General features: G+C 35.3%; 9 protein-coding genes across 13 annotated transcripts; 5 read left to right on the top strand and 4 right to left on the bottom strand.

Annotated features, from left to right (window-relative positions):
* Positions 1-2,338: 2,338 nt before the first annotated feature.
* On the top strand, positions 2,339-7,298 carry LOC145056611 (hyperosmolality-gated Ca2+ permeable channel 1.8-like). Its single transcript, XM_079004310.1, has 11 exons — positions 2,339-2,808; positions 3,789-3,941; positions 4,090-4,225; positions 4,298-4,399; positions 4,714-4,833; positions 4,975-5,055; positions 5,163-5,503; positions 5,573-5,818; positions 5,914-6,238; positions 6,342-6,575; positions 6,680-7,298. The coding sequence occupies exons 1-11, from the start codon at positions 2,495-2,497 to the stop codon at positions 6,983-6,985; spliced, it is 2,358 nt and encodes a 785-aa protein (XP_078860436.1). The 5' UTR covers positions 2,339-2,494; the 3' UTR covers positions 6,986-7,298.
* A 4,587-nt stretch (positions 7,299-11,885) lies between these two features.
* LOC145056612 (plastidal glycolate/glycerate translocator 1, chloroplastic) lies at positions 11,886-14,398 on the top strand. Its single transcript, XM_079004311.1, has 8 exons — positions 11,886-12,250; positions 12,335-12,650; positions 12,743-13,004; positions 13,112-13,227; positions 13,323-13,432; positions 13,520-13,697; positions 13,794-13,923; positions 14,069-14,398. The coding sequence occupies exons 1-8, from the start codon at positions 11,957-11,959 to the stop codon at positions 14,220-14,222; spliced, it is 1,560 nt and encodes a 519-aa protein (XP_078860437.1). The 5' UTR covers positions 11,886-11,956; the 3' UTR covers positions 14,223-14,398.
* A 1,927-nt stretch (positions 14,399-16,325) lies between these two features.
* LOC145056608 (protein BASIC PENTACYSTEINE7-like) lies at positions 16,326-17,774 on the top strand. 3 transcript variants are annotated; one of them, XM_079004306.1, is made up of 2 exons: positions 16,326-16,386; positions 17,067-17,774. In XM_079004306.1, exon 2 carries the CDS (start codon positions 17,083-17,085, stop codon positions 17,650-17,652), a length of 570 nt encoding a protein of 189 aa, XP_078860432.1. In that variant the 5' UTR covers positions 16,326-16,386; positions 17,067-17,082; the 3' UTR covers positions 17,653-17,774. The 3 variants fall into 3 exon arrangements, with proteins under 3 accessions (XP_078860432.1, XP_078860434.1, XP_078860433.1); XM_079004308.1 differs by having other exon boundaries at positions 16,342-16,379; XM_079004307.1 differs by having other exon boundaries at positions 16,352-16,453.
* Positions 17,775-17,833: 59 nt separating this feature from the next.
* On the bottom strand, positions 17,834-19,771 carry PRK (phosphoribulokinase). Its single transcript, XM_079004304.1, has 5 exons — positions 19,129-19,771; positions 18,915-18,999; positions 18,756-18,840; positions 18,369-18,613; positions 17,834-18,245 (listed from the first exon to the last, which is right to left on the bottom strand). The coding sequence occupies exons 1-5, from the start codon at positions 19,677-19,679 to the stop codon at positions 17,994-17,996; spliced, it is 1,218 nt and encodes a 405-aa protein (XP_078860430.1). The 5' UTR covers positions 19,680-19,771; the 3' UTR covers positions 17,834-17,993.
* Positions 19,772-21,284: 1,513 nt separating this feature from the next.
* SCAMP5 (SCAMP family protein) lies at positions 21,285-24,258 on the bottom strand. Its single transcript, XM_079004305.1, has 12 exons — positions 24,086-24,258; positions 23,390-23,506; positions 23,209-23,271; positions 23,090-23,123; positions 22,877-22,999; positions 22,724-22,786; positions 22,513-22,606; positions 22,384-22,429; positions 22,218-22,285; positions 22,028-22,076; positions 21,856-21,921; positions 21,285-21,567 (listed from the first exon to the last, which is right to left on the bottom strand). Exons 1-12 carry the CDS (start codon positions 24,137-24,139, stop codon positions 21,535-21,537), a joined length of 810 nt encoding a protein of 269 aa, XP_078860431.1. The 5' UTR covers positions 24,140-24,258; the 3' UTR covers positions 21,285-21,534.
* A 2,204-nt stretch (positions 24,259-26,462) lies between these two features.
* Positions 26,463-30,772, bottom strand: SUV2 (protein dimerization). Its single transcript, XM_079006285.1, has 12 exons — positions 30,100-30,772; positions 29,855-29,893; positions 29,533-29,651; positions 29,398-29,450; positions 28,912-29,249; positions 28,692-28,760; positions 28,536-28,618; positions 28,186-28,437; positions 27,983-28,089; positions 27,736-27,905; positions 27,319-27,524; positions 26,463-27,228 (listed from the first exon to the last, which is right to left on the bottom strand). Exons 1-12 carry the CDS (start codon positions 30,649-30,651, stop codon positions 26,922-26,924), a joined length of 2,295 nt encoding a protein of 764 aa, XP_078862411.1. The 5' UTR covers positions 30,652-30,772; the 3' UTR covers positions 26,463-26,921.
* Positions 30,773-37,729: 6,957 nt separating this feature from the next.
* On the top strand, positions 37,730-39,822 carry LOC145058848 (uncharacterized). Its single transcript, XM_079006724.1, has 3 exons — positions 37,730-37,968; positions 38,452-38,637; positions 39,370-39,822. The coding sequence occupies exons 1-3, from the start codon at positions 37,903-37,905 to the stop codon at positions 39,607-39,609; spliced, it is 492 nt and encodes a 163-aa protein (XP_078862850.1). The 5' UTR covers positions 37,730-37,902; the 3' UTR covers positions 39,610-39,822.
* Positions 39,823-42,066: 2,244 nt separating this feature from the next.
* Positions 42,067-49,197, top strand: LOC145057230 (Prolyl oligopeptidase family protein). The gene is made up of 13 exons (XM_079005007.1): positions 42,067-42,244; positions 42,622-42,690; positions 43,313-43,378; positions 44,727-44,796; positions 45,656-46,032; positions 46,163-47,280; positions 47,369-47,527; positions 47,615-47,980; positions 48,086-48,151; positions 48,244-48,292; positions 48,439-48,562; positions 48,665-48,791; positions 48,911-49,197. The coding sequence occupies exons 4-12, from the start codon at positions 44,786-44,788 to the stop codon at positions 48,747-48,749; spliced, it is 2,355 nt and encodes a 784-aa protein (XP_078861133.1). The 5' UTR covers positions 42,067-42,244; positions 42,622-42,690; positions 43,313-43,378; positions 44,727-44,785; the 3' UTR covers positions 48,750-48,791; positions 48,911-49,197.
* Positions 49,198-53,934: 4,737 nt separating this feature from the next.
* XLG3 (extra-large GTP-binding protein 3) lies at positions 53,935-58,779 on the bottom strand. Of its 3 annotated transcripts, none has more exons than XM_079004301.1 (10): positions 58,394-58,779; positions 57,930-58,142; positions 56,642-57,740; positions 56,417-56,554; positions 56,221-56,325; positions 55,924-56,103; positions 55,581-55,767; positions 55,262-55,500; positions 54,879-55,051; positions 53,935-54,805 (listed from the first exon to the last, which is right to left on the bottom strand). In XM_079004301.1, exons 3-10 carry the CDS (start codon positions 57,623-57,625, stop codon positions 54,208-54,210), a joined length of 2,604 nt encoding a protein of 867 aa, XP_078860427.1. In that variant the 5' UTR covers positions 57,626-57,740; positions 57,930-58,142; positions 58,394-58,779; the 3' UTR covers positions 53,935-54,207. The 3 variants fall into 3 exon arrangements, with proteins under 3 accessions (XP_078860427.1, XP_078860428.1, XP_078860426.1); XM_079004302.1 differs by having other exon boundaries at positions 57,930-58,065; XM_079004300.1 differs by lacking the exon at positions 58,394-58,779 and having other exon boundaries at positions 57,930-58,370.
* Positions 58,780-69,756: the final 10,977 nt, after the last annotated feature.

The following is a 69,756-nucleotide window of genomic DNA, read 5'->3' as shown; positions in this document are numbered from 1 at the left end:
TTGTTATGTTATTGCTTTGCTAGATATGCATCCTGGTATTTAGGATGGTGTTATGTTAGTGACCTGGTTAAGGTCGGTACCCGGTATATAGGGTAATGTTATGCTAGTGACTGGTTAGGTCGGAATCCTAGTTAGGATGGTTGCTATGTTACTGATATGCTAGACCTCATCCTGGTTTAGGATGGTTGTTATGTTATTGATATGCTAGACCTCATCCTGGTTTAGGATGGTTGCTATGTTACTGATATGCTAGATACATCCTGGTTTAGGATGGTTGCTATGTTACTGATATGCTATGTGATCTGTTAGACTGTTTTTCTAGTTAAGGATTGTTATGTGATTAATTGTTTATTGTGCATATGGTTGTTTGACGGGGGTTGGGTTGAGGCGGGTCCTGCTTTGTGTTGTAGGCCAACATACCCAGGGCGGACCGGATATTCCGAAGGCCCAGCGAGCGGTCCAGATAGGCTGAAGGCCCCAAGAGGACGGACCAGACGTGCAGAGGCTCGGAGAGTGGACTAGGCCGACTGAAGGCCCGGTGTGGGCGGACCAGTCATACTATAGACTCAGAGAGTGGACCAAGTGGATTGAAGGCCCAGTGCGGGCGGACCAATCACATTGTAGACCCGATGTGCATGGTTGTTCTATTTGCGATATGTTATGAGTATGTTTGTGTGTGGTTGGTATTTTGGGGGTAACTCACTAAGCTTACGGGCTTACAGTTCAGTGTTTTGTTTCAGGTACTTCAGGAGAACGTGGCAAGGCGAAGGCGTGATCGTACCGCTCCTCATGTTTTATGATTTATGTGATATGGTTCTAGGGAATAGTCTGATGTTTAAACTATTTTGAAAACAAATTTATGAACTTAATGGTTTTTGAATGAAATAAAATGTTTTAAATTTGCTCAAATTTTTGGTCGTTACAGCTTGCGTGTTATGTGTTTCAGGTACCAATGATGATCGCGGGAAGGCACCGGCATGATCAGCACACACTTGTAGTGGGGATGTTTTGAGATTCTGAGGATTGTGATTTGTACTTATGTTATGTGAAAACCAATTGATATACGTTTTTGAGAATTGTGATTGGAGTATTTTTATTAATTTAAAATGAAAAATTGTTTTGAAATTTCACGGTGTTACACATATTCCAGGACCTTCTTAGAGTTCCTTTCCTCACCACTCACTGCTATCAGCTATAAAAGGAACTTTCTCTAATATCACCTAACTACGACACGATTACAATTACATATTATCGGAACTAGATAATTCTCCGGGTGAATGGTCTCACACTAGAACGGTTGGACTCATTTGTGCAATAGAGTTAAACTTAACCCTCTAAAATTATCTAATCCCAACAATATGTAGCCAAGCGTATTCATCTACTAGTTAGCTGATATTACCGAGAATTCCTAAAAGCACAAAGCATATAGTATTCGAGCATTAAGCAATTGAATAAGAAGCTACCCTAACCATGCCATCCTATCACATAACTAATCTATACTAGCATGTAGATCGATAAGCTCATACAATAGGCACATATAAGCATCTCCCCAAGCATTCTATCATGCAATCCCGAGCATATCCCTAATCCTAATCTAGAATGTGATCCTCATATCATAACATAAAACATATAACATTTTTCATCGTAACTTTGTGTAGTCCACCCTACATGTTTGTTATCCATCATTTGTCCATGTTTTCTTCCAGGTTTCGTCCACTTTAGTCGTATTTGATTACCATGTACATATTGTTCTAAAATTATTCAAAGTATGGTCATTGTTTGGCAAACACACATCAATTCAACACATTTTATACCATTTATTATGCTCCCAAAATGGTCTCGTCATTAGGGCAACAATTTTAAGAAGTAGATGAAGACAATGTTGATGGTCGTACCCAAATATAGCAAGAATAAAAAGAATAGAATCGTCTCCGAAGATTAAGCAGAATAAAGCAAGAATAGAACATTCTGTCATGATTGAACAATGTTAATGAGGTATGCACTACAACAAAATTTACATAGTAGCATAACACCATCTCCTTTGACGTGGGTTTGAAATAAATTGGGTTGGAAAATAAACATTTAATAGTTAAAACTTAAACATTTAACTATGAAATTGGGCCTCAAAATGGAAAGTCGCAAATACCCTTATGTGAGGCACAAGCTAAAAAGTACGAAAACATTTTAAGAAAATAAACCCTCAAATAAGAATATTTTTTGCAAATTGAAGCTAATTTTGGACCTTAAGTAAAAAAAAATTACAAACCATATAGAGACTGATTTTGAAGTTTTCTTAACATTTTATTACAAGAATAAAAGGTGCATAGCCACACTCATTTATTTTCAAAAACATCCAAACATCCCCCCACCCACCTCCACCCTCCAGCCACCTTTTTGCACAGACAAAATTCCATCTACCGTCTTCTACGCCACCTTTTCGGTTGCCATCTTCACTCGCTTTCCCTGTTGGTTTTCTCTCTTGTGTTGGATTTGGATGGCTAGTCTTGGCGATATTGGGGTTTCTGCACTCATAAACATAGTCACCGCCTTCGCTTTCTTGTTGGCCTTTGCTCTACTCAGAATCCAACCTATTAATGACAGAGTTTACTTCCCCAAATGGTACATTATTGGGGCCAGAAGCAGTCCTAGACACACTGGAAATTTTGTGGGCAAATTCGTCAATCTCAATTTCAACACTTACCTTACATTCCTTAATTGGATGCCTCAAGCTATGCGCATGAAGGAGCCTGAGATTATTGAACACGCTGGCCTTGATTCTGCTGCTTTCTTGAGGATTTACGTTCTTGGGTACTTCTAATTCTTCCTTCTTTAATGTGGGTTTTTGTTAATTTACCATGTCTGTATGCAAGCTAAGCTTCGTCAGTCAAAGTTCTGGTAAATTTATCTAGCTGTTCGTCAAATTTGGGATTTTTAATGCTGCTTTTATGAAAAGTCGGATGCTTTAAAGTTGTTTCTTTTACTGGTTTTGGTTAGTTTTCTTAATTACTCGGACATTAACTAATGCAAATTTCTTGAAAAGCTTGTCTTTGGGGTTTTTACTGTTGTTGTTTTTTTAGAGTTCTGCTATTCCTATTTAATTTGTTTTTTTTTTTTTTATTGAATTGATGTAATCATTCCTACTTTGTGCTTAAATCAATCATTTTTATTATATTTTTGTTAACTGTGAATTTGTCTAGAAGCTTAGAACTTAGACTTTTTACTGTTGTGTTTCTTGAAAACTAGGGTACTTGTAATTCCTTTTGCTCTCGATGAGTTTCTATTTCAAAAAGATTATTCGTAACTTGTTAATTTTCGGATTTATATTGCTGCTTCTCATGAAAGCTTGGGTACTCTAAATTTCTTTCTTTTTCATATGGGTTTAATGATAAATCGATGAAATTATTCATGAATTGATCTTAATTAGCAGAATAGCTCTTTGTTGGTTGTGAATTTTTGAGTATTCTATGAAATTTGGGATCTTATTGTTGTTCTGTTGAGGAACTTGAGTGTTCCTAAACCTTTAATTTATTGGATTTTTGTTAACTTGGTAGAATTGTTATAAAAAAAGTGCAAAATTAATTAATTGTTTTTGTTGGGTAATTGTGGGATTGGGGAACTTTTACTCTTGGAGTTGTAATGAGTTGGAGACTGGAGTTAATAGCAAAAGTGAGAGAGAGAGGGGCCTAACAAACTTGGAGTTTTTGTTATATTCATTTGTTTCTTGTTTTTTTTTTTTTTTTTTAATTAATCACTTTAAGAGTTTAATGTCATTCTTTATAAACTTTCAGCTTAAAAATTTTCGGACCAGCTGCGATTGTGGCTTTCTTGGTTCTGATTCCGGTTAATGTATCGGGTGGGTTGTTGTTTTTCCTCAGCCACGATTTGGTCATCAGTGACATTGATAAGCTTTCCATATCAAATGTTCCACCTAAATCTTCAAAGTAAGTTTCTGTTTTTCATTCCTTTTCTTTATAGTTCGTATGAAACTGGTTGGTTTAAAGATCGAGAAATCTTTAGTTACTTCAAAAAAAAAAACCCAACATGAGGGTCGAGGGAGGTAATTTACAATGTATGTGTTTTGATTTTCAGATTTTTTGCACACATTTTGATGATGTATTTGTTCACGTTTTGGGCATGCTACATGCTCTACAAGGAGTATGATGTGGTAGCATCAATGAGATTGAACTTTTTGGCTTCAAAAAGTAGGCGAGCTGAGCAATTCACGGTATTGTTTTTTTTTTATTACTTTGGTGAATTTTTACATCCGACATTTTAACTTTATGAGTTACTTTTGCAGGTTCTTGTTAAAAACGTGCCTGATGTGCATGAAAATTCTGTGTCCGATACTGTGGACTATTTCTTTAAAAAGAATCACTCAACTCATTATCTTTGTCACCAGGTAATAAATACGTAGTATAATTTTTGTTGAGTTCCTTTACTTGCATACATTCTTTTTCGTGCCTTAGATTTTTAATGCAATGTGAGTTACCCAATTTGATTTTTCCTATTCATAATAATCATAGAGGTGATAGGGTCTTTAGTCTTTATCATCACAAGGGTTAGGGAAGGAAGTATCTCCATGCCACATAATATACATGCATGCATGCATACATACATACATATAGATGTAGATAATGTATGTGCATACATATATTAATTCCATGCTTTATAACTATTATGCATGTAACCATAGTACTGGTGATTTTGATTCAGGCCGTCTACAATGCAAACAAGTTTGCTAGAGCGGTGAAGAAAAGACAAAAACTGCAAAACTATTTAGACTACAATGAGCTTAAGTTTGAAAGAAGTCCCCACAAACGTCCAACAAAAAAGGTAGCTCTCTGTTCTTAATCTTATCTTATGCACCAAAACTTGTATATTTCTTTTATTGAGAATGTATATACCATATATATGTTGATATGCTGTAAAATATTCAACTTTTTTTTGAGTGCTGATCGATATTTGAACTCTCAGACGGGGTTCCTTGGACTTTGGGGTAAAAAGGTAGACTCCATAGAATACTATCAACAACAGGTTAAAGAGCTTGACGAAAAGGTGAGTAAACTACTAACTACTAATCCGTTTAAAGAATGTAAGGAGTTTTTAGTTTTTCAATTACTATTTTATTAAATATATTGGCTTCTTGAAAATTGAAATAGTAGTTAACGATGGAGCGTGAGAGAATTTTCAAGGACCCGAAATGCATTATGCCGGCTGCATTTGTATCGTTCAACTCGCGATGGGGTGCGGCTGTGTGCGCTCAGACACAACAAAGCAAAAACCCGATTTTATGGTTAACAGATTGGGCCCCTGAACCTCGAGATGTTTACTGGAAAAATCTGGCTATACCTTTTGTTTCTCTGAGCATCCGTAGACTAGTTATATCATTAGCTGTCTTCGCCTTGGTGTTCTTCTACATAATACCCATCGCATTCGTTCAATCACTCGCCAATCTTGATGGGCTTGAAAGGGTCGTTCCTTTTCTCAAGCCCGTGATTGAATGGTAAGTAAATAAATTCTTCTTCTTTAGTATTTATGGACATGGCGGAATTTGATTTTGGAATCTTCGCAGGAGTTTTATCAAGTCTTTCCTTCAGGGTTTTCTTCCTGGTCTTGCTCTGAAGGTTTTTCTATGGCTTCTTCCCGGAATTCTTATGACCATGTCAAAAATCGAAGGGCACGTTGCGTTTTCTGTATTGGAAAGGAGAACGGCTGGAAAATACTATTTCTTCATGCTGGTGAACGTTTTCTTAGGAAGTATCGTAACTGGAACAGCATTTGAACAGCTTCATTCTTTCCTTCACCAATCACCAACAGAGTAATGTTTTGTTTTTTCCCCTTAATAACAAAATTCTAGTTTCTTTATCATATACAAATCAATGTAAGCATATTGGTATTATTTATGATTTACAGGATTCCAAGGACTATCGGGGTGTCGATTCCAATGAAAGCTACTTTCTTTATTACATATATAATGGTTGATGGGTGGGCAGGCATGGCGGGAGAGATTCTTCGGTTGAAGCCTTTGATCATGTTTCATCTAAAGAACATGTTACTTGTGAAAACTAAAAGAGATAAAGAAAAGGCAATGAATCCCAAGAGCATAGATTTCCCCGAAACCATTCCTTCTCTTCAACTATACTTCCTTATGGGGGCTGTGTATGCTGTAGTTACTCCAATCCTTCTTCCCTTTATACTCATCTTCTTTGCGTTTGCATACTTTGTCTATCGTCACCAGGTAAATCTTAAATCTTTGCTCATTCTTTCCATGTTAATTTCACGTAGGCTGTTGAAGGGTATATGTGTAATTTTGCTTTTTGTATATATTAATTAACACACAGGTAATTAACGTGTACAATCAACGTTACGAGAGTGCTGCTGCATTTTGGCCACATGTTCATACTCGGATAATAGCCAACCTGTTGATATCTCAGTTTCTTTTGTTGGGATTACTTAGCACAAAAAAGGCTGCAAGTTCAACTCCCTTGCTTGCTGTTTTACCGATTTTGACTGTGACTTTCCACAATTACTGCAAGAGCCGGTTCGAGCCTGCTTTCCAAAAATACCCTCTTGAGGTATAACTACTCATCCATCTTATTATTTTCACAATAAATGCACTTAAAAACATCATTTGTGTGGCAAACTTGATTACTTGATATGCATAAATTTGGTTTCTCAGGAAGCTGTGGAGAAGGATGCGCAAGATGAAGTTTATGAAGGTGAAATGGGGATGAAATCTTTCTTGTCTGAGGCATATTTACATCCAGTTTTACGTTCATTTGAAGAAGTTGAGCTGGTAGAGTTGGGAGTTGAAAGAATCCCAAGTCAACCAACTACCGAACTTGCTTTTGGTTTGGATTCCCCTGAAAGCAAGGTGTCTCCTAAAACTCAAAAGCAGAATCTTGAAGTTGTAGTTGAGCAACATGAGAGTGTATTTACCATGTCCCATGATGAGACCTCTGTGCATCAGACCCACAACACCTGACTAGATGTAGCTTCCATAACTGTGGCTAACCTAACCGGTCTTTTTGGATATCAATGGTTGTTGTTCATATCATAGAGGTCTTGGTGGGGTGGGGTGGGGTGGGGGTTTTTTGATATGTAGGAGCTGAGCATGTTAAGACTTTGATACTAGTCTCATGTACTGGTTAGTATTGGTCTAGTTGTTTAGGTTTGGGGGTATCAATAGGTCCCTTTTTTGTAATAAAAAAATAATTTTTGTAATGATGTTTATTTTTTGATCTTGTAATATGGCAATATGGCTTGGTCCTTGTTTTGTGACCGAGACTTGGTCTTAATTTGGTTTTAGAAAAGAAACTAGATTATAACCCGCGTAAAACGTGGGGAAACATATAAAAATGTACATATAAAGGTTTAAAAAAGTTGGCACCATAAAAAAGATAAAGTAACAGAAACAGACTTAGCATTATTGGTAACATTGAAATATCTGGAAAAAAAGAACAATGAAACACCTGAATATCTATAACCGTTGAAGGACCTCTTTGTAGACATAATTTTTTGTTTTATTAGTTGGATGACTTTCCTCGTCATATATGAGTACCTTCAATCTTTTTTCACTTGTGACGTGAGAAACAAAAAACATGTAACTGACATTGAGTGAAATGCCTATGCAAGTATAATCTAACATTTGATAATTATTGTCATTCACTTTTGTTAATGGTCATAACAAAATAAAAAACTATGGGGAATTGGTTCTGTCCACCCACAGGCCAAAAAGCCCATGGTCACACCACGGAGCCTAGGAAAGGCCCAACCCAACTTACATGTCACATACGAAATTCAGACCCATTTAGACACTCTGGCCAAAAATCGTGAATATTTATTTTTTATTTTTATTCTTTTTTGTATTTTTTGTTTGTTTAAATTTCAATGTTAGGGGGCGAGTGTTATTTGTTTTAAACTGCAAAAATCGTTAGAACCATAACTTTATTGACTTGGGGGGTTCAGGGTTCGTCAGGTTAAGGTCACCCTTAATCGGTTAGATGGTTTGGTTTTAGGTTTGAAAATTTGTATTCAGGTCTAAATCGAAACAATGTTTATTAATAGTCATAGTATACATACTTCATAAAATTGATATTCTGGTGATGGTAATAATATAACAAAGTTAAGATTGTTAATAGAGTTGCCACAATATGGCTTTTTAACCCAAATTACATTAATGGTAGTATGGTATTTTTTTTAGAACGGCAAAAACACACCCACTAAACCTATTCCTATTTCTATACATAGGACTTGAACCCTCAACCACTACACATTTCCATACACCCTAGGCTACAAACCATTTGGTGGTAATATGATACTTTTTTACTATCCATGTATTCTTACTTTAGAAGGTTGTGGTTTTACTCCGTTGTGAGATCAAACTTATAAGAATATTAGGATATAACATTTTTAACATTTACCCGTATTGTCCATGTCGTATATTGCATTTTTATTAGGCCATTTTCTAGTCATTTGTTTATAGCATGTATAGTTGTATTTATTCTATCTCCAATGGTTATACGATTAAGTTCTAGATTTATGTTGAATTGCATGAATAAGAGCAAATCTTGGTGTTTCTTTATCCCCATGTGCAACTTTTTCTTTAGCCATCATCTTCTTTCCATCTCATACCATCAATAATCTCTCTCTCTCTCTCTCTCTCTCTCTCTCTCTCTCTCTCTCTCTCTCTCTCTCTCTCTCTCTCTCTCTCTCTCTCTCTCTCTCTCTCTCTCTCTCTCTCTCTCTCTCTCTCCACCAATGGAAAATACCGAAAAATCATTTGTATTATATACCAACCTCAAGGCATTCATCCCTCTAACCGTAGACTTTAAGAGACTTTACGATTCCAGGCAAGAAGTCCAATGACAGATCTACTATGGTGTCAACAGTGGCACCGGCAACACCTAGTTTTTCCGGACGTAGTGCAAATTTTTGATTTTTTTTTCTTTATTCTACTATAAAATGTGCCACCGGCAACACCTACTATGGATCGGCAACACCTACTACAGACCGGCAACACCTACTACATAATCCTGCGTCCGCCCCTGAAGAAGTCATTGAAACCCATTTCATGAGTTTTGGTGTTCTTGGCCATCTTGATGGCTCCTTTGTCCCTAATAATGCTAACAATTGATAAGGGCACAAACGTGATTTATTGGTCAGGTTGTGGATCTATGGCAGTATTTCCAAATAAATTCACCATATGATTTTAAAGAAAATCATTTTTGCTCATTTGGTTTGGCATAGTCTAGGGAACATATTCCGCAACAACAAATATGCATGGGTTATTTGGCTCGACAATGAATTCCGTTCCATGGTCCTTGGTGACTTTTTCATCATTAATCATCATCATCATCCATCAAAACAACCTTTGATTTCATTACCAAACCTGATGTTGTTATCAACAAAATGAATTTGATTACTCACATGATCAATGGGCTTCCTAAAAATTATTATTAATATTACGAGAATCATTTGTCACAAAGATCGTCCCCCATTATTTCTTCAAGTCAAACCATGTTGCTACTCGAAAAACAATGTCAATATTTTACTCGTCGGTTGTTTTTACAATGAATATAATTGTCTCTCACGATCCTTAATGAGTGTATTCATAGTCAACATATTGTTCATCCTTTCGATCAATGTCTGAATTAACATCAAAACAATCGTCAAAAAAAATTTAATGGACGTCAAAACTGTAACAGTCAGAAAAGAAATTCGTCAAATCGGAATGAAAATGAAAACCAAGGTTAGCTGACACCCTCGTTAGCACCGTTGTAGAGATGGCCAACCTTCGGCTATATATCACCCTTGGTCACTTTGGTTATGTGATTGCATCGATATACCACGACCACGACAAACTGTATGGCCGGGTGCGTTAGTTAAATGTCAAAAATGAATTTCTACTTACTTACAAGATACAATTCATATGCATTGGCCTCCTTGTTAATAAAATATGACTACATTTATCATTTGCGTAAATAAACTATCTTCTCGGATTTGATTTTGTATTTTCGAAATATTCCCACCACCTTGGTTTTCAGTATAATCGATGAAATTTTTCTATATATTATCACTTCGAGTCACACGTTGTTTATCTGTTTTTCTCTATGGATGATATTGTACTTACGGTGCAGGGGATGATCATTTTTCCATCCCTCAAATGCTTAAGCATTGGGGTCTTTTTCCCTTCATTTCTTCACCGATGATTTTTTTGGGACAACACCCCATCGAGGTCATTTTCTTCGGTACTAGTACACTAAGTGGTATTCCCACCGGTGCCACTTCATCCAAGTCCCTCCCTACGACTCCATCTCGTGATCACTCCATCCACCCTTATGACTTCTTCCTGACACTTTTATAGTAGATATTTGAAATTTGGATATAATTTCCATGGACGAAGCTATGTAAGATAAATAAAAATTACTAAAATAAGGCTACCATAAAATACTATAGATTAACATTCATCCAAGTGGAAAAAGTGACCGTTAAAAAGACAAGAATGGGGCATTTGGGTGATGTCGGCGTATTGAATAAATGATGTCACATAAAGATCACCGATCACCATTTTATGTGGGACAAAGTAAATATCAATCTCAATATGTTTGGTCTGTTATGTTGAACATGATGAAACAAAAGATAAGCATCATTCACATTATCACAATAAATAATTATAGCTTTGGCAATTGGAGCAACTATTCAATGTTGATGGACCTTTAAAATTATATCACTTCACTCATAAAAAAAAATCTGTTACAACTATTCTATAGTATCAGTACAATAAGAAGTTTTGGACCTTTAAAGGAATATGTCGGTTCTTAGTGAAAATGTGACATAAAGTAGTAAACCACTTCATTTACTATCTAAACATGGGCGGAGCCACATGAGAGCCAGGGTGGACCCACCTCAAAATCTCAAAAAAAGTTATTTTATATTGTTAATTTGTTGATATATATAATTTGGTGTAAATATTAAGAAGGAAGTTCTTTAGTTCAACTGGCATAGATATTCATCCACCTTCAAGATACTTAGATTCGATCCTATTTGTCTCCAAATTTTTAAGCATGCGAATGCACTTAATTTACTTTCATTTGCATCATAACTACAAACTACAATTTTAGCCACTTATTTATACTTTTATTTTCACAATTTAACCCATCTTCTAATTCTTTAACAAATCAGCTTTAAAAATTTATACTTTCTGTTTTTGCCCCTCAATTTATACAAAATTTTACTTTTCTTATTTTAATTAATTTATTTACTTTTTAAGTTTTCTCATATTTTAGTTATATAAAATAAAATTGTATTTAAGGGGACCAATTTTTAGTTTTCGTACAAGCCTTCATAATCAACGGAGTGGCTCTCTCTCTCTCTCTCTCTCTCTCTCTATATATATATATATATATATATATATATATATATATATATATATATATGTGTGTGTGTGTGTGTGTTTGTGGTGTGTATGTTTTCTAACTAATTTACGAGGAACACCCTAAAAAAAAAATTTGGCATCGCCCTGTATGTAAATGCTCTTATTATATGAGTGAGCATGCAAAGCACTTGTTAAGCACCTATTTAAGATGGCCCGAACAAACTTTCTTGCTTTCGCGAGCTTAATGAATTTACTTAAGGGTTGTCTTGATACTTAACTCGATTCATATTTATCAAATATGGAATTTACAAGTTAGTTTAGGACACTCTATTGGGCTGGGCCAAATATGATGTTTTTAAAATTAACAGTATATTAAATTGGCCCAAACAAGCTTAATTATTTGACTTTTGCTACATTCACAACAACTCACAGGCATGCTGACTTCCAAAAGGTCTTCATCGTCTTCATCTAATCATCTCCATCGAATCTTCTCACATCCACACGATTCTTTTCCCACCCCACATCCGAAATGTTTTCTCATACTCGTCTTCACTCTCTCGATCTATCATCAATTTATCAATGGCTGCCACCCCCTCTGTTTCCTGGAACTATCTCCCCAAGAACTACTATCAACGATCAAAGATATTCTCCGCTGGACCATGTCCCATTTCTTCAAAACCTCCACACAAAGAAAACCCAAGAAATACGTCGCTCAAGGCTTTTAGAAATGCCCAAATTTCTTCTCCAATTACAGCTCACGGATCTCAATACAAGTTTTTGCAACCGGGTACTCAAAGAACTAGGTCTAATCGAATCGTTTCGCTGAAATCCGCAGGCTCAGATAGCAGCATTACCTCCAATTTACTCCAAACTGTATGTACAAATCTCTCGGTGAATACTACTTTTGAGTTTTTCTGTTCCAAATGATTTTGTTAAATGGGTGTTCCTATTTTCTAGGCATTGGGAGTAGTGCATTTGGTTGTTTCACTTGGGATCATACTGGCAACAGATAAATACTTGAAACAAGCTTTCGTCGCCGCTGCTATTAAGTTCCCAAGTGCTCTTTTCGGGATGTTCTGTATATTCACTGTTCTTGTGATTCTCGATGTTACTATTCCAGCAGCTGCTAAGGGTCTGGAGAACTTCTTTGAACCTGCACTCTTGTTTATCCAAAGATGGCTGCCTCTGTTTTATGTCCCATCTTTGGTAGTTTTGCCTCTAGCTATTCAAGACATCCCCGCAGCTTCAGGAGTCAAAATCTGCTTCATTTTAGGTATCTCAATGTTTTCCTTTTTGCTTCTTTAAAGATTGGTCCATGTGTAACTTCATCACTTTATCTTCAACTTTGTTGCATACACGATACAGTTGGAGGGTGGCTGGCTTCACTTGCTGTTGCAGGATATACAGCTATAGCTGTTAGAAAAATGGTGAAAACGGAAATGGTTCCTGCAGAACCTATGGCAAAACCTTCAGCTTTTTCCACACTGGAGGTAGCTGCTTGGAGTGTGATTTCTGTTGCATCATTTGCTGCAGCCCTCAAGTACCCTGAATTACTTGGAACAAATGCTAGAACATGTTTGCCATTCTTGTTAGGATCAACTGTTTTAGGATACATGGTTGGCACTGGGTAAAAATTAAAAATCCTTTTCCTTGAGCTTAAATCTTTGAAAGGCTTTATGGGTTTCTTCTTCTTCTTCTTGAATCTTGATTGTTCCTTTTTTTTGGTGATCTAAGGTTACCATCTGGTCTGAAGAAGGTTTTTCACCCAATCATCTGTTGTGCATTAGCAGCAGATCTTGCAGCTTTTGCTTTTGGATATTTTTCCAAGTCTGGACTTTATCCAATTCTTGGTACATGTTCTTATTCAATCTTGTTTGAAATTGGCATTTGGAAAGTATATTCTTATCTTTGCTTTATGTGAAATCGTTTCTGTTAACTTGTGAAGGATATTACCTTACAAAAGTGTCATCTAATCCTGGAGCTGGTGACATCTTAATGGGGTTTTTGGGATCAGTTATCCTCTCCTTTGCGTTCTCAATGTTCAAGCAAAGAAAGGTAAGATAAGTAGATAATCATTATATTTAATTAGATGTATATAATATATATAATAATACATTATCCACTGTATTTCTATGTTGACAGCTTGTTAAACGACATGCAGCCGAAATCTTCACATCTATCAGCATAGCAACTTTGTTCTCTTTGTATTCAACAGCACTTCTAGGAAGACTTGTTGGTTTAGAACCAACTCTCACCATATCAATCCTACCTAGATGTATAACTGTTGCACTTGCTCTCAGCATTGTCTCCCTTTTTGAAGGTTAGTTTCTTTTTTATTATTATTTAAACATATTCTCTCTCTTTCTTTTGGTTATCTCATCACTAAAATTAATATCATCTGTTTTTATATTCGTAGGGGCCAATTCATCATTAACTGCTGCTGCTGTTGTTGTGACTGGTCTTATTGGAGCCAACTTTGTACAAGCAGTGCTGGATAAACTTAAATTTGATGACCCTATTGCCCGAGGAATTGCAACTGCATCTAGGTATTTTCAATGATGAGGATGAGGGCATTTACGTCTTTCTGGTCCCACTTACATTAGTCCCAGTGTCCAATGCATGCCAATGAGACACATTCCCAAATGTATAAAGTTTTTGGACCTAATTTGTAATTTACATCAATTGTTGCAGTGCACATGGACTGGGAACAGCAGCATTATCAGCAAAAGAACCGGAGGCTCTGCCATTTTGTGCCATAGCATATGGTCTAACAGGCATTTTTGGCTCCCTGGTTTGCTCAGTTCCAGCTGTCAGACAGAGCTTGCTTGCTATTGTTAATTGTTAATTGTTAATTGTTAATTGTTAATGTTGGCTGAAAAGAATCACTCCTACGCTACTCCTATCTATTGTTTGTTGATCAATGATCACTGAATCTTTCCCTTGTATATTTATTGCTTCTGTGTAAATGTGTTGGATGTATTGCATTCCAAGTAAATGAGATCAATGGTAACATTTCCTGTCTTTGTTTTTACATAATGGTTTTGGTTTAAGGCCAATAATAAGTTCATGTGTGCTTGACTAACGTTAACAAGGGGGAGAATCTATAAACGAGGACTTAGGTTCAAGTTTGAGAATTAGAGATATTGCAATTTACCTTTCAACTTTTAGTATCAATGCTGCATGAGTCACTCTTGAAATCCACCTTGACACATGATATATGTAATACCATTTCCTTTAAAAACTCATAACCTTTCCAAGTATAAAATACATATAATGACCATAACAACTTGTTAAGCATTAAAAAACATAAATGGCATGTACATAGTTTTCATAAATAACACATCTTGGTTTACATAAATGGCATGTACATAGAGGAGGGAGGTTACGGTTGATGAGGAGAACATAAATATTCCTTGAATTGGTTGCATATCCCATTGCAATTCCTCAATTATATAACATGATGACCATACCCTAGTTTCTAACAAACTTACTCACACATATATATATCCATAAACACTTGTACTAAAGTGTTATTTGGTAGAGTCATGAACAATATGTAGTGTTATTTGGTAGTCATGAATAATATGTTAAGTCTGTTATTGTTTACAACCGGACTTGTTTTGTTTGGTGTGCCCTTTATCCGGATGCAGGTAACATCGCCAAGAGCACATACATTGATGCGGGCCAATAAATGTGGTCACATGCACTTGCTTCATAATTGACGTGTGTGTATGAGAAATCATATTATCTAAATAACTCAATTCCAATTTCAATTTGGGCAAATCCTAAGCTTGGAGCCTTGGAGTCGCCCAAAATTAGGTATGGGACTGATGTGCATTTGAATTTAAGATAGATCATATTGGTCGGAGAAAAACTCGAATAATCGCCTCTTGTCAAGATTGGAGCCGTCCTCTCAACAATTCATTCGGACCCAGTAGGCCACCAAATGACAGATATCAATCCATCCGCTCTCCTTGAACTTTTATTTTAGGCAAATTGCATAAAAAACACTAAGTTTTCATAAAATTTCAATTTTGACAATGTTTTTTTTTTCTCAATCAAGTCACTAAATTTACAACTTTGGTGCCAATTTAACAAATTGATCAGTTTGTTTCACGTGTTTCACTTACTAATTAGGCAAAAAGTTGATGTTACTTCCACATATGATTCTAGTTGGCAAACATTTGCATTAAATTGAACCCCTATGTAAATATGTACTTACTTTCTCTTATTTCTTCTTCTTTTCTTCTCTCATAGCATCACGATTTTATGTAGTGGCTTCTCAAGGGTGCTCAAATGGTTCGTTTTCCCAATTGAATTCCACTAGGGTGATCAAATGGTTTATTAACTAATTTATCGGTTTGTTTCATGTGTTTCATGTTTTTCACTTGCTAATTAGGCAAAAAGTTAATGACTTCCATATATGGTTCTAGTTGACAAACATTTTTGTTAAATTGAACATTTACATAAATATGTACTCACTTTCTCTTATTTCTTCTTTTCTTCTCTCATAGCATTATGATTTTGTGCAATGACTTTCTAAAGGCGTTTAAATGGTTCATTATCCTAGAATGGTGGAAAGTTGTCCGCATTAACATCTCCTAAAAGAAACATTCATTGTTTTGCGTGCAACATGGAAAGTCATTGCACAAAATCATGATGCTATGAAAGAAGAAAAAAAATAACAATAAGAGAAAATGAATACATATTTATGTAAGGTTCAATTTAACTCAAATGTTACCTACTTGTATCCTATGTGAAATCACGTTATCTTTTTGCCTAATCAGCAATTGAAAAAAAAACACCTTAATTAAATTTACAAAAAAATTATAAATTTAGTCACGTAAATTAAGATAAAAAAAATACACTGTCAAAATAAAAAATTTATATAAACTTATTTATGTAATTTTATATTTTATTTTTATATAAATAAACACCTACCCACGCACTTTTACCCACCGACTGCCTCTGTGCCTCTGCCTTCACTCTCACTTTCTTCCCTGTAAGGCGTAAGTTCTTCCTCGTCGTTACTCCTCTGCCTACCATCTCTTCCGCATTACTTGCTACAGTATAAGTGTATATATCTTCAATGTTATCATTTAAATCTTGTTTTCTCATAATCCGATGATTCATTTTTGTTTAGTTTATATGTTATCTAGCCACGGACAACAATCTTCCCTCGGTTCCTCGATAAGCGTTATATTTTGATGTTTCATTTCAGACGAACCTCGCCTACTAAATTCCAAATGCAACAATATCATGACTTTTACTGCGGAATAATCACCAATTCCGTATCAAGTTAAATTGTAATGGGAATTTCTATGTCAATTTTCAAGTAATATTGTTACAGGTTTATCATCTAAAAAACAACTTAAATTCGTCTTAATTTTGATTACTACTTTGAAGTAATAAGAATAGAAAAATCTCCTGCAAAATGTGCCCCAAGTTTCATGTGTTAGATTGAATAGGAAATGATAATCAATAATCTGGATTTCTCAAGGATAGTGAATGTTCACTCTCTCCCCTAAGCCTGGGTTAGCAAGAAATTTAATTTGGGATAATCCGTGAAGACAAGACACTTAATGTCAATATTGATTGCTTAATCATAAGACTACATTACTATCGTTCACCTCATCTGTTTGATTATTCTTTCATATGTAGCTAATGTCAATATTGATTGCTTAATCAGATTTTGAGGAGCTGTAATGTCTGAAACCAATGATGATGGACCTTCTTTTTCACAATTTCCCTGCTTTTCAAGCTCAAATCACTCTCAAGTAACTTACACTGAAGCTGTCCCCATCCGTTGTGTTGCTCCCATAAGTGTTACTGAACCACACACCAACAAGAAAAACAAACTTTCTCCCAAGAACAAGACCAAGTCTTGTTCAATTTCTAAAAAGTCCAAGAAAAAAACCATTCTAAAACCAAATGTGGAGAGAAAGAATCTGGATGCTAGTTTTGATGATTCCAAAATTGACTTTTCAAAGGTACCTCCTCCTATATGTTCTTGCACAGGTGTTCCTAGACAATGCCACAAATGTGGGGTTAACGGGTGGCAATCTTCTTGTTGTAACTCTAAGATATCGGTTTTCCCCCTTCCAATGAGTCCATGGAGGCCAGGGGCACGTGTGGGTGGAAGAAAAATGAGCCATGGTGCATATCGGAAGCTACTTTGTAAGCTTGCAAGTGAAGGTCAAGATCTTTCTCATCCAGTTGACTTGAAACCACATTGGGCCAAACATGGCACTAACAACTTTGTTACAATCAAGTAATATTATATAATATCTATGTAACTTAGTCTAGAATGAATCTTAGATGTTGGGAAAATCTAGTTGTGAATAAAAGTACTAATAATAATATCAAATATGCTTCAGACTTTTGTTGGTATGTCCAATATGGTTTTTATTCTTACTTGGTTTGGTAATAACTAATTATCTTGATGATAAGAGTAGATGGTGTGTGATCATCTCAATATTTCATTCAAGAATTTGATTCTCTATATTACAGATATCCATAGCACAGAGGAAGGGAACTAAATACACATATGGGAATGGGGAATAATTTTACATGAAAACAGAGGTTTTAGGATTTTTGTTGTTTTGTTTGTTTTACTTTAAGCTTTTGTAGCTTCCAATGGAGCTGAGGCCTTGGCAGCTGTGAGTTGTTCAAAAAGATCACGAATTTTCAAACCAACAATGGTTTGGAATAAACCAGTGCCATTGTTGCTTCCTGGGAAGTCTGAATGCTTCAACATTTGTTGGGTGATTTCTCCATAGAATTTGGTGGAGATGTTGCTCAAATGGCTCTCAACATAGATCAGCTCATCCAGTCTGTCAAATTGCCCATCCATCTCCAACACAGACACCTGCAACATAAAAGGTAAAAAAAAAAAAAAAAAATCATCCATTTATTCATAAGCACTCATGGACATAATATTAAAATTAAAACTACTAAAAGATGATGTGAATTGTGAACTTTTTTATTTTACCTCATTGTCAAAGTAAGAATCAGGGCCATAGGCGAATTTGATACCAGGGTAAGAACAGGTGAGCTTCCTTCCACATGGGATCCATGAGATGGTGGATCCTTCATCAAATAAGTAAACAGGATTGAAGTATTTCACTCCCTCTTTCATTATCAGCTTCACTCTCAACACCTTCCCTTCATTGTCATCCGGGATCAGCTGTGTAGGCAACACTTCTATAACCGCATCTGCATATTGCTTCTGTGGGTCTGCACCATTTTTCATGTTCAGAATACGCTTTTCATATTACATGCTAGAAAGACAATTGCTTTTAAGTTGAAGAAATTTTACAACTTTTGAACCAACAAGTACAAGATAACTGAATAGGTAAAGAAACTGAATGATATTTACCGATATAAGCATCAAAATCTGGCTTTCTAGCCTCAATACTAGCTTTAATACTTTCAAGGCTGTGTCCTCTCTCTGCCATGTCCCTCTACATTTTAAAAGATCTATGGTAAATAAAACAAATACAAGGATACAACTGTAATTTGACGAATGACAATATACCTGAATTTTCCAGGCAAATTTAACATCATCACTGATGTCCAAGTAGATACTGAAGTCCAAGAGGTCTCGTACTCTCTGATCATACCTACACATATTTATATATAATAATAGAAAAAAAACAGATCATGTATCCAAACAAATAATAATGAATAACTAAAGATTTGAACATCCGTCATGTATGTGTAAAGTGGTTAAAGAGTTGCATAATACTTACATTGGATGAAGGCCTTCAATTACAAGGATCTTAGGGGGCTTGATGAGCTCTGGGGGATCCAAAAGACCACTGACATGGTTATAAATAGGCTTATCAACAGCGATACCATCTTTAAGAGCCTTAACCTGTTCATACATAAGATCAAAATTATTGGCTCTTGGATCCAATGCTGTAACCCCTTCCACTTTCCTCCCTGTTCTATCCAATGAATGATAATCATCCAAACATATCACTGTCGTTGTGTCACTTATCAGTGTGTTGGAATCAGGATTCCCTCCCTTTGGTGGCTCTGCTGCACCTCCAAACACACTGGTCAACCTTCTCATGAAGGTACTTTTCCCACACCCTGAGTCTGCTGCTAGTCCAATTACGATTGTGTCCCCTGAACATCTTATCTCACCACTTCTCATTCTGCCCCTGTGTGTCTTTTTACCATAGAACAACACTTGTCTTTGTTGGATTCCCAAGTGGGTTTTAGTGGTGGGTGTTGAGATTGATGAGCATGTTGAGTTCAAGGATTGGACTGTGTAGACTACAGTCGACACTGCCATTTTTTCTCTCTTTCTTTAAGTTTCTCAGGAGTTGAAAGAGAGAGAAAGAAATAGGTTCTTAATGTGTCACTCTAATTGGCTTTATGCTCGTTTTCTTTCAAGTGATAGTTTTTGTGAGATACAAAATGAATCAAGCAATTCCAATCTGGATAAAGCATTGTACAACTTGTGTTTCAGAGGGTGCATCTCTCTGATGGGGGTGTCTTTGAATATTTGAGGGTATTTTTGTCATTTCAGAAGGTAAAAAAAAAAAGTTATGAGAAAAATAAAATAAAAATAGGAAAAGATTGGGTGTTGAAGATGAGATGAGGTGATGGCGTTTGTGATAACAATAGGCATGGAGAAGCTTGGTTGTTATTTGATACAGTTTGGATATTTGGCATGACATGTGGCATCAAGGTATTGGTTGATTGAGGATGAGGGTATTATTGAGCCTGGGGTTGTTATTTTGCCAACCAACTTAACCTTTGGGCTATTTTTGCAAAAATTCCATTTCCTTTTTGCCATTTCAAACCAGTTTCATAAATGCGTACTACGCATTAATTATGTTATCAAGTATACTAGTGTACAAGCTTAAAAGCTATATGTACAAGAAAGAAGAGTCTACGGAATTTCCTCTGACTTGACTTAATTTGGTCAACATTGTTTCATAAAAATGATATTTCTTAAGTTCCGTGTAAATTTGCAATGGTGTATGTCAATGTATTTGGATGAACACCAAATTCGGCATCTCATAATGTTTGGATCAAATAATGACTGAAAACTTAAAACTCAAGAAATCTAGGGAGTACCTTCTTGGCTGCTATATGTTTGTTGTGGTTGTGTTTCTAAATGTCATTATATTAAAATTAATAAATTATGTTTCAGAATAGAATCCTTAGTTGGTGCAAAAGTCAATAATTTTAAAAGATTAAAATAAATGTGGTTCTTTAATCGTCAACCTTAGTTTTTTTTTTTTTTTGGAAAGGTAAATCTGATCTGATCTTAAACAATCCACATGTCTTGCATGTGGTATAGAAGGTTACAATGGTTTGAAACGTTGGTCCATGATCACCTCAAACATGCATGCATACATAGTCATCAATCACAAATTTCATCTAATTCCATCCCAAAGTTCGGTTCAATTTCCTTGACAACCCAAATAATTATAAGTCTTTATATCATACTTGCATTGTGTTGAAAAGCTAATAAATATGAAGATGGACATGAAGCCTACTGGGTTTTGATATATTTAGTAAGACATTCAACTTTATCATTAGGCATTATTTACATGTCAGCATTTAAAAAAAAAAAAAACATCATTTTAAAATTATTCCTAGCGGGTTAAAGGTCATCAAACTTGGTTTCTTATATGATACTGTGTATGTGTTGATCCATAAATCCAAAAATAGATGTTTTGAAAAATAGAATCCTCAAAATGAATTGTAACATTATATAATCAATATTAGTAACAATATTAAAATTGTTAATGCTGATCATAATACCAAAAATGAAAATTTGGATATAGTTGAGGATTTTATGTCATTGTAAAAATAGATAGTTGAGTTGAGGAACAGTGTATTGGTCGCTTTGCTGAAAACTGAATAAGCAAGTGAAAGAGGTATATATACTTAACTTATGACTTGTGTATAAGACGCCTATAAAAACAAAAGTCAAAAGGTAGCTGGGAGAGAGAGTATACATATATATGTTTTATGTTATTATGTTATGTTTCTATATATAAAATATAATCAATCAATTATACATCATCATATACTAGTAGTAGTATCATAAATCATGCTTGCTTCTTGGAAGTTGGAAGTGGACGCACACAAGAATGTTGGATATAGGATAGGTACAAAACGGGCTCAGATGCTCACTTGTTGCCACGGAAATATATGTAAACTTTCTGTATAAACCATAAACCAAACAAAAAAGCATCACCACAAATACATTTTACTTTTACCAATTAATGCAATAAAATGGTTTTTGACTCCAACTATGCAACCATGTTTAAGGTGTTCCAAAAACCTCACCTATTTAGTTTGCTAAAAAATTACTGCATGAATAGGTAACAACTAACAAGTAGTTCATTTTTGTTGCACAAAGCGGTGAAAAATGGAACATGGTTGCATAAATAAATAAATAAATATGCATTTAACAGAAAAGCTGAAAATTACTAGAATGAGTATCTAACCTGAAGTACCCAGAAGCTTAGCAGTGATTCTACACAAAATAATCCAAATCCTACCAGATAGAAGATCTGCAACAACAACACAAAATAATCTAATTCCACAACTTGGTTTTTAAATTATTGTTTCCTTTGGCACTTTGTATTTATTATGTATGTATGTTGATTTAGGACTTACCCCTACTAATGCATGGTCAGAAAAGACATCAATTGCAGCTAGGATTCCCCTGGTGATTAAAAACAAATACACCAAAAAATGTAAATGTATAATTACATACACTTTTAGAAGCCAAAAAGAAAGAAAGAAATTATAAGCATATGGTGTGTGTGTGTGTGTATGGGGTTTGAAGTTAAGAAACAGAACTTACGTCAATGACCTCCCCTCAAAGACTATTGGAGGAGCAATAGCAGCAAATATACAAAACCCAAGATGGATCTGCATGCATGCAAAACAATGGATTCAAATAAAGTTAAATTTTATTTGAAATCAACATACACATACACTAAAGTAATAATCTTGACATGCTTCCTCACCAAGTAAAACAAGAAAAACCAACTGAATTTCAAAGCACTGTCAGTCCTGTAAATCAACAAACCAACTTCAGTCTTATTCATAATTTTACTTTTTACTTTTTACGGGGAAAGGTAAAAAAATATATATACCTCATCGCACGATACAGAGGCCTGTACCATAATACATACGAAAGGGGTACTCCAAGAAGTGCATAGATTACTGCAAGGAAAAATATCTTCACACCTGTAATGTAAATGGAAACCAATAAAATTTTCAACTTCACATACAATGCCTTATGATTTCATATAAGTTTAATCTGCTGCATAAAAAATAAAAAGTAAAAACTATAAAGTAACTTACCACCGCCTTTAATCCAACAGACAATCACTGCTATCATGTTAAATACAAGACACAGAACTAGACCTGCATACCAAAATAAAACATTATTTTAGTGCATTCGCTTTTGTAAATAAATTAGAATAAATGATAAGCAGTAAAAATCTTAATTCGTACCTAACCAACTTGCAAAAGCCAAATACTGCAACTTTTGAGCATGAACTGGTATCTCATTGGCTATATCATGATGGATTATTGGAAAAAATGGAGGCCAGTTTCTATCATCCGTGGGGATAGCAGCTGTTTCCACATGTAAATTAATGAGAGTAATGTTTACAACAGTGCAACAATAAAAAAAAAAAAAAAAATACAATAACCAACAATACTCACCACCAGCAACAACTTCTTCTCTTCGTTTGATGTCCTGTAACATGCTAATAAGTAACTTGAAAGAATTCTCAAATGCCTACATATTGAATAAATATTAGCAAAACAAGTGTAAAACCAACCTTTTCCTTTCTCTTTAAGTCGGCTTCCCAGTTTGAAAGTTCTCTCTCTTTTTTCTTTGGATCCTGGAACATGATGACACATTAAGCAAATAAGCAATGCATCCCATTCCCAACAGAGACTTAAAAGATCAAACTAAAAGGAAGTAATGTAAGATGATTCATGATATAAATTTATTATTACATTCATTGAATCCAAGGGTATATCAACAGTTGCATCATGCTTTTGACCAAAACCAAGACTACTAGCAACCATCTGAGGAACACGGGATTTTGAACCAGGAGCAGCAGCATCCCCATTCTGCAATCAGGTCATAAATTTAATGATCCATAAATAAAAGGGGGTGGAGTTTGGTCCTTTAAACGAATACACCCTTACAACATTCAATATTATATGATGGAGGTCATAAGTTTGAATTTGCTTTTCGATAGAGAAAACAATTTTGTTTATTATAATTGAGTATATTATGAGAAATGAGGAACTTCTTTTTTTATTAATTTGATTCCACACATATATCTGTAATCTATGTGTGTGTACACGCTAATATAAAAAGCACAGCCATATCCGGCCTGCAATGTGGCATTAATGCGCCAATTAATCCCCTATAAAATCAAACCTTTCTGGACTCATTTCTGAATTTTTTTTTAGAAATGCATTATATGCTACACATAATTGATTAAATTTCCATAATCAATTACACCTCAGATCTACGACAAAATAAATACTCGAATTACCACAAAACAACATGCACATCCCAAAATGCTAAGAATATGCACACATTAATGTTACATAGGGAAAAAAAACGTTTAATTACACCAAAAAACAACTGAAAACCCAATCTAAGAGCTAAAAAGTAGGCAGATCTAGAGTAGAGGTTACCGAAAATGGATTGACTTCTTCATCAAAAGGATTCGGATCTTCGCGGCGATTCATGGCTGAATTTTAACTTCTTCTGTAAAAATTGCACCCAAATTCTTTGCAGAAATAAATTCCGTAAAGAGTGGTTTGTTACTTCGTCTCTCACTCTGTTACTGTGTGCGTATGAATATCGCGTTTGTTTATCGGTGCATAAAGCGGGATGTGCCAATATTTCGATTTTTGGCCCCTTGAGTTTTCAAATATTTCGTTTTAACTTGTTCTTGTCTTTCAAAATTCAATCCGGATTTTCTACCGATTTCGAATCTCCTATTTTAAAAATGGTTTTAATCTTTTTTTGATATACCTCATCCTATTAGGTCTCCTAATTAATACATATTTTATTATACTTTTGTCATATGTCACCCTATTAGATTTCCTAATTAATAAATGTCATTTATCAATCTATTAATTATTAATTTTAAATTTTAAATTTTAAATTTCTCACTCTAATTAAATTAAATTAATAACATTAGAATAAAAATTAAAATAAAATTAATACAAATTATAAGGTGATATAATTTCACATATTTATTTAAATTAACGATTATAATTTTATATAACCAAAAATATATATGTTAATTAATACTTTATTGAAAATAATTTATTAATAATTTTGAGTTCTAGCTATAAAAGTTTAACTAATTTTGTAACCGTGGGAACCACGGGTTATAAACTAGTTTTTATCATAAACAAATTGAATACCAGCATTAAAAATATATTTAAAAATAATTGTTCATTTATAGTAGGATAAAATAGAAAAAAAAAATATATTACAATTCTTTTTTTTTCGATTTAGTAACTCACCCAGTTTTTGTATTTGATAAACTATCATATTTTGTTTGACTTATTAAAACTTTCTTTCTACGGATTTATTTTTTTGCACATATGGATGATCGGTTGACGATGTGCTCCAGTTGCCCACCAAGTAAACAATGATGCTTCGTTTTTTAGTCAATTTAACAAGTAAAATTGTCTCACAGCCTACCTAACAAACATACCTGAATATTTTGTTTTTACCTTTTTGTGTCATTATTGTTATTGTGGTTTTAGGCTTTTTAGGATATATTATCATCTAAATTGAAGTATCCCTAAGAGAACATTCAGCAACGCGAATGATGAACGGCCTCACAAATGGTGCACACTCTCGCGATGGTGTTTTGATCATGAGTGTTTGTTAATCCGTTTAATTAACCATCACTTTTCGAAATAGCTAGGTAGTTTTTTTTACATACATTTTTTACGTTTGTACCATATTTTTAGCTAACCTTTAAATAATGAAATCCTTAGATAATTATCACTAGCAAAATGGTTGTTACAAAAAGCCATATCTAAGTGAAATTAAATATGACTTTTGTCACATGTCCTCAACTTTGCCTTTTGTGTCCATCCATCACCATCATTTCTTTAAATCGACTTTGGTTACTTGATCCACGTTTATTGTTTGTTGATTCTTTAGATTTATACTCTCTTTCTTCTGCTTTCCAAAAGATAAACATTAATTTTGAGCATATAAAGCATCATGATATACACAATATGCCCATTAAAGAATGATGGTGATATTGAACTATATTTTTATATTAATAATAACAATAGAGAAATTAAATATCCTCCTATCTTTTCGTCTTATTTATCTTTCCTATCCATATGAAATAGTGAAAATTGTCATATTTTAAAAAAATTAATTATATGTTTGAACACTTGTCATCATTTCAAATAGATAGAAAGGAAGAAAAATAGGATGATATTTAATTTCTCATAATAATATCCATACCAGTTTTTTAAACATGATTCGTTTTACGTCAATTTGTAAAATGCATGAATTATTTTGTATAATAAAATAGGGATGACGACAAATGTGTCTTAATACAAATTTGATTGTAATTTCATAATGGCCAAGGTTTAAAAAGCTAGAGTAGTAGTTTATAAGGGAATTCATGTTTTATGCATTAAGTTCCCAAAAGTTTTGTTTCATATTCTTAAGTGAATCTGTTGTATAACATACAATGTTCTAAATAGTAAGTAGTTTTCTAACAAGTGACATGTCATTAGAGAGGTAGCAGGTTATTGGAAAGTATTCATCTAACAATAAGCTGAGAGTTGAAGTCCAGGTTTGGACGAAGGATGTAATTCATGAATAGAATAGCGAGGGTGGAGGATGTATGTTAAAAAATTCAAGTTGGTCAAACTATGATCCTTTAACAGATGTGTAAAATCATGATCTATTAAGTTAGTTAATTCATAAATAGGATGAAATCATTAACTACGAATGTAGTGCTCCAGAAATAAGGAAACAAGACAGACTATGCCTGCACCAAGTTGAAGGTGAACTAAATTAGGATTGAAATGAATGATATATGTGATTGTCAATGTCAATAGACAATAGCCAATACTAACAAAATGTGCATTGTTTTTGTCTCACCTCTCACCCATTTTATTCTTTAATGGGGGAAGTCAAAGACAGACATACAGGCTCTCGGTCATTCATCTATTCAAATTGCAGTTGTCAAAATAATCCTAGAAAACTTTGTCCTAACAATCTCAACCAAAATGAAGAAACCAAACAAAAACATGAAAAATAAAAAGTGAAATCTGAAAAAGAGCTCAAGAGACACACTGCTTGACTTGCAAGCTTTCACCCATAATATATACAACACGCCCTGCCTGCCTGCCTGGATCTAAAATCTAGATACAAAAAAAAAAAAAAAAAAAAAAAAAAAAAAAAAAAAGACTTACAACACTGTAAAGACACAAAACTGGTTTCCAAAAAAGTGTGCGATTTGGGGCAAGTTTTTTTTTTCTAATGAGAGGTGGAGGCGGAGGCAGAGGGAAGGGGATCCCCTAAGAAACTAAAGACTCTCCTTTTAAAAATGCGAGCTAAATCCGGAATCTCTGATTCCCTCATCTGCTTTGAAATAGTGTCGAGAGATTTTTGATGATGCCACAAGGAACTGAGGGGTTTCCTGGATAACCTGGTAGCAATGTCAATGGTGAGGCACGCCATGTCTCCTCTTCTGTTTGTGAGAAGACGCAAAACGGGTGTCGAGTATTGAGGATTTGATGCCACTCTGTTCAAAAGAATCAATGCCTCACGTATCACCAACGTCCTGCACCCCCACCCCCAGCCCCACAAATAAATATATTACAACAACAAAACTCTCACATATCTTCTGTTTAAGTAATAATAAATACTCTACCTTTCTCTGAAATCATCACAAGCCTTGGATGAGGAGGAGGATGCTTCTTCTACATCAATTTCAGATGCCAAAATTTGTAGAATCAAAAATAGAAAATTGCTTCTTCTACTACAAGGATCACGTCCCAACAAAAATTCAAACCCACGTCTCCCTGATGATGCCAAGAAAGCCACCACAATGATGGCATTCCGTTGCAGTTTCAACACCTGAACACAATAACTTCATGGCTTAACCAAAAAAACTAGACAGAATAAGGGTAAAATGGTATTTTAGTCTCGTATGTTCATACGCTTTATCTGGTCTAAAAAAGAAACATCCCTACATATACAAAACTTTATCTAAAAAAGCCCAATAAGTTATAAGAAACAGTACCTAAATATCCAATAACATCAGGGATTAAAAAAAAACATAACATACCAAGGTTTTTGGTGCACCATTTCCACGGGAAGCTAGACAATCAGCTAAACCCTCTAGTATAGCACCTGTCCCTTTAAATACAGGGGCAGTTTCGGTACTTGTGGTTGGAATGTCAGAAGATGTCCCCTCTTCTTTACAAGATGAACAGAACATCAACATTAAACTTGGACCTTTACAACAAAACATCAACTATGTCACTTCATGAAAATCCTTTTAGGATCAAAATGAGATAAAGAGGTGAAATTACAATTTAGCAGAAGGTAAAGAAGATCCACAGTTTGCTTTTGCACAGCAACCCCACCTTCCTTTCTTAAAAGCTGAGAAATAGTTTCAAAGACCGGCACCTCTCCATACCTACCTTGAGAAGAAGAAATAAAATAACACAGAATACTTGAAGAAGGGTACTACGGTCAAAAAAATAATAATCATGAGACAGAAAATGAAACTTACATCTTTCTTTCTTTATAAGCATCGGTTCTTAGAAGAAGAATATTCATTATAGAAACAGCCTCCACTCTTATAACTTCTTCACTATGTGTCATGATGATTTGATGCATCGTTTGATAATAAGAAAACCATTTGAATGAGGAAGAATCACCAACCTTCTTAGCATTTATCAAGCTTGAAAGGACTGGATGATGTGGATTATCAGGAAACAGATGTCTGACTTCAGAATGTTTTTCATTAACAATGACATTGTCCCTGAGCACAGTACACTGGAGAGATCAAATCAAAGTTCATAAGGCGAAGAACATCACCAACAAAGAATAAAAAGGAACAAGTTTTGATTGCACCCATACCTGCTGCATCCTTTGTTTTCCATAACTAAAATGTGTTTCAAAACCACATGAAGCACACAAAGAGATCTGTGAACAATCGTCTTCTGTTGAAAAAAGAAAAAAGTTTTTAAGCAACATAAAAGTTAAAACCAAATGTGATCAAATTATGAAACTCACATGTTGAACATGACAAAGAGTAACCAATGCTTCTAACAAATCGTCCAATCTTCCTATATCATAACTAATCTGCACAGGTGACAATCATCAGAGATAATCAGTAATGAAACATATTTCACATTTACAGAACTTGTGAGAATAATTAACGACATGCTCATATTTCACTAAAGAATATAAAAGAAAATGGCACTTTCGATGTAACTTAATGGTTAATACCTACCTTTGTCAATGTTAAGTAGAGATGAGATACTTTTGCAGCTTCAACAGACTGAATACGGTGGTTTGGAGCCATGTCTAAAAGATCATGATTAAAAGATTCCATTTTGGTTGTGGTCTTTTTAGATGGAATTTTCAAACCTAAGCAACCAAATAAGACCTGTAGATCTGCTCCACATGCCACAAACAACTTGGAAACGAGGTTATTTCTTGGTTGTTGATCATTTCCTGGTTCCCAAATGTCTGCTAACTTTCTTGAATGGTTGGTAACTGATAAACTCTTCTTTATCATCAACTCTTGATCATCAGTCTGAACACCCACAGCCTTGCAGGGTATTACACCTAATCACAAATTCAAATTAAGACCCAAAAAACAATAAAAGTTGAAAGCACGTTATAAACTCTACAAATTACAGTTTTTGTGTGTATTTCCAACAAAACCTCAATGCAACAATTCCATAGAGCTAAAATGATAACTTGATCTGAGTACCTCTAGTTCCCGGATGAATGATAGTGTGGTCTTCAAAAGGATCTTTATTTTTCCTGCCACATAAAAGCAGACATACAGCAATGTAAGACCTATTTGAAGACAGTTATAACACAGCTGAAGGAAAATATTACTCACAGATTTGACTTATTTGTACATAAAGCTTCAGGATCTTTAGATCCATTTACTGGAAGTACAGATCTAAGATGCTTCTCATTCTTTTCTCTATCTTTCCTGAGCTCCAAACACTCTTGTTCCTGGAAGTGAATCAACAATCATTAGTTCATTACTAGATCATGCTTAACAAGGCTCGTGAGCAGGCTTTATTTCTGGTGTGTTACCAAATGATTTCAATTTTTTATATGTTGGAAAGTTTGTTAATTAATCTGTGATGAGTTAACTTCCCTTAAAAGCACATCCTTTAATACAAATTTGTGGATAGTAATACAACGGAACATACCAGGTTAGTAAGCACCTTCGATACTCTTCCCAACTCTTCCTGCAAAAAAACAGCTAATTAAAAATACTTAAAACTGGTAATTGTATCTCTAGCCAGGGTGGAGGTTATGAAGATTCTGCACAAGCAACTTCATTGATAAATGCTCCATCATACAATGGTGTATGTAATACAGTAATGCTTCATCCACAAAACTAGAGTGAAACTGACATGAAAGAAACAATCAAGTGTGTGCGTGTGATTCAAACCTTCAACCGGTTGATTTCCTGCTGTTTGGAACATTTATCCTCGTCATGCAGTAGAGAAGAATGAGGAAACGGAGGCGCACTGTTGAGACCTCGATTAATTCCGTTCATCGAGACTGGGCAATCGAAACCCTTAACTGGAAAGTTTCTGTGATTATCTTCTTTCACTCTCTGAGACAACTCTCTAGGAGAAGAAACCTTCAAATGATTGATTTCCAGCTGTTTGGAACATTTCTCCTCGTCGTGCAATCGAGAAGAATGAGGAAACGAAGGCGCAGTATCGAGACCTCGATTGATTCCATTCAACGAGACTGGGCAATCGAAACCCATAACCGGAATGTTTCTGTGATTATCTTCTTTGACTCTCTGAGACAACTCTCTAGGAGGAGAATAACTGATGTGAGGGGCATAATGGGGTGGCGGAGGCGGCAGGAATAACTTTGGTGGCGGTTGGATAGGGTTTAAGGAAGAAGAACAAACGGCGGCTTCGGTGGATTGGATAGCTTCTTTCAAGAATTCTTCATCCCACTCTTCAAAATCATGCTCGCCCGCCATTGTTGGTGATAGGAGTGATTGATTTGAAAGCAGACTATACTCTCATGAGAGCGTATCGTAATTGGGGAAGCTTTTGGGGGGAAACGAACAGATAGTATAGAATTTGGAAGATCTACTCACTCTATTTCTATTAATCTTTTTTGCTATCGTGCACGAGTGATTACCTGGTTCCAGGAGTTTTTTTTTTTTTTTAATTCTTTAAAAGAAAATAAAGGAAAATTTTGACAGAAAGAAAAAATGAGATAAAGAAAAATATTCATCATTTTATGTTTTTGGGTTCGAAGAAAATGAAAATAAATTTTTTAAGTTTTTATGTTCTCGAATTATGAGAAAAAAAATAAAACTTAAAATTTTCCTTTCATCACTTTCTTTTCAAATCCGTCTAATTTTGGATGAAAATTTTGAAGGAAAATATAGCTCCAAAATCATTTCTCTCCCCTCACTTTCCTTCCATTAATGAAATTCGGGAACACGATTTTCCTTCAACACACCTCACGTTCTCTCAGTATCCTCACATTTCTCTCATTAAATAGAACTCGGGAACAAGACGTTACCGATGATGGCCCACCAAACCATTCTTCAATTTGTAAATTGTAATGTTCGTATGGTATGATTCGTATCCTAAACTCTTCTGACCGGAAGGAGAGGAAGCTGAATAAAATGGAAGTTTCAAGTTTGACAATTGAAAACATTTTCATCTTATGCTGGTTAATTATAGTTAATTATTTTTTTAATTGAAACTAGACAAATACTCACGCGTTGTGTAGTTACAACTATATATTTGAAATATTTTTAAATATATATCACTGTTCTAATAAATAAATAATTTTAATTTCCTTTTTGTCAAGTGCCATTCTAATACAACTCCTCATTAATATTATGTTACTAGTTGTGAGACCTGTATATTATATGAGTTGATTAAAACAAAATGTTAAATACAAACGATTAAATGAGAAGTTTATTTGAATTTGAAATTTGAAATAAATAAAAATTATGAGAAAAAAAACATGCAAAAAATAAATTAATTAAAATTATTGTTTAGTTATCAGACTTGTATACTAAACAGGTTAATTATAACAAAATGTTAAACACAGAGGTTTAAACTGTAAATTTATTTAAAATTGAAATTGAAATTTAAAATTTAAAATTTGAAATTAATATCATTATGGTAGGTTTAAGTTATGGAAACTAATTAATAATATATTAGAAATGGAAAATGAAATAAATGACAAGTGAAAAATAAATATATCTCTAAATTATGACAAAATGACATGTGGCAAATTGAATGAGAGGAGGACATGTGGCAAATCATTCTTATTTATTAGGGTAGATGTGTCATGTAGATATATTAGACAACTCATTTCAAAATTCAAATTTATATTTTCTAATTATATGTTAAATTTGAGGTTATAATAACTTTAAATTTTTGATATATCTCTTAATTAATAATTTATTAAAAATTATTTATTTAAAATAATTGATTAATAATTATAAACTTTTATTATAAAAGTTTAATTAATTTTATAACCCGTAGTAACCACGGATTATAAACTAGTTTTTATATATAACAATGACAGTAAAGTTAACTTCGATAAATTAATTTATACTAAGTTGATATAAAACATTAATTATTTTGAATTATATGATAAAGTAGACATCTAAAACTATATAATCTAAATTGTCTCAATAGCTTCTACATGTTGTGCAACACCCCAAATTTTAGAAGGTAAAAAATTCATTTTAATATAATCAAAACGCTTATTTATCCTTTATTCAAACATTTAAAAGTATTTCAGAATAAACAGAATAAATCTCAAAAGCACGAGTTACGAAAAACACAGGTGTATGCGCTGCGATCAATTCGGATCCTTCCCTTTCGAACCGGAAGTACTTGAAATCATAAACCACAATTGTAAGTGTAACATTCATAAAATTCTTGAAAATTTTAAACTTTTTAAACAACCACAAAACCATCATTTATTACAATTTGTTTTCAAAATAAGTTTCACGTCAAAGAAATCCAAAAATCGTAAAACAAAACATGAGAATGTGCACGATTACACTTTCGCCTTCCCGCATCTTTTGAGGTACCTGAAACATAATCCAAACTATAAGCCCAAAGCATAGTGAGTTTCCCCAAAATACCAATACATAGCAAATAGCACAAATATAATAACAGCATGTAATGGGTCCACAGCTTTACAGATTGGATTACCCCTGAGCCCACAACATAAGTCTGGCTTGCCCTACGGGCCCACAGCTTATGTATGGCCTGCTCCCCGGCCTGATCAGTCAACAAACAGAATATCGCTAATCCATCGGTCCGAGTCTGGCATGCCATGTCCGACCCTCAGCTCGTATATGGAATGCTCATGAGTCCTTAGTATGAGTCTGGCATGCCCTCCATGGTTCGCAGCTCATATTTGGCATACTTCAGGGTTTGTTAGCTACAACACAAAGCAGTACTACCTCAACCCATCCACACAATATGTCGACATATAACAGATAATATCATATATAGATAAACAGGCAATTTCACAGGTAGTCCTACAGATCTACCAGACTAGCATGCATGTTTATATCATACTCAGTATATCAGCGATGTCAGGTTATCAAGCCAATGGGTCGGCCTTGGTGCCTTCGACCCGAATGTATAGTGAGGAAGACTCACCTCACAATGTTGAACTGTGTTGAAACCTCCGACTGCTAACCCACAAAAAATCCCGAACTATCACTCAAACAAACATCCAATTAACTACTAGAATACCCTTCATGACTAAAGGCCCAAACATATGGTAATTTTCCATTTTACCCTTTCCCTAATTGGGCCAAGGCCCAAGTCCAAATCTTGATCCAAAAGGCCTATATTACTTCAAGGCCCATAATTGGTCCAATTTCCCAAATTGGGCCCAACTCCGTATTAGGCCTTATCCTAAGATCCAACTTTCAAATCAGCCCAAAACACTATACCCAGAAGTGAAACATCCCAAAAATACGGTCCAAAAAATTAATTTTTAATTTATGAATAAAACCATAGTAACCCAAATCATCTCATAAAAACATAAGTGATAGTATCTCAAAACATCATATCAAAACATTGTATCAAAATCACATGACCAAATATCAGAGTAAATCGTCCCAAACTAAACGATATGGTGTGTGCAATGCAGTCATCCTGAGCTCTTCCCCTTACTAGCGTAAGTACCTGAAACCGAAACTGAAAAATGTAAGCACGAAGCTTAGTGAGTCTCCCCAAGCTACCATATACCATACACATAATCACATAATCTTATATAACATACATTTGACCTTGACCTGTTACATCGGGCTTTGCCCAGCATCGATCAAAGCTCGGCATACGTATGAGCATATATACTATTACGCATAAACATAAGCATAATCACATAATCATAGACATGTAACATTCCTCAGGCCCCGCCCGACATCAGACCGAGATCCGGAAAGCTTACAAACATTCCTCAGGAACCTCCCCGGCATCGGACCGTAGTCCGGAACCATACAGATACAAACACATGCAAGAATCATAAAGACATCAAGCATACAGACATTCATCGGGTACCGCCCCAGCATCGGATCAAAACCCGGAAAACATATAAACCTACATCGGGCCCCGCCCGACATCGAGCCTTAGTCTGGAACTTACTAACATACATAAACTGGTCGGCATTGGTGCCTTCGACCCGTTCCTACCGGAGATAACTCACCTCAAATGTTGGTTGAAGTAACTGAACATTTGTACTCTTGCAACCAGCTCTACTCACGCCCATATACAAACAACGCCTTAGATACAATTCCTTACTCAAGACCCCTTCAAGGGTCAACCTTAGTCAAAGTCAACGCTTTGTCAAAGTCAAAGTCAAAACTCCGAGTTGACTCAACTCGTCGAGTCATCCTCCTGACTCCCTGTGTTCCCTTGCTACTCGTAGTCGTGATAAAGCGAGTTAAATCGTCGAGTCCCTTCTCAGACTCGTCGAGTTCCACCCTATTTAGAATCGGGACAAACCATAAAGTTTGCATCTTTATGCCATGAAAGCCCTCCATGGTTCCAGATCTGATGGTATACACACTTGGGACGTCCATACCCCAAAGATCAAGCTTTTTGGACCAAAAGCCTAATAAAATGATAATAAAGAGATCTAAGAAATTACTAAGCAGGTTTGAGACTTGTGTAATGTCCCAAAATTCAAGTCCAAAAATTTCATTTTTTTAATTAAATGATTTATAAAACATTTACTAAAAACTTGATAATATCATGACAAATCATAAAGTATCCAGAACATGTCTCGAATCAAAACACGATAATAGTATAATCAGAGTACAATCCCATGAATCAATAATGCGAAAATATGGTGTGAGTGTGATGTACAGCTACCACGCCAGCTCCTTCCCCTTCGATGAAGAGGTGCCTGAAACAATACTGAAAACTGTAAGCACGAAGTTTAGTGAGTTCCCCCACCGTACCACATGCCATACAATCACATAACATACATATATTTTCGGGCATATCTGGGTGCCCGACCTGACCCTTCGGTCATCTCGACCGGATACTGCCTAGCATACCTGGGTGCTGGCCTCCCATTCGGTCATCTCGACCGGATACTGACTAGCATATATGGGTGCTGGTCTCCCCTTCAGTTCTCTCGACGGATACTGGGGACTATTTCACCCCTACTACTACCACATAACTCATATCACATAATCTATCTAGCATGGTTGGGTATGACTACCCCTTCGGCCCTATCGACCGATAATTTGGGGACTATCTCCCCTACTGTCACTAGCACATAGCATCATATAATACTAGCACATAAACATATCAGGTAGTAGCAAACCTAGATGAATATCACAGAGACAAGCATCTAATCATACAACTCCTACTGATGGGTCAGCATTGTGGTCGTAGACCCACCGCTACTGGAAGGTAACTCACCTCGTACAAGTGGTTGTTGATAAACTGGATAAGAAGTCTATGTCTGTTGCGGCCTCGGAAACTCTCCGACTATAATTTCCAATAAGATACTTAATCAGAGACTGGTAACTAATCGAAAGGTAAAATGACCATTTTACCCCTTTGACCCAAATGGACATACGGAAGTCCCAAATTCTAGTTTATCAAACCCAACCCTCCTATGGCCATGTAAGGATTTCCCAAGGGCCCACTAACTGGTCATTTGCCAAATTGGGCCTCATTCCCCAAATGGGCCCAATATGTCCAAGTCCATCATAATACTTCCTAAGGGCCCAACTTGGCCCAAGAAGGCCCGCTACTCGAACCCTAAGCCCCAATATCTGAAATTCTGCTTCATAGTAGGCCATGAGGCCCAAAAGTCTAGGACCATTTTCTTTAGGCCCAAAAGTCCAATAATTCTCAACTGTAGGAGTACGCGCGGCGTAACGGGCATGTACGCCCAGCGTACGCTACCTTGACCAAAATCGGGGAGTTTGACCCAGTACGCGGTGCGTAACGGGGAGTACGCCCAATGTACTGGCCAATTCCCCAAGGGCTTAATTTTTGACTTAATCCAGTAAGTCCTTTCGTCCAAACTGTAGATCCAGGTCTTCTAGAACATCCTAACCCCATAAAGTCACGAACTTTATGTGCTTACATACAAGGTTAGGGGCAAAACATGACTTTTGTCCATCTAACTAGCCCCAAATCTCTCTAACTCTTGCATTGTGGTTGCTTAACCACCAAGGTCCGATTTTTATGACTCCTAGTGCCGCTAAGAGTCCAAAAGGACAGGGATTATGGTCTGGAGTCTTCAAGATGCAAGAACTCTCAACAATGGAGTCCAAAAAGTACTTTAAAAACTCCCAACAACAAATCTAAGAAGATAATGGCCATGGTTGGAACTTGGTACCTCAAATAGCTTAGATATGGTGCTACTCCTCTGGATCTACAAGCTCTTGGTGGACCTTTGCTCCTTCTTCAAGTTCCTTTTTCTTCCAATGCCCCAAAACTATACCAAATGCTCTCCAATGGCTAAGAACACACAAAAGCATACACAATCACATGAACCCTCTACATAAGCACAACAGGAAAACCCAAAATCGATACATTGCAATAAACCACAAAATCCTCAACACATTCAGGAAGGGTTAGAATCAGTGCCTCACATAATTTATGCCTTAATACCTCGAACATTGTCTACTGCTCAAGCCCTCAGTGAAAAGTAACCTTCTTCTATGTCAAAACGAGTCAAAGAAACATCAAACTTGGAGAAATCCTTACAACAATAAACATCAAACTTTGAAAAAAAAAACATGTAACGTTCACAATTTACACATATTATAGCTTTTTGTAAAGAAAAATGGAAAAGTAATAGATTATGTGCCATAATATTAAAAGGGGGGGTTTATCGTTCGACCCTAAAACGAGAAATGAAAACCCACTGAGCCGTTTTTTCTTAAATAAAATGAAAGGAAGAGAGTGTGGTAAAAAGACTAAAATGCCCTCATGTACCTTACACGCGAGGGATGTGAGGGGAAGAAGGAGACCGGTGTTAAGTGTCAAGGACTAAGCTTGCAATGTTTTTCATAATTGGATGAAAGATGTAATGAAACATAAACCTTAGGACTAGACATCTAATTTACTAAAAAATCATTTGTTTATATTTTAGTAAATTACACGAATGATCCCTATGGTTTGGGATAATTTGCACGTTTGGTCCCTAACTTATTTTTTTTTAACTCGGAAGGTCCTTAATGATTGTTTTTATTACGCGTTTGGTCCCTATTGTTTGTTTTTGTTACGCGCTTGGTCCATGTCTTACCTAAAAAACTATTATTTAAATAGGGAAAAATGATAGGGTGGGTAAGTTAAGGTGAGGGGTGGGGTTGGGGGCGTGTTTATTTAAATAAATTAAAATATCAATGACAAAATAGTCCTTTTAGGTAAGACAAGTACCAAGAACGTAACAAAAGCAAACAATAAAGACCTTCCAAATTAAAAAAATAAGTTAGGACCAAACACACAAATTAACTTAAACCAAAGGACCATTCGTGTAATTTACTCTTTATATTTAGATGATGTTTGTCATAGATTGCGGTATTTTTCTGTGATCGGAGAACAGAATCCAAAGCTAAGCTACCATTTCGGTCACTGTCCATCTATCCACCCACAACCCTTTAAGACTTTTATAATCTTTGGCCCTGAGAGACACTTGACAAAATCCCAGATCAGATTTGGAGCTCTTTGTTTGTAATTTAAACCAAAAGAAGCTAAGCAACATGGTGAGCCTTTTTTCGAGGTTTTCTGTAAGCAGAAACGGTCATCGTCGCTCCCAGACTACACTTGTAAGCAAATGACATCCATCACTGTTTGATTCCTTCACCTCTTTTGGTTTTTAATCGATTGATTGTTTCCCTTGCTTGTTCCCTGGTCTGGGATTCTTGGATTTTCATTCATGGGAGTTTTTGGTGCTTTTTAATTTCAGACTATCGTATTGGTGCTTCTTAAGTAATCGATCATGGCTTCTTGGTATTGCCAGATCTGTTGGCTTTCATTTTGATAAGATAGGATTTCTGTAATTAGGTTGTGAAACAGTATGATTTCCTAGAACAATGACTTATTGTGATTTTGGCTGAATCCTAAAGTGTAAATGCTTGAGAATTTGTTATAACTAAGTATGAACATTTAGAGTGATTTGCGTTGATGTTTTTCATGGTGCTTCTTGATTTCATTGCAAAGTGATTGTGATTATGCTCCTTTCTTGATAAATTATGTCGACTTGAACTATTTTTTTTTATTTATTTCTTGGCTGCTTAATTTCTTTTCAGGATGAGAGGGAAGTGTTACCCCCAGACACGGAAGTAGCAGAATCCTCCACAGTTGTTGGAGCGACGGCTACAACTAATCATGGTATTGAGGTTGTCATTGAGTTTAAGCCCGTTGACCACCCCACCGAGCCTCTTGACCATGATCAACCTGTTCACTGCCCATTACCCGAACCTTCAATTCTCAATGTAAGTGTTAAAATCAGGTTACTTTGTCTCCGAAATTTCATCATTTTCATGGATAGTGTCAACATCAATTATTCTCCATTTGTTACAAAATAAATCGTACATTGGTTGTTAATTAGATTTGTGGACTAGGCCTCAAATATTAAAAGAGTACAAGAACTCTTTTGACAAAAATTTGTGCTATTAGTATTTTATAGTGATTAATAATGGGTAAATATGTAACTTTGGTTTTTGTAATTTCACCAAATAATCAATTTTTGCATTTAGTAGTTTTAGTGTATCTTTTCTTCCACATCATAAACCTCTAGGCTTTGTGTTTTGAACATGCAGCAATAATGGGAATAACGGGGAGTTATATTGTGGATTGGGCTTTCATGTTACATAATAGGTTTAAATGCAAGAAAGCAGCAACAAACTTTTTTTATTTGTTTATTATGGCATCTTACTTTAATTTCTTCCTATCACAGTATTATACTTTGGAAACTTTACCCAATTATAATAGTAATATCATCTAAATACAAAGCAACTCCCATTGCTATAATCGGGTACATTTTCGAATTACAGTGTCCTAATCAGAAAAAAAAAATGAAAATACAATGGTGTAATAGAAACCTTATTTTAGCTATATATATGGAGGCATTTGGTTGATAAGTACGCATTTATGGTGTTCATGCGACTACAATGATTATTCATGAATCTTAAATGTTGTTTTGTTTTTTGGTTTTGACATAAAAGGACGGAAGAATATGGAAAGAGCGTGTAAGTGCAGGGGTGCAGAGGAGGACAGACTTGTCCATAGTGCAGGAAGGAGTGGGGCCCACACCCACACCCTCACCCCCAAGCCTACCCATACCACCACCAGAACCGCAGCCAGCTGCAGCAAAATCTCAAAGAAGAACCAACCGTGTGATATTGCCATCGATCAGTGCACCTGAACATAACATTCTTAAGCTGCTAGAAGAATCTGGGATGTAATTTTGCAATTTCTTTCACTTGTTCAACACACGTATAGGTTGGAAGACCTGCTATTTATTTTCCCTGGTGTTATTAGTATCAGTTATCAGGGGCATTTTGGTCATTTACTTCATTTTAATTGTATCGTTTTGAACATACACAAGCACACAAAGACCATTTTTGTATGTATATTTCCCATGTTATATTGAAGTTCCAAATTAATATTGTATACAATTAGTATTTCATTAAAATAGTATAAGTTGCATGTGCTACAATTAATAACATATTTATATATAACAAATACAGATAAATTGTGTAGCCGGTTTGTAATGCCATGCTACAACAATATTTTTCCATACACAACGGTTCATGCTTTAAAATATTGTACAATACAATCCTGTAAAGTATAATTTGTTGTACAATCCTGTAAGGTATAATTTATTGTGTATAGAGAAAAAGTGTTGTGTACGAATCACAGTATGGGTTCATAATTAAAATGACTAAATGTATTTGTTTATGAAATTGCTCTATGAAAGATTTTTTTTTATAAAAAATTACTATTTTTTATTTGAAAAATGACATGTCCTTTCATGGAAAGATATCAACTTTGCGGAGAATAAGGCATTTTACAAAGTTTATTTTGTGAAAGATATCATTTTATGATAGGAACTACCCATTTTATTTTACTGATATTAAATGGTTAACCTTAGAAGCTAGAACTATGAGTTAACTAATATAATTTAGATGGATTAAAAAGGCCCAATTGACATATACTATATTAAATTATTGTCAATGTTTATTTACTAAGTTTTTGTTAACAGAGGAGAAAGACGGAAACAATATGACTAACAAAAACTGGTTTGAAAAATAGAGTCAGATTCAAACCAGTTTTGAGCAAAAATATCTAAACTTATAGAAACCGGTTAGGATTGGTTCAAAACCAATTTGGGTGAAACTGGTTTGAAAAAACCTATGTTCTCATTATTTTTCCGCATTTTACCAAATTTGGTTATGGTGTTGAAATTTAACGAAAATTCTTTAGTTAATCATAAACATATGAATAAGCAAAGGTGTAAGACGTTTTTGAGGCATTTAGGGGATTCAAATAAAAATTTTCAAATTTTAACTTTTAGAAAAAGTGTTTATCGGGCATCCAAGATAGTGTAATGAGTGAAAACTGGTCTTCAAAAACTTTCAAAATTTTGTATTAACAATAAATTGAAAATATAATGGACGAAAATAACATATTTACTATATGACAATCCTTTTTATAGGTTTGAATACCTATTTCACCCAAACCGATTCCAATGATAAAATCCTCAAACTTGTATAAACCACGCTTCAACTGCAAATCATACCGGTTTCTATCAGACCGAGTTCTAAAACGGTTCAGATCGGATCATAAACATATTTCAAAACAAATACTTTTTTTGGCACCTGTAATCAGCACTCATGTAGAGACAAAAGTACAAGATGCAAGGTTTATAAGTTACAATTTAATATACTGTAACGCCCGCAGATCCGGGCTAGTCAATTTAGAGGCAATAGGGGTCGAAAACGACTTTTTGACAAAAATATTATTTAGAATAAATAATCTTAACCAATTTGTAGAATATGTCACAAGGTTTCCGTACATATAAAGAACGCTGAAATCCGAGTTATAACGAAGAAGTTATGACCCGTCGAAGTTTCGCGTCGGAACCGGCACGGCGCCAGGAAGCGTAAATAGTAAATTTATGATATATAGAGATTTAGCCTTAGCGCTCTAAACAAAAGTCGTAGAATATGTTAAACTAAGAACATCGATAAAAAGAACGCCCAAATCTGACTTCGTATGAAGAAGTTATGATTTTTCGAAGTTTCGGATTAGCGGTGTACAGCCCGAAATTCGAATTTTAGATCGATTGATTTTTAGCCGACACAACCTAAACAAGAATCGAAGATCTCGTTATTAGTAGCGTAACGATAAAAATACAGACGAAAATGGACATCGAATAAAGAAGTTATGAGATTTTAACGGACCAATCCTGTCCTGGCCTGTTAAAAATATAACTTTAAAAATAAAGTCAAAATTAACCAACGGAGTCTAAACGAAAGTTGTAGAGTATGTCTCCACCTACGCGTGGATATAAATAACGTCAAAAACGGAGTTCGTATGAGCGAGTTACAAATTATAGTAGTATATTTACGTATTAAAATAAAGTATAAATCATGTATACGTACACATATATATACATATGTATATATCATTAGAAAGGTATCGACGATGCGGTTATTATAAAACTAATGTTGAGTTCTTTCGACATTAGTTTAGTACAAAGATCATTAAATCCATTTAAAATAGTATTATAGAGGGGTGTTTAGTTGTTTATATAACTAAAAGGTCATTAAGTAATTATGGAGGGTAGTTTTTGAAAATTCAATTAGTATAAATAAGAGCTTTGGGCTCTCATATTTCTTGCACCATTCTCTTGATTCAAGAGTCTTTCTCTCCTTATCCCCCGAGCATTTCGGTCCCTCGTGATTCGATTTCTCTTTCTGTAGTTTTAGTATAGTAAGGTGAGCGCTGAAGCGCTGCACGAATCTTTCTTAGAAAGATTCAGCGACGAAGTTCTGCCCCTGCAGAGCCCGACTCCTAGCTAAAATCCCCTTGAAAGTAAGTTATGTTTACCCTATTTTAAATATAGTTTATATTTAAAATTAGTATTGTTATTATAAATTTATAATAAATATTTGGGCTATTATTATGACTTATATAAGTGTCGTTATAATATCTTTTAACTACTCGCGGTACGGGGAATCTGGTTTAAAGGGCCGCATAGGGTTGTTGGATTTCAGAAGTGCTATACGCCAAAATGGTCCTGCCCTCCGGTGTTTTATGTCTGGCCCCTGTCTGTACATAGTAGTTGGAAAGTATTGTTTAAACGCTTATATAATAATAATAATAATAATAATAATAATAATAATAATAATAATAAGACTAATAATTAGTCACGGTAATATTAGACTAAAATCTAGTGGTGATAATACTAGGTTTCGTCAAAGGAAATTATTTTAAAGTAAACGAAGCGCTGTCCGAGTACCGAGTCACCACCTTCTCAGGTGAGTGCATAGTTACTTTCAGCTTACACATAGATATGAAGTATTTTATATAAATTACGTGCTGTGTGTGTATATTATCTGTATACTTGCTATCTATGCTGGATGAACGTTTTATACATGTTTTCAATGATTTAAACTGTATATGTATTTTATATCTACAAAATGTGTTGGGTAAAACATGGGTAGATGTATTAGTTGCTGTGTGATAAAATGAAATAATGAGATGCCTTGTTATAGATGTTCTTGATGATCTAGTCATCTAGCGGAGTATAGATGACGACCACGGACAATTCTAGACAGTCCAGTGGAACACTAACAGGCTCGCAACCTGTAGGTGTTTATTCGAACTTTGTGTTTAACCGAACTGTGTGTTTATTCGAACTGTGTGTTTATTCAAACTGTGTGAATTGTGTGCTCACCAGATATACTCCATCCCAATGATAGTCCTTTGACTAGGTCCCTTGTGTTAGATGTTTTAGGGACGTAATGTGAGGATAACGGAAATGGGTAATTGGGTTGATTGTTTGATGTTTAAAAATAATAATTATATTATTGTGGGTTGAAAACCCTATGTGCTCACCAGGTTTCCCAACCTGACCCACTCAGTTTATTTTTATCACAGGTGTTGATATGAAGTCACAATACACTGAGAGATTTAAAGAGATGTAGATCACTAGTGTAAATAATTGTAAGTTCTGTTTATGCTTATGTTTCTGTATTAACGATGACATCCCAAACGTTTTAAAATGAAATAAATACGTTTCATCGAAAATGTTTTAATAACGTATTTACCATGTTTTTCTGGGAACAAATTCCGCAACATTTTTATAAAATGAAGTACTCTGATTTTTATAAAGAATAAACAAAATCGGTCTTTTCTGGCCGTGAAAATGGGGATGTCACATATACAATGCATGATATGTTTTAGGGACGTATCAGTACCCCACATCCTCACTAAATCCTTTACATACACCACTATTTATTATTAAGGCTTAAGATACAACATTTTTTTTGAAAGTACAACATTCTTTTTACCTAAAAGTAATTTAAGTTATATAACTTCCATAATACCAAAGGATAACTTGTATTAAAAATAAATTGTCATGGACATGAACTTAGGTGTATGCAAGTCAAACTTGTTAAACAACTAAACTATGATACATTATCATTAAATATGAACCAAAAAAGTTAGATAAATGGTATCACACCGAACCCACCCAATGCAATTATATAAGAGGACAATCACGGGATACCAATCTTGAAGAGAACATGCTTTAGTTTTGAAGTTAAGACCTCCATTATAAAGTTTCATTTTTTAACTACCAGACTCCTACAAAAGTATTATTTTTTAACTAAATTTTTATAAATGAATCTAAATGGATTTCATTTAAATTTGGAAAAGGGAAATTGGCATTTGTGACTTGGGACTTGAATTTGGGTCTTTTGGTAAAATCTTAATGTTTTAGCCAACTAGTATGCAACAAAATTCGATCTTAGGAAACATATTTTATAGACACAAATTCAAGAGATTTATATTTGGAGTGTTGTTTATTTTGACAACAAAAACATAAGACGCAGAAAGACAACTTTAGATCTTGATTCTCGAATCTATCAAAAGAAAACCTTAAATCTGAAAGAACGATTATATACCTAGTTTCATTATGATCTTCGGATCTGAAGAACTAGGTTGGACTTTCCAATTGATCTCAAGAACTCTCTCAATCCTATAGTAAACCCTAAAACGAAATTCTTTTATGCATTTTCGTATATTGTGAATTTGTTTATCATCAAGTATTTATATAGATTGAGATCTAACCGAATATGAGAGATATTATGAATTTAGAAGATCTTGAGTAAAATATGAAACTTAACCCAAAAGATAAACATGGTAAGTGTATATCTTTATTTATTAATAAAATTGGTCCATCAACAATTTTATATAATTTTCATAATAATATAAAATTGATGATAACATTATTTATATACATTTATTAGTGGTCTCAAAATATCCTACATTGAGACCTTAATTTTTATAGGTGGAGTGACGACAACAATGTACACTTTCTCCCGACCGTACATGCAGAGCTAAGTATTGATGGGTCATGGGTACGACAGAATGACAATTCTCCACACATCATAACCCGAGATTTGGGTGTCACACTCCATCCATGACTTAGATGGTGTTTGGTTTAGCTTTTCAAACCCAAAAGTTCTTTTTGGAAAAGTTACAAAAAGTTAGGATTTCCTGACTTTTCCAAAAAGTTCATTTTCCTTGTGTAAAAAACTTCAAAAATGACTTTTAAAACTAGTTTGCCAAACATCTTTTGCTTTTTTTTTTCTTTTCTAAAAAGGACTTTTGGCTGTGAAAAGCTAAGCCAAACACCCCCTTAGAGGGTGTTTGAGATATCTTTTTAAACAACTTTTTGACTTTATCTTTTCGAAAAAGTAAAAAAACCCTAAAAGTCGTTTGGCAAACTGAAAAGTCATTTTTATTTTAACTTTTGGCCAAGAAGGGAATAAAGGCTAGACAAAAGACACACATTCATATCTTTTTGAGACTTTTGCATACCAAACACATACCAAACGCATTTTAAAAGCCTACTTTTTGAGAAATCTCTTTTAACAAAATTCCTTTTACCAAAAGGACTTAAGTTATAAAAGGTATCCCAAAAATCCTCTTATTGTAGGACATTGTAAAATGACAACATATTTTACTTTTGCTTGCATTATCATTATTTTTCTTTATCAATGATAAAAATACACTTATATTTCTTTATTTGAAAAAAAAAAGCTAACTATGTCTATTTATCTACCTATAACTACTATATAGAATATACAATGATTACAAATATTTGATGGGCTTTTTCATGGATAAGAAATATAAATATATTGCAATCATTTATAAAAGATACAGACATGTATTATTATTTATTCTTTATTATTTATTATGGAATAAAACAAATAGAGAGTTGTACATTTGCGTGCCTGTGAAGATAAAAGGCTGGAAAGGCCGAAAAATGGTCTCGTTATTCCCGTTGGCCCAAATTAAACTCGGATTACGGCCGATCTCTTCTGCTTCTGCCTCCGGTTTCACTCGACTGTCTCAACGATTCTACACAACAACAACAAGCACCACCTGCTACTCCCAAACATCAGCCATGGCTGCTACCGATACGAAAAATCTGCAGCCTCCTGTAGCTAAGAAGGTGAAGCACGAAATGGAAATGTTTGGAGACGTTAGGGTTGATAATTACTACTGGCTCCGTGACGATTCTCGTTCCAATCCTGAAATCCTTTCCCACCTTCAACAAGAAAATGCTTATACTGATTTCATCATGTCAGGTAACCAACTCCCTTCTACTTGTACTATCTCAATCTGAAGTTGGTGTAGATTGGTTTTTTGCTATGAGGGAAACGTGCATATGGAACTTTTTTTTAGTAATTGAAAGAGTTCATGTATTTTAAATATCAGGAACCAAACATTTGGAAGATCGGATTTATGCTGAGTTAAGAAGCCGGATTAAAGAAGATGATATATCTGCACCTGTTCGAAAAGGCCCTTACTACTATTACGAGCGGACTTTGGAGGGCAAGGAGTACGTACAGCATTGTCGGCGCCTTGTAGAAAACAATGGGGATGTACCATCTGTTCATGATTCCATGCCAACAGGACCAGAAGCTCCTCCTGAGCATGTGATTTTGGATGAAAATGTTAAAGCTAAAGAGCATGCATATTACAGCATTGGTGCTTTTAAAGTCAGTCCAAATCACAAATTGGTAGCATACGCAGAAGACACTAAAGGAGATGAGATCTATACCATTTATGTCATGGATGCTGAGACTTGCACACTTGTTGGTGACCCCTTGGTTGGTGTAACAAGTTATCTTGAATGGGCAGGTGATGAGGCTTTGCTATACATCACCATGGATGCGATTCTCAGGCCAGACAAGGTGTGGTTTCATAAGTTGGGTACAAATCAATCAACAGATTCATGTCTTTATGATGAAAAAGATGATATGTTTTCTCTAGATCTTGAAGCTTCCGAGAGCAAAAAGTACCTATTTGTTGGATCAGAGAGTAAAACTACAAGGTCTATCTTCTATTTTGATATCTCAAAGCCTGAGAACAATCTTACAATTCTAACACCTCGCACAGAGGGCATTGATACATCAGTCAGCCATCGTGGCAATCATTTTTTCATCAAAAGGAGGAGTGATGCGGCTTTCAATTCAGAACTACTAGCATGTCCACTGGACAATGTAAATGCAACTACAATTCTTCTTCCTCATAGGGAAACTATAAAAATACAGGATGTCAGAACTTTTAGTGATCACCTTGTTGTTTATGAGCGTGAAAAGGGTTTACCTCGGGTAACCTTTTACCCTCTTCCACCTATTGGTGAACCCCTTCAAAGTCTCCAAGGTGGCCAATCTGTTGAATTTATTGACCCTGTTTATTCAGTGGAACCAGCAGAGTCACAATATTCTTCAAGTATATTGAGATTTGATTATAGCTCTCTGAGAACACCCCCTTCTACATATGATTATGACATGAATACAGGAGTTTCAGTTCTGAAGAAAATCGAAACAGTAAGTTACATACATGATGATTGATTTTAGTCAAAAAAAAAAAAAACTCCTCGTTAGGTCTAATGAGTTTCTTTTTTGGTGGAATCAGGTATTGGGTGGTTTTGATATCTCAAACTATGTAACCAAAAGGGAGTGGGCAGTTGCTCAAGATGGCACTCATGTTCCTATATCAATTGTCTACCGAAAGGATCTGGTGAAGCTTGATGGGTCGGATCCAATGTTGCTATATGGATATGGATCCTATGAGGTAATGGATTTGCATGCAAGAAATAAATTGGAACTTGTACGTTACTACATTGTCACTGAAGCAATTTCCATTTGTCTTGTTATGCAGATATGTGTGGATCCTAGTTTCAAAGCATCAAGATTGTCTTTATTGGATCGTGGTTTTATATATGCAATTGCTCACATCCGTGGGGGTGGAGAAATGGGGAGGAAGTGGTATGAAAATGGGAAATATCTTCATAAGAAGAATACATTCACAGATTTTATCGATTGTGCAGAGTATCTGATACAAAAGAAATATTGTACGAAAGAAAAACTGTGCATTAATGGAAGAAGTGCAGGAGGGTTGCTTATTGGTGCTGTTGTAAACATGAGGCCTGATTTATTTAAGGCTGCTGTAGCTGGAGTACCATTTGTAGATGTTGTGACTACAATGCTTGATCCAACTATTCCTCTTACAACTGCAGAATGGGAGGTGATTTATATATAATCTTTTTTTTTTCTTTGGAAACTCAAAGTAGGATGCTATGATAATATTAGTATGTTTCTTTCAAAATGTGAATGACTTGTTTTATTGCAGGAATGGGGTGATCCTCGGAAAGAAGAGTTCTACTTTTACATGAAATCATATTCACCAGTTGATAATGTGAGTGTCAGTGTGTCTTGTTTCAGTTTAAATCCATCTGATAGATCATCAAATGTTAAAGTTAGTTACTGATGGGTGTCTGTTTTGACCAGGTAAAAGCTCAGGATTATCCAGCAATACTTGTTACTGCTGGATTAAATGGTAGGCTATCTTTTCAAGAAGATGACAAGAGTGACATATTGTAGTGTTTACTTTTTTTTTTTATTTGGTAATTTGTGCCAATATTGTTTTCTTGATTATATCTAATGTATTGTTTAACTGGAGGTATGTATGACATGTTTTGGCAGATCCACGTGTACTTTATTCAGAACCTGCTAAGTTTGTTGCAAAGTTGAGAGAGATGAAAACAGATGAGAATGTTTTGTTGTTTAAATGTGAGATGGGAGCAGGACACTTCTCCAAGTCAGGAAGGTAATAATGATTTAATATTCTTTCCTTTTGTTAAAAATATACCAAAAACATATTTTTGGTTCAAATCTTTAACCATCTTCTTCCTGTTTGTGTTTAATTTAGGTTTGAGAAGCTCCAAGAGGATGCATTTACATACACTTTCATTTTGAAGATTCTGAACATGGTTCCTATCAAGGTGGTGGTATAACTGGGAAAAATGGCTTGGATTACAATTGGAAGCTTCTTCAAGGTCCTCCAAATTCCTTTTAGACGTTTTTAGCTGATTGTTATATATGGATTTCACCTTCTATCCTCTCATGCTACTATTACTATTGCTTATTTTTGTTGTATTGTTATTTTGATTCACAGAACCCGTGATGTCAAAAGGGTGAACTCTGAAGTTACTCAGCCTCTTGAGTTAGTCAAAGGAGCATTCCATAATCCATCATCTATGTGATAACATAAGACTTGTTTACCTTGAGTTGAATGTCTTTTAGAGATTAGTGATGTCTTAAGATATTCTTTTGTTGATTTATATGATGATGAGAGAAATGTCTTTGCACATCTGTAACGGTTTTTTCTTTGAATTCAGTTTACCAAATTATACATAACAACCCTATTGAATGGTGAATCTATCCAATCGATCCATCCATCTATTCTAAATTTGCAATATCGAATAATTTATCATTGTAACTATGATCATTTTTATATGAATGATGAATATTAACGATGATCATATTAAATTCTTATGTGAATGATCATTGTCTACTGGGAACATACAATATTTACAGATTTCTAGTTGTACAATATGATTCTTGGCATGTGAATGGTGAATATTAATGAGTAAACCAATAAATATCCTTCAACAATCGTGACGCTTGAATTTGAATTCATCAAGGATCTAAATAGATTCTTATGACGTAATCTTGGGTATCTTATTTGATAACCAGATTATTTTTTAAGATTATAAACTTATAATATAAAAATAAAAGTTGGTTAAAAGCATGTGTTGTGTTTCATTTGTAATTTGCATAAAAAGTGCAGTGTTGGGTTTGATATGTAGTTTATTAATAGCACCATAATAATAATAATAAGTTGCCTAGACTATTTTGTTGGATCGGACTGGTCAAGGACCCGATAGATTATTATTATTATTATTATTATTATTATTATTATTATTATTATTATTATTTCATCGATATCTATCGACTTTTTAATTCCAAATTAAAAGTCATCATACAATGAGTGAGATGACAAACGGACAACAAGTTGTGTCGCTAAGCCTTTTTGAATGGTAAAGTTAATTCTTTTAAAGACTACATCCGAAGATCTAGGGGATATAACATTACTATGCAAGATTCGTTGTACTCTTTTAAGAAGCTCTACTGCATCCGGTGCGAGGAAACCAAACGTATCAAATGCAAAGTGTATGAACACATGTTGATTTTCCAGGCACGATCTCTCATGTTTGGTGACTTTACCTGTGGCTGCTTTTAAAGCAACATGTCCCGCTGTGAACCCCCCAGCCCTCAGGCCCACGAGAGGGGATACTCCTGTAAGATCCACACATGCGTGTTTCCCTCCGACCCATCCAAAAATCAAAATGTCAGCCGGTCTGAGGGTTGACCTTCCTTCTGTCGGATCAGTCAAGAAATTAACAGGTGCCTCTTTCTTAGCGGAAACCCCGGCACGCTTACTTTTATGTTTTATTGTTGTGCGTCTTGTCTCATTTTCTTTTTACCTTTTATCAAGTAAGTCTTAAGTATATTAATAATTGTATATGCATATAAAAAGAAGGGGACCAACCGGACCATGCAGTTCACAAGTTATCTCAGATCTACCGGAGTACATGCAATGAAGATGCTCGTGGTCTAGCTTAGGGGTGTAGCCAATATAGTGCAAGAGTGGGTTTTGGTCCACCCACACAAAATTAAGGTTACATACACACGTGTGTGTGTGTGTGTGTATATATATATATATATATATATATATATATATATATAGCTAGGTTCAAATGTTTCTAGCAACTATTGTGTGCATAAATGCACCAATATGAATTTAGGAATAATTAAATAACTAAAAATTGTAATAAGGTTAATTATGTAACTTTAGCATGATAATTAAAATAAAATCCATTAATTCATGGAAATTACCATAAAAATCTCTTTGACCAACTATTAAACCCTAGCTTCTCATATCATATGTATTCTACTTATGCCTCCTCCCTATTGTCTCTTCCATCGGCAACCATAAAATCGTATCCTCCCCCTTCCATTGACCTTCGGCCGCATCAGTTGAGTTTTGATGAACTTGTCGACCATAACCCTGCTACAACCAACAAATGTTACAAGACTGAGGGAGTGAATGATAATCAAAATACCAGCACTAGTAGCAACGAATTCAAACGAATTCTATTTCTCAAGACGCCAAAAGGTTAGTTATATTTCCTCTATTTCTTATTCAACTTAATTGATTTCTTCTACCTTAATTTCTGATTCGTTGGAAGTTTCATCTTTGAAGAATCGAGACTTGTTCACTTTGAGTCAAAATTGATTTATAATTCTGATTGAGTATGTATCGATTGATTGGTTTTGAAATTGATTTCTAATTTTGCACCTTGAATCTAATTGCTATCTGAAATTGCACATGATGTTTACCTTGTTGTTGAATCTGATGTTGATCTTGACATGTTAATTTGCTATGTGTAATGTGAAAGTGTAACTTCCACCCACCAGGTGTTCGACATAATGCCAACATTACATCATTCTTCCTTAAACATTCTACATATTCTTATGTGATAATGATTTCTTTTGATTTATTCTAGATATTGTAAGTTATGTATACCTTAAATATTTTAAGCATTATGGTTTACGTTTATTTATTTTATGCATGGTGGTTTGATAAAATGTTCACTTCAAATTATTCTACTTATTCTAATGTATGTTGTATACTAGTTATTCTAACTACTTTTACTTATGTTTTATGTTCTGTGTTGAATATTCTATATATTCTAATCAAGCTTCAATTGCTACAGATGATGAAAGATACAGTATTACCTTTTTATAATATTTCCATTCTGAAAGAATAGTTTATTATATAAGAATATTATTGCTTTATTCTGATAGAATTTGTAGTTAATTGATTATATGTTTAATGTGCAGCTATTACAAGTGTATCACTACAAAGTATTTGGCAATGAATTTGTGATAGAAATGGCTTGAAGACCTGATGGGAAAGGCTCCTTGTATAAAATCATTCTCATGCAATACAATTCTGACAAAATGTCAATGTCACAAAATGTCAATCTCATAGAATGCTAGCATATTTTGAATTGGCTTAGAGGTCAAACATACACAAGACATCTAGAATGTTGTTATTTTTTAAGAATTATACTTGTTATTCTTTCAGAATGTTTATTATAATTCAATTAATCACAATCGTACAATGTAATTATTTGGTATATTATTAGTTCAAGAATCGATTGTGTATTCTTTCAGAATATATTTACTAGTTTATGGTTGACATTCTGTCATTCTGACAGAATAAAATCGAAAAATATGTTTACTACTTTATGGTTAAAATTCTATCATTCTGACAGAATAAAAATCAGATTTGTAATTTTAAATTAGTTTAAAATATTTAGATTTTTAAAAATAAAGGAATTAATTATCCCTAAAAATCCGAAAATTTCCTTTTTTTAATATAGGTTAATTGACTAGAATGCCCTTATGCTCAAATTTGTGTGATTATATGGTACATATTATCCTATTCTACTATCATAGACACTCAGATGATGACCTTTGATTATATTTCATCCAATGGTCCAGATCTGTGCATTCTGGCACACAATAGTTACTAAAAACAAAATAACCTAATCCTATATATATATATATATATATATATATATATATATATATATATATAAGGAATTAGGGTTGTGATATGGCGTTTTCCATTCAAACTTGAAATTTGTAGAAGAAAATGCATTGTTGTCTATGTCGATTAGACTCAATTTTAGATTATTTTAATAATGTAAGGCAACATCGTTTGCAACTTAAAATAAAAAATTTAGTTAAGAATACATATATATATAGTTACATTTTGTTATCGTTTGAAGAATTTTACCACTGGTTCATATTTTGTATATTATTTGGCCTACCCTAAAATAAAATTTCGGCTATGCCATGTGTCTAGTTGGCCACGAACCACAAATGTGAACACTACCTTGGGTGTTTAGTGGTGTCTAGTGGTTGAAGTTTTCGTGGTCATTTGTGGTGGAAAGCACGAATCACCACAACCAATTATTTTCTTTTTCTCTTTTTCTCTTTATATTTTAAGTAATATATATATATATATATATATATATATATATATATATATATATATATATATATATATAAAATGAAAAGTAAGAAGGATATAATGATGGGTATACACATCTAATGGTTGTATGTGGTGATGAGGTAACACTCTTTCACATTAGTGATTAGTAATGGATACTTTGGATGGCCTAATAATCCAGTCCATGTAAAACTGTTTTTTCTTAACAATCTTAATAACCGATATAACCCGTTCAACTAAAACTGAGCTGGTGGTTTGATATAGGTTTTTATAGAAAGCTGAAATCGGTTTTCACTGATTTTTTTCTAAAAAACTGAACCAAACCAGATTTTAATCGGAAAAAACTGGTTTTAACGTAATTTCACTTTCAAATAACCGAAAACACGAACCAATTATAACCGAATTTCTACCTAAGGCATCAACCTACTCACCCAGAGAAGCCCACCTCTACAGCCTAGAGGAGTGAGACTAAATTAATGGTACTCCCAGTCCCACGCACGCATTACGCAATGCCGACTCGAACCCAAGTCCTTCATTTGACCAAGCCAAGCCACCCAACCTTGAAAACTAAAGACAAGCATATGTAGTTTAGGAGGTCATCATTTAGTGGCACTAGAGGAGTAGACAACAAACATGGGTTTACTTCAGACTCATCTTTTACCATACTAGTCTTTTTGGCCCAACCCAATCCATGTGCACCTCTACTTTAGACTAGGTGCACATCAAGAGTTGTGTTTTTTAAACCATAATAAAACGGGCTGGTATTTTTAGAACCCGTTAAGCGAAAACTGATGAAAAGGATTTTATAAAAGCAAACGAACCATTTTTTCAACCGAAAAGCCGATTTTTTAAAGCAATTTCACTTTCAAAAAAACAAAAAGACCAATTATAGCCAAAAGCCGAAAACCAGTTTATGGAAAATCAGTATTTGTGCACCTCCACTCTAGATCCATTTTGACACTCCAAATTCGCCTCTCCTATGGTGCCTTCTTTTCTTGCCAAACACCATAAAGTTATATAAAACTGCATTAAGAAGTAAGAACTAAGAAACATGAAAAAAAAAAATACTTATGGACTTGGTTTACATTTGAAAATCGGATCTTAACAACCCTTCGCATATCAACTTACAGGACAAAAACAAAACATGACAGGACAGGGAGCTTTACCAACCATATAACTTACTTAAGTCCCTCCCAACTACTAACTTGTAAAAAATCCAAATAAAACAACTTCTTATTATTCACCAACCATATTCTTATCTACAAACAACAAACAACAAACATATAAATTAAAAACAAAACATACTTCAATTTCCACTCTTCTTTCTACTCTTGCCTGACAAAAGGTGGTGAGCTGACATCAGTTGTACTATAAAACGAGTCCTCAGCCCCACCATAATACGTCTCTTCCTTCTCATCATCCCATTTCACAATCTCCCGTATGTACTTAAACGCCTCATCAACCGTCACCCTGTCCCGGGCCCGCGCTTGCCAAACAAACAGCTTTCTTGTAGTCAAAGACGCATACAAATCCTTAAATCTCATCGCCACATAATAGTAAGCTTGGTGGGCCAGGTTTTGGTTGTTGGTGTAGGGTCGAACCGGGCTGAAATCAGTGAACCACTCACACGCACTTAACGGGGTATGCTTAAGCTTCTCCTCAAAAAGATCATATTTATTTAAAATCAAGACAAAAGGAGTGTCTTTAAAACAAGGGTGTTTCACCATCGCCTCAAAAAGCTCTTTGCTTTGAACCATTTTGTTTTGAAGTAGGGACCCGCTTCCTGTGTTGTCGGGTGACAACCACATTTGATCATAGTCGCTTAGGGCAACACAAAACACGACTACACGCACATCCTCAAACATTTCCACCCATCGACACCCTTCGTTCATTCCCTTAGCATTTACTCTGATCAGTTGATATCTAACAAGTAACAACACATATATAAAAGATTAATCACTTTGAAAAAATGCTGATATACAAAATGTAAGATTACCTGGTAAGAGGTTGAGATTGGGCATCGAGATTATCGGTGTATGTCTCTGACATGGGACTACGATCATCAAGGGAGAATTCTATAAAAGCCAAGCCATTTCCTTGAGTCACACCTTCAGCATACAATATGTCATGCTCTGAAGGTTCATATTCGTTGCTAGATACCTCAACCGCCTGAAACCCACTCAAAATTATTATTATTATTATTTTTATTACTGGGTGTGACTCGGTCAGATCCAGACTGTTTGATATCATACTTAGAAGCCTCTGACTCGGTAAGATTCATTCAGGGTTGTGTCTAGACTTAATCAACAACTATCAAAGGCACCTTAATAAGTTTGTTTTGAGAAATGATGAAATGAATGAATGAATGAATATACCCACCCGACTTAAGAAGTAGTCTGCAACATCGGGAAGGAAGTGTAGTTCATTTCTCCTCTTGTATGTTTCCTGGATGGCTGGATCCTTCCAGACCTCTTCGACTAGTGGGGCATACTCACGTGTTGCTGCAGGGAAAAATGCATCCAAATCTCCAGTCGCAATGATGTCAAGGAGCCAATCCGAAAAATGTTTCAATCTTGGGTTCAGGGAGTAGATACAGTGGCTTGCTTCTTCCTCATTACCTGAATTGAAATCAAACCATTCGATTTAAGTTTATGTTGATTTTTGAGTTCAAAAGGTAAAAAAAATAAAGTCAAACTACCTGTTTCGGTGGACTGATCATGTGATTCTATGGAGAGGGAGTTTTTCTTCATCATCATTGCTTCTTCCTCAAAGCGCTCACGTCCATCAAGTAGAATGCTCAGGTATCTATACATGTTGCTCTGGATCATCAGCTTTATATTTTGCAGCTCTTCATCACTAAATCTGTTCCCATATAAGAATTTTGCCTGCATCCACAGTAACCACAAGGGAAATGATCTTTATACGTGCTCATTAACCAGTACTAATTACAATCGATAATCTCTGTAATCATAAAGTGTTTTTTTTTTTTTCAACTTTTTTGAAATGAAAATGAAAATGGAAATGAAATAGGGGGGGCATACCTGCTTAAAGATGGTGCTTGTTCCAGAACCCTCAAGTCCAAGTAATAAAAGCTTCTGAATCTTTTTGGGCTCAAAGTAATTTGGAACAGTTGTGTAATTGCTGGCTTCATCCCTCTCTCTTTGTGGCTGACCTTGTGGCACAGGCAACGAGAACAACGTACAAAGAAACCGTGTTGAAGCCTTTTCCCAACAAAATAACAAAAAAAACATTTTATCCACCATACTTTATTTACAACACATGAAAATATCATACATTACATAATAATAATAGATAATAGATAATAATACAATACATACCTTTTCCCAAATATTTCCCTTGATGTTATTCTGACCTTCTTCCTCATAACGCCCATCATCATAAACCCAAAAATGCGTGTCTCGAGGACATTGCACACTTGCCATCTGAAACAAATCAATACAACAGATTATAACAGATTTCAAATTTCTATATCACTCACCAAACATCTGTAACAACATCAAAATACTAACTAACCTTCAGCACTTTCAGCTCAAGTTTTGTGATTTCTCTTCCATTCATGTAAACTTCTGTGTTTCCATTGCTTGCAGTCGGACTAAGTTTCCCAGTGAAATTCAAGTTTGAACTCACAACTCTATCGGGTTTCTCTCCCTCCTGAAACATTAAAAACAAAAATATTACAATCTTTACAACCAAACATACAGAAAACTCACTACACATACAGAAAGAACATGGTTTTACCTTTCCCCAAAGACCGGATTCTTTGTCATACCAATACATTCCAGGTTTTAACTTTCGTGGAGGCAATGGGCATCCCAAAAGTTCAGCCATTTCTTCAGGTTTAAGTGGATACCCATTAACAATCAATTGCTCAGGTCTTAGCTGATTAGCAGAACATTCTTTTTCTGCTTTCATAATCTGTTTCACTTCCAAAGGACTAAGCAACCGAGATAACAACCTCGAATTCTTCCCTAAAGTAAGACGTTTTGACTCATCAATCGCTTCACCAATACAAGTAACACACTTTCTACCCTCGGGCATCGATCCCATTGCTCTAAGAACACAATTACTACAATATTTTGCATCACAAACCAAACAAGATTCTTTCGTTTCCCACTTCCCTTTCCCACACCTGTAACAAACTCGTCTTTTTGTTGTCTTCTTCTTTTTCTTTTCTTTAGAAACCGCAACGTATTCGGGGTATCCGGGCCCCACGTCTTTCCTCTCGGATCTATCGATTGTGTTGAAAGTGACCACAGGAGCTCGACCTCGTCTCACTTCGTTTCCATTAGCATCAATTTGTAGGTTTTGAGAAGAACTAGGAGACCCTGAAGGGGAAGCTGAAAATGAATCACCATTATGCAAAACGGAAACTACAGATTCAGAACTCCTTGATAATCTTGGACTTTGATTTGGGGAATCTGTCACATGTGCAATATAAGAAACTGGCAAAGGTATAGGCTCGATTACAGGGGGGGCTTCACGAGTGATGGATCTTCTTGAATCTGAAAATGATTCAGCTACAGATGCTGTAGGGATAGAACGGGAATTTACTTCTAATGGTTCAACCCTTGGAACCTGATAAGAAACATTAGGACCCATGTATTCCATAGCAATTGAGTAATCAAGTTCATCACTTTCTTCAGGTACTGCAGCTCCAGGAGGTAGCATCTTCTTCACAAGCTCCTTCCAATCTTCTGCCCCGTTTTCCTCCATATCTCTCATACCAATTTCTTTGGAAACTAATAGATCTTCAAGAAACGATTTTTTTTAATCAAATTGGGTCTTCATGTCACCAAATATCAATAATCCAGTTCAGAGAAGCATAGATTCGACTAATCTGTAAAAATACCCAAATCAGATTAAAGAAGAGAAACAACCCAGATGTACTTTTCGGAACTAAAGGATCTCAAGAAACGATTTTTGAGTCAAATTAGGTCATCACAGAAGTAAAATTTGACTACCCAATTCAGAGAAGCATAGATTCAACTAGCTAAAGTACCCAAATCAGATTAAAGAAGAAAAATACCTCAATTTACGAGAAATTCCCCGATGAGTTTGGTGAAGTCAATATCTCCTCATATTCAACAGCCAAAAAGGGGGAAATGGTTGCAACCAATCCAAAACAAGGCCCCACCACACACCTCAAAAAGAATCAACCAATTCTGGAACACATCGCACAAACTAAAGTCAAAGTCTTCATCATCGCAGTCAAAGTCTAACTTTTTCGATCTTCAAAAGCCTTCAATTTTGAACAAAAAGATTAGAACAACTAATCAACGAAACAACAGACGACCCGAATGAAGAAACCCCTTTGAATCTGTCAAAACCTAACAAGTTTGAAATCCAAATTCACATGATTTGAACGATTCAAATCTAAACTAATTGAAGATGACAGATTTCTTAAACAAATGCAACTATATGGCAGGAGCATCAACAGGATAAAGATTTTGTCAGCAACAAAGAAGGCAAAAAAAGAATAAAAAGACTTACTTTGGAGCAAGTATCTGGCTTTTAGAAAAGAAAAGAGTAAAGGGCATCAAGGAAAGGCGAGAAAAAGGATGAGGGGCGTGCGGGTACACTGTGGAAGATAAAAAAATATTTTAACTGAGAAAGTGACAAGCAAAGGGAAGATGAATCTGAAAGCTATTTACTTTTTTAACCTTTTGGGCCTCTGAAAACTGAAAAGAAATCAAATGGGTACTACTGGTGCTTGTAGGGAAAAGCTTTCTAGGGAACAACCCCGACACACTTCCATTGGAGGCTACAGGCTACAATCTATAACCTACATATACATACAAATCTGTGTGTTTTTGGGTTGTTGTGTGTTGTGTGTTGTGTGTGTGAAAGAGAAAGAGGGGAGGTGATGGTTGATGCCTTGATGGTATGGATGATGGGGTTTGTGGAGACCATCTAACGTTGTTATATAGCGTAATGTGTCATAACCATTATTTTTGGTGTCTGAAATAATTGTAGTTTCTAACCAAGTATATACATTGCAATGTTCTCAAAATTCTATGAAAAAGAAATGTGTTATCAATTTTTTTTGTAAACGAATTATATCAGATTGAGATATGAGTTAAGTATATATATTTATGTAATTTGTATTGAACTATATTTGTTTAAAACTTATTTAGATCAGAACATCATAATCTCATATGTATGGAACTTGTGGTGACATTTTTACACATAGAACCATCCCTACGCATTCAGGGGAACATTTTATTTTCCGCACTGTTAAGGTGAAGTGTTAAAAATATATATGTTGGTATACAAACTTAACATTCTTTGTTTTGCAAGGTTTGAAAGGTAAGTTAATTTATTACTAAATTTGTTATTTGGTTAAGTTGTGGGTAGTTTGTGTATTATGAGTGATTCTTGTGGGTTGCAATGCATTTTATTTTGTTTAAGTTCGGGTTTGCACACGGGTTGAAAGAGTCCGTTTACCCGGGTACTTAAGGATTAGGTGAGGGATGTTACACTTCAGTTGATTCATTTTTCACACACACTATCAGACTTTTTCTCTCTCGTTCTCTCTTCAGATAAAGAACCAGGGTTTTTCATTTTTGTTTCTGTTCTTAGTTCTTGTTGTAGATTAGGTTGAGTGAAATACAGAGAGTAGATTAGGAATATTGTAGTGAAGTTTTTGAATGTAAGTATGATCAAAACCATATGTATGTTTGTCTTCAAATGATATAATGGATGATAATGTTGGGAAAATGTGTTTGTGTGTTTTTTAAGATGGTATCAGAGCAGTGAGGCTCCGATCTTGGTTTCCGACAATCATCGTCAACTCGTTTGAGGTACTTCTTTTTTCTGTTCATATTTTTTGTTTAGATCTTGTGTTTTTTATTCAACTTGTTTAGATCTTCATAGTTGGTTATCCTAGAGGTCTCTGTTCGATTCTCTAGTGGTTGAACCTTTTTGTGATCGTCTTGGGTTTGGTTGTTCTTTTACGATCTAGGTTTTCGTTCGTAAATTTTTTTCTGTGTTCTTTGTTTTTTAAGATCTTGGTATTGCGAGTTTCTTTGTATTCTTGCAGATCTGTCGTCACATGGAGATCCTTGTTTGACTGATTGTCTACGAGTGGAGATCCTTGGTTGTAGAACGTCGTCTTATAAGATCGATTAATCTTGTTCTCTGAAATAGCTCTCTTGAGAACGAATTTCATCACCGTTAACTCTTGTAGGGAATTGAGTAACAAGAATCGATCTGCTTCTTCTCTTCACGGTTGTTTTGTGAGCCTTCTTGTTCCGTTTTATCTCTATTTTTAGCTGTAGATTCTGGGAGATCTTGGTTGTCTTGTGTACACCAGTTATTATATAGTCTCTTTGTGTGATTATGTGATTCTTGTCTTGATTGTTTCTTTTGTGTGGCTCTGTGATTCTTATCTTGGGCCCCGACATACTATGGTGACCATCTGAACTTATAAGAATCACAATTGTCTGTGTTTTGTTAGTTTCCTTGTTTGTGCATCATAACTGGACCTGCACCTGGTTCTGAATCTGGTAGTGATTCTAAGATTGAATATGTGAACTAAGATGATCCTTTGTTCATTCATCCTTCTGATAATATTGTTACTACAACTGTAAACTTAAAACTATCTGGGACCGAAAATTTATGTGTATGGCGTAGTTCTATGACTAGAAGTCTTAAAACTATAAATAAATTAGGGTTTGTTGAAGGTAAAGTGACTAAGGATTCCAATGATGAACTTTGGTCCTAGAAGTTGGAGCATGCCAATGTAGTTGTTTGCTCCTGGATCCTTGGTTCTTTATCTGAGTCCATTTACTCTTGTCATGCATGTTATGAATCTGCTAAAGAAATTTGGGATGAACAGTTTGAAACTTGTAATAAAGAAAATGGGTCGGTTATCTTTAATGTTCATCAACGTATTAATTCTCTTAGTCAAAATGGGTATTCCTTGTTTGAATACTTTAATAAACTTGATGCTCTCTGGAAGGAATTCTATGGTCTTACAAATCTTGCTAAATGTACTTGTGAGGCTGTTGCTAAATATAATGATAATTCTAAGCAAATGAAGCTAATGTAGTTTTTAAGTGGTCTTGATGAGTCCTTTAATCAAGTAAAGAGTCACATACTTTTGATGGATCCTCTCCTTAATGTTAAATCTGCTTTTCTGTTGTCTCTAGAGAGGAGTCTCATCAAAAGAATGGGCTCTTTCCTCTTCCTCTAGTGTCTCTAAAACTCAGTATCTGCATTTAACATTAGATTCAATGATAAGAGGAGTCAAAATAATAACTCAAACAGAGGAAGAAATTAGAACTTGCAATGTAAAACCTATGGACTTAAGGGACATCTTACTGAAAGATGTTATAAACTAATTGGATATCCAAAAGATTTTAAATTCAGGAATGAAACTAATAGTGATAACATGAAGAGTCAAAGTAAATCTTTTTCTAGTAACTCCTCATTTGTTCCTTCTAGTAGTTCTTTTTCTTCTAGTGTTGCTTCAGATGTCACTGGGAGTAGTAGTGCTCACTATCTTACAAGTGAGCAATACAACAAGTTGTTGAGTCTCATTAATGAGAAGTCTTTTGTCTCTGAGGATACTTCTGTGAGTGCTAATATGGCAGGTATTCCTTTTTTTAGGTCATATAATTCTACTTTTAACCATAAAAAATGGGTAGTTGACTCAGGCAAATCAACATATAACTTCAACTGGGTCACTTCTTCATGATACTATTGATGTTTCAAAATTGAATCTTCTTGTGAGTCATCCTAATGTATCTTGTACCAAAATTAGCAAAATTGAAAATTTACTGTTTTTTTTTTTAACTTAACACTATTTGATGTCTTTGTTGTTCCTGATTTTAATGTGAATTTACTTTCTGTACATAAATTGTGCAAAGATAAACTTAATTTTACTAACTTTGCTAAGTGTTTTGTGTATAAACTAACTTGGCATAGTAGATTGGGTCATCCAGCTGAACAAGATTTAAACTGTTTAAAAGATAAACTTAATTTTGCTAATACTGATCTTCATCCTTGTGATGTCTGTCACAAGGCTAAGCAAACTCATGAACCCTTTTCTCTTGGTGTTCATAGCTCATATAGTCTTGGAGAGTTAATTCATCTTGATGTATAGGGTCCCTATAGAGTGACTACTAGGGAAGGCTTTAGGTTTTTTTTTTTACTATTGTGGATGATTTCATAAGGGCTACGTGGGTCTATCTTTTGAAAATTAACGATGAAGTTTATAATTGTTTTACGTCTTTCTTTAGTATCTTGTTAAATCAATTTGATTCAGAGGTTAAAGTTGTTCGGTCAGATAATGGAACTGAGTTTCTAAATTCTAAGATGAAGTCTTTTTTTGAACTTAATGGAATTCTGCATCAAACATATTGTGTCTATACACCACACCAGAATGGGGTGGTTAAAAGGAAACACATACATATTTTAAATGTTGCTAGGTCTTTGTTATTTCAATCTGTTCTTCTAGTTATTTACTGGGGAGAAGTTGTTCTTACTTCTGTTTTTTTAATAAATAGAATGCCTACTTCTATTTTAAAAGGCTTGTCTCCTTATGAACTATATTTATAAAAAACACTTGTGTTTGAACATTTAAGAGTATTTGGTAGCATGTGCTTTGCTACCAAACTAAATAATCAATATAAGTTTTCTAAAAGGGCTGAAAAATGTGTTTTGTTGGGTTATTCATCTAAAAAAAGGGATACAAATTACTAAGTCCTGAAACAATAAACTGATATTGTAAGCTCGAAGGCTTAGTGAGTTACCCCCAAAATACTAACGCCATACCGATATAACCATAACATATAAGTAAACAGAACAACCATGTATCTCGAGTATACAATGTGACTGGTCCGCCTGCAACGGGCCTTCAGTCCACCTGGTCCACTCCCTAAGTCTACAGTATGCATAATGAGCATTCATCCTGACTGGACCGCCTCGCAGGGCCTACAGCCTATCTGAACCGCTCCCGAGCCTTCGGAATGATTAGACCGCCTCGCAGGTCCTACAACCTATCCGGACCGCTCGCCAAGTATGTTGGCCTACAACACAAAGGAGGACCGCCTCAACTCAACCCCCAACCAAACAAACATGTGCACATAAATATCATACACTAATTGATATCATATAACAGTCAAACTGATCTAACAGATCACTAATCATAGCAACATCCTGCACAAATATCATACGCTAGCTCATATCATATAACAGTCAAACTGATCTAACATATCACTAATCATAGCAACATCGCAATAATCGGGATACCGACCTAACCGGTCACTAACATAGCCTCATTATATTACCAGGACACCGACCTAACCAAGTCACCAAGCATAAGCATATCACCATCCTAACTACCAAGATGTAAATCAATAAAAGCATATCATGCAATAAACCCGGATACAAATCCGATAGGGGTCGGCATTGGTGCCTTAGACCCTGTTGATATAGTGAGAATAACTCACCTTGTAATGTCGAACTGAACCACAAAATCGCGCTCCCGAAACACTGCCCCAAAATCCAACACCTATAAAAACCAATGATCTATACTCATAAATTTCCAACTTCCTAAAATTCCCCAAAAGTCAAATAGACAACCCTTGGCTAAAGTCAATGTCAACGATCAAGGTCAACAATCCATGTTGACCCAACTCGTCGAGTGCAGTCACTGACTCGTCGAGTCCTTCCAGAACTCGGGTAGTCGTGAAAACCCCCCATTGACTCGCCGAGTTGACCATGAAAATCGTCGAGTCCCTTCAATCCACTATCCATTCAGATACATTTTAAGCCACTTTAAGGTTTCATAATGCAGATCCAGCTTCCCGAGGCATGTTTATCACGTAAAGTTACAAACTTTACGTGCATGCAAGGCTCTAAAGTCTTATAATGTCAAAACCAAGCTTGAAATTGAGTTTCACACTTAAGGAGAGGTTCATACTTGCTAAAGTTGAGAGCTTAATGGACATAAAGACCAAAGAGGGTTCAGATATGAAGTTACAACTTCAGATCTTAGCTCATACCCAAGAATAGCTTCTTATTATGCTAGAAAAGCCCTAATCTTTAACCAAATGAGATCTAGAATGAAATGAGGCCAAGGTAACGGCTTGATACCTTCCAAAAGATGCTAACTGAGGTAGATATCAGATCCCCACACGCTCCTTACTTCTAGCCACTTGCTCTCCAAGATCTTCTTAAAAAGATCCACCTTTTAAAGCTTAAAACACCCAAGAATGAAGCACACACACAAATCAGGGTTTGCTGGACTCTCAAGAGGTTGCAAGGGGGCTGAAGGAGGCTTATGATCCTTTAAATAGGGTGCAAAACCCCGAAAATTAGGGTTTCATCCTTTAGCTCCTACTCGTCGAGTCCTATCTTGGACTCGAAGAGTAGGTCACTTAAACACGTGGCCTTGCAACTTATGATAATCAAAGCCATAAAATTATCACCTGGGAGTCGGGGCGTTACAATTCTCCCCCACTTGAACTAGAATTTGTCCTCAAAGTCTGCTGCGGTGAACAACCCTGGATAATGCTCCCGCATTTCTGCCTCCGGCTCCCACGTCTACTAGGATCCTTTCCGATGTTGCTACTGGTTTCCCTACATCAAGTGCTCTTCGACCTGAACATCACCCAATGATACAACCGTCTACTCATCCAATATGCACCTTCATAGCTTAACAAATTAACTTATACTGAGCCTTCGGTATGGCTGGACCGCCCACTCAGGGCCTACAGTCTCCCCGGACCACTCACCGAGCGCTTGACCTGACTGGGCTGCCCTGCTAGGCCTTCGATCAATCCGACCACTCTGGTCAGCTAACCTCCTTCCCCAGTCCTACTCTTCTACTGAACCCTTATGCCTACGACTTTCAGTCGGCCCGCACTAGGTATCTTGGCCTACTACATAAAGCAGGACCACCTCAGCCCGATCAAACACAACATGCCATATAATAGACCATCAGGATAATATATCCACATAACACCAACAATAATCTAACATGTCGTTCCTTGTCACCCACCACATCCATAGAATATAGTCCCGCAAGCGATTACCACCAACAACATACCTACCACTTCCGGTCAACCAGCACGAGACTCATATCTAGCCTATCTCACCCTTCGAGTTGGAATACCAATATGCCAAATCCAATTGATCATAGCGTCTGGTCATCCTCGGGACGGAATACCCTAGATTGGGATCCAACATGTCGAATCAGTTCAACCATCGAGTTAACATTCTCAGGGTTTGTTGGCTTACCGCCTCAACCCTACCGCTCCTATTGAGCCTCCGTGCCTACGACTTTCAGTCAGCCCGCACCGGGTATCTTGGCCTACTGCATACATCAGGACCGCCTCAACCCTAACCGAAAATATAATGTGTCGCCATAGACTATCCGGAGAAAGATCAACCCGAATGCGCTCCTACAAAAGACATAATCAACACAATCTCTATGCCCACAGCCTATGACTGTAATACCCTTACATGGACCTCAACATAGGTCTGGATTGCCTCTGAGCCCACAACATAAGTCTGGCATGCCCACTCCAGCCCTCAGCTCATGACTGGCATGCTCTTGATAACCTATCGACACTGTTGTCGTCACTTCATTTGTCCCAACGCTCCATCATGGAGGCTCTCACCTCCTCCATTGTCCAAGAGGTCCTAAACAATGTCCTTCACAACACCAACAAGAGTCATGGTATTGAAACCTCACCCTACACTGTCCACTTGTAGGACAAGTTGCTAGCCCATAACACATATATACTCAGAACCTGATCATATAACTAACAAAACCCACTCAATGTCTTCAGCATACTCCATCAACGTGCTCAAAACTTGGGGACAAACCTACTGATTGCTATAGCATAGCAGCATGCTCAATACCTGCACATAGATCTACAAACACATACATATACTTTTCGCACATCTGAAAACCCAAGTCGTCATGTCACACCCCCAAACCGGAATGGCGGAAACATTCGGGGGTGGAGGACGTCATGCATAGTATCACAACAATTGTATCATAGCAAGCATAGTAAACACAACCAGACATTGAATACATATGTGAAAAGGTTTACAATGTTTAATACATAGTTTTTATTCTGAGTAAAAGTAAATAGACAGACGCGACTCTAACTCCTCGTCTTCTCCGAACTCCTGGAAGTACCTGTTTACTAATTCCATGAGAATACAAGCAGTTTTGAAAATATATCAGCATAAAGCTGGTGAGTTCATAAGCGGTAGTTTGTAATGAAAAGTCATTGATGAGCTAGCAGAAATGTTTGTATTTGTTTTAAGAAAATCCGATATTTTCTTTAATGAAAAATGTAGTGTTATCAGTTCTGTAGTAAACCATGAATATATGTATGTTTCCAAGAAAATCCGATATTTTCTTTAATGAAAATCTAGCGTTATCGATTCCGTATAAAACTATGAATGTTCGTTACTGAAAACTATAGTGGTATGCGAAAATACTACCTCAGCTAACCATGAAGTATAAGTATTTTGTATGTGAAGTCATTGCATAATTGGTTCTGTTTGAAAACCCTGGCTTTGGCCAGTATACGTAGTGTGTTTTAGTTCTATTTAGTATAAATAAAACTGCTGAAGAGAGTCAAATTGTAAACTAAAGGTGATTTATACATAATGTGAGTCGTATAACCGTACTTGATATGACTAGAGACTTTTCCAACGTTCTTCAGGCGTCGAGTTAAATGACATTTGTCACCCTGGGCATGCCTGTCCAACTGTAGCTAGCAGTTCGGGTGTGGGAATGTCAGTCCCGAATAGATCTATTCACAAATCTCACGCTCTCCCTCCAGGAGACTCTAGTTATACTATGATAGGATTTATCCCTATACACCTAAGGGTACAATAGTGAAGTATCGCCTCACAGTATCGTACAATCTAGTTTAAATGTAGTGTAGTAGCGTTCTACCGTAGTGAAAATCCGAATGTATACTTTTCGTAGTGATAATTACAGTTATGAAAACGTGCTAAAGTAGCAGTGCAAACTGTAAACTATTCCTGCATGTTCTTAGTGCATACGTTTAGTAGTGAAAGTTTCTATACTTGTTATGTTTAGAAAAATCCCAAACTATACCGATTATAGTATGTGTGAGTAACGTAGTGAATAGCGAATCCGGAAAACTATGAAATTTCAGTGAAAAACGACCCTTATGCTCAACACAGTACAAAAGGGTTAAAGCATTAGAATTTCATGAGTTTTGAAAACATTTATGTTTAGCTTGTATCCCCCCTGAAAACATTAAAAATACGGAAAAATATAGGGGTATGAACTCACCTCGGGTGATTTGAATGAAGGATCGACATGAAATGCTGGATGTTCAAGTGAAGCCTTGAACACGCTTTGATCCTAATTAACATGTAATGACACATAAAGGAGTCAAATGATGGTATTTCTGTTGGATAAGGTGTCTAAGTCCATAACTATTTCTGGTATGTACTTGACCCGACCCGGCATGGTCCATTTGGGTTGCATGGCACCATGCAATTGGATAGACTAAATGAGAGAAATAACATTTGGAGATTATTAATATATTATAAGTTCTAATATATTAATAATAATATTTGATTAGTTTGATCAATAATTAATTTAGAATTAATTAAGTGGTCAAAAGAGAACTAATTAAATATATGGGTTGATTATGTAAATCATCCATATCTTGTATAGTGGGCTAAGAGGCTCCATGGATTATCAAGTTGGGTTCTACCCATAGGATGCTCCATGGATGCTCCATGGGAGTTACAAACCCATGGGTCATGGAAATGAAGAGTCATGACACATTAGGGTTTACATGGTGTAACCCTAGATGTGTCAACACTATATAAGAATCATATTCTCCACCAAAATGGGCTACACTAAGAAAACAAGAGGGCTTGGCCGATTTCAAGAAGTGTGTGTTCTCTCATAAGTTTTTCCAAGAGCATTTGGTGTTGTGTGAAGCATTTGAGGCATCACGTTTGGGGTGCTAGGCTCACAAGGTTTCAAGGAACACAAGCAACGACAAGGTAAGTTATTCTATCTATTATTCAAGTTAAAATTGTTCCCCATGTATGCTAGATAGGAATATAGCCTTGGAATTCAACTTAGCATGATAATTAGACAAACATAGATCCAAGGTTATTAGGGTTGCATGTACACTTAGGAAGTGTTAGAATGCTCAAAACCCTTCAGTGGTATCAGAGCCTAGGCTTGTTTGTTTGTTATTTGTGCTTAAAAGTTGAAGAAAGTCGAAAAACTTGCTGTCTGACTGCTGGACTCGTCGAGTCCATGGGGGGACTCGTCGAGTTCACTTGAATCTTCAACCTACTCGGCGAGTAGGTTTATGCACTCGGCGAGTAGGGTCGACAGAGTGCAGAATTTCGACTTCAGTTGCTGGAAATGGATTAGAAACATTACCCTAAATTGTTTTGGTACTTGAAAAACTTGTTTTAGAAGGTGTAATGTCTTTTCTAACTCATTTACAACAACTAGTTATCAAAGTTACAAAGATTAAATGTGATTTTGATTCTTGAAGGTGTTCATATTCATATTCTTGTTCTTATGATGTTTAGATGATCATAGGAATTATTTGTAACCTATGTGGTAGTTTAATTCTTGATCATAATGTGTTTTAATGGAGTCCATAAACTTGTCCTCAAGTTATGGAAAACCAAAAGTCTCTTGGATTAAAAACCATTAAAAGAACACAAGAGTTAGGAAAAATGAAAAGTCCTCATTTTATTACTCTATTAAACTCATAAGTTACAAGAAATGAAATTTTTTGAAAGTTTACAAAACTTGCCCTCAAGTTTTGGAACAAGTAAAGTTAAGTCAAAACTTTTGTTCCAACCCTTAGAATTTTAAAAGTTAAAATTCAACCCTTATACTTGTATTATTATGATTTAATAATTATATATATATATATATATATATATATATATATATATGTATAAGAACAAAGTCGTCTTACCGCTAGTACGCCTCATTCACGAAGCCGGTCTATAAGGTGGGTATAAGGTTGTTGCCTATAAAATGGTGACTTAATGGGTGTCCACTCTCACCCACCGCTTGCTTGACCGGTGGAGGGTCGTTAGCCGAACGGGTAAGACAAGGACTTACAAATTCTCATTCAAAGTATGATGAATATTATAAAGTAACTAAATGTTTTATTAAATTCCCAATCTTAGTTACTTTAGGAAAAATGTGAATAAGGTGCTATTCCATGAAATTACACTTTACACTTTGATTAAGTCGTTGGTAGAGCGTGTGTGGTTAACCGACACACTAACTTGGACTTAACAAGGTAGGTAAAGGGTGACTTAGGGTTTATTATAGTATCGATGGAGCGTGTGTGGTTTACCGGCACATCGATTGAGTGATAAACTTTAAGGGTACCAAGTGATTTGCATGGTTACTTCACACCTCGTTTTGTGATCCTCGGTATCCCAGTCACAAAACTTGGAGGGCACACTCGAGATTGAAACATGCCTTTGAAAAGTTCATTGAATCTCAAAGAATCTAGGAATTTCTAAGAACCATTCAAAAAACCTAATACTAAAATATTGCGGTTTTCGTGGTGGAAATTGGTGAATCGTCATTCACCTACCTTTCAAATATGATATAACTTAGATTACGGCATACCTCTTCTAAGTTATATTATATTGTGATTGGATCCTAGCCTTAATATTACATTTGGGTGTTTTATTAAGGACTCTCTTATATCTAAACTAACCTTGTTCTCTTTTCTTCAGATGTCTTTCAACAATGCTTCTGGCTCTAATCCTAATGGCTCCTTTACCCTTATGAACTTGTGTGGGAAAGTCACCTTTGATGGATCCAACTTCAATGAGTGAATCAG

Source organism: Lactuca serriola, chromosome 6 (genome assembly GCF_051521515.1).
Source record: "Lactuca serriola cultivar US96UC23 chromosome 6, Lser_US96UC23_V15, whole genome shotgun sequence".
Classification (NCBI taxonomy): Eukaryota; Viridiplantae; Streptophyta; class Magnoliopsida; order Asterales; family Asteraceae; genus Lactuca; species Lactuca serriola.
This window is presented reverse-complemented; position numbering and strand designations above follow the sequence as displayed.

Bases quoted from the DNA above. Each gene is read 5' to 3' on its own strand.
- LOC145056611 (XM_079004310.1), top strand. From the start codon at position 2,495: ATGGCTAGTCTTGGCGATATTGGGGTTTCTGCACTCATAAACATAGTC. The intron at 2,809-3,788 runs GTACTTCTAATT...ATAAACTTTCAG, and splicing joins TTGAGGATTTACGTTCTTGG to CTTAAAAATTTTCGGACCAG. The intron at 4,400-4,713 runs GTAATAAATACG...ATTTTGATTCAG, and splicing joins CTCATTATCTTTGTCACCAG to GCCGTCTACAATGCAAACAA.
- LOC145056612 (XM_079004311.1), top strand. From the start codon at position 11,957: ATGGCTGCCACCCCCTCTGTTTCCTGGAACTATCTCCCCAAGAACTAC. The intron at 12,651-12,742 runs GTATCTCAATGT...TACACGATACAG, and splicing joins CAAAATCTGCTTCATTTTAG to TTGGAGGGTGGCTGGCTTCA. The intron at 13,698-13,793 runs GTTAGTTTCTTT...TTATATTCGTAG, and splicing joins CATTGTCTCCCTTTTTGAAG to GGGCCAATTCATCATTAACT.
- LOC145056608 (XM_079004306.1), top strand. From the start codon at position 17,083: ATGTCTGAAACCAATGATGATGGACCTTCTTTTTCACAATTTCCCTGC.
- PRK (XM_079004304.1), bottom strand. From the start codon at position 19,679: ATGGCAGTGTCGACTGTAGTCTACACAGTCCAATCCTTGAACTCAACA. The intron at 19,000-19,128 runs GTAAGTATTATG...AAATATGTGTAG, and splicing joins ATTGAAGGCCTTCATCCAAT to GTATGATCAGAGAGTACGAG. The intron at 18,246-18,368 runs GTAAAATAAAAA...TTTATGTTGCAG, and splicing joins ATTCTTACTTTGACAATGAG to GTGTCTGTGTTGGAGATGGA.
- SCAMP5 (XM_079004305.1), bottom strand. From the start codon at position 24,139: ATGAATCGCCGCGAAGATCCGAATCCTTTTGATGAAGAAGTCAATCCA. The intron at 23,272-23,389 runs GTAATAATAAAT...ATCATGTTCCAG, and splicing joins TACCCTTGGATTCAATGAAT to GATCCAAAGAAAAAAGAGAG. The intron at 22,286-22,383 runs GTGAGGAAGCAT...GCATGCATGCAG, and splicing joins GGTTTTTCTTGTTTTACTTG to ATCCATCTTGGGTTTTGTAT.
- SUV2 (XM_079006285.1), bottom strand. From the start codon at position 30,651: ATGGCGGGCGAGCATGATTTTGAAGAGTGGGATGAAGAATTCTTGAAA. The intron at 27,906-27,982 runs GTAATTTCACCT...TTTGTTGTAAAG, and splicing joins TCTTTACCTTCTGCTAAATT to GTCCAAGTTTAATGTTGATG. The intron at 27,525-27,735 runs GTATGTTATGTT...TATTGTGTTCAG, and splicing joins ATGGTGCACCAAAAACCTTG to GTGTTGAAACTGCAACGGAA.
- LOC145058848 (XM_079006724.1), top strand. From the start codon at position 37,903: ATGGTGAGCCTTTTTTCGAGGTTTTCTGTAAGCAGAAACGGTCATCGT. The intron at 37,969-38,451 runs GTAAGCAAATGA...ATTTCTTTTCAG, and splicing joins GTCGCTCCCAGACTACACTT to GATGAGAGGGAAGTGTTACC. The intron at 38,638-39,369 runs GTAAGTGTTAAA...TTGACATAAAAG, and splicing joins CCGAACCTTCAATTCTCAAT to GACGGAAGAATATGGAAAGA.
- LOC145057230 (XM_079005007.1), top strand. The intron at 48,152-48,243 runs GTGAGTGTCAGT...TGTTTTGACCAG, and splicing joins CATATTCACCAGTTGATAAT to GTAAAAGCTCAGGATTATCC. The intron at 48,563-48,664 runs GTAATAATGATT...TGTTTAATTTAG, and splicing joins CACTTCTCCAAGTCAGGAAG to GTTTGAGAAGCTCCAAGAGG.
- XLG3 (XM_079004301.1), bottom strand. From the start codon at position 57,625: ATGAGAGATATGGAGGAAAACGGGGCAGAAGATTGGAAGGAGCTTGTG. The intron at 56,555-56,641 runs GTAAAACCATGT...TTAATGTTTCAG, and splicing joins AATCCGGTCTTTGGGGAAAG to GAGGGAGAGAAACCCGATAG. The intron at 55,501-55,580 runs GTAGTTTGACTT...ATTTCAATTCAG, and splicing joins TGATCAGTCCACCGAAACAG to GTAATGAGGAAGAAGCAAGC.